This window comes from Metopolophium dirhodum, chromosome 4, assembly GCF_019925205.1.
Source record: "Metopolophium dirhodum isolate CAU chromosome 4, ASM1992520v1, whole genome shotgun sequence".
NCBI lineage: Eukaryota > Metazoa > Arthropoda > Insecta > Hemiptera > Aphididae > Metopolophium > Metopolophium dirhodum.
This window is the reverse complement of record NC_083563.1, coordinates 9,957,096-10,029,184: the sequence shown is the minus strand read 5'-3', so window position 1 is coordinate 10,029,184 and position 72,089 is coordinate 9,957,096. Positions and strand designations below refer to the sequence as shown.

Below are 72,089 nucleotides of genomic sequence, written 5' to 3'. Positions count from 1 at the left end.
CATTTTCAAATCTTAGATTTAAAAAGAAAAATTTTTATGAATTCTCATCAAAATAATTTGCTATTTTTCGTGATTTTTCCGTATTTTGTCAAAATTTTAACTTTAAATGCTAATAATTAAAAACTGTGACTAAGGATTTTTAATTTTTTTCATCTGCCTTTGAAACAATAACCTAGGAGCCTTCTATTAAATTTTCAAGCTTTTTTACTCAACAGATAAAATTTTATTGATATTTATAGAAAAAAAAATTAAAAAAATTGAAAACTGACAACGTCCGTAAACAGCTCAAAAGGAGTCAAAATATTTTGTAAATTTTATGGTGTATAGAAAATGGTAATATAAACATTCAGTCAAAATTTCATGTCCCTACGGTCATTTGTTTTAGAGTTACACCAAAAACCAAAATCGATTTTCTCGAAAACAGATTTTGCGTAAAAATTCCCGTTTTTCCTTAATTTTTCTTTTGTTTTTCACGTCGCTTGTGAAAACTACTGGGAAATTTTTACTTTTGACCCCCCAAAGTACCAACTAGATACACTTTCCTATCAGAAAAGTTACTATTGAAGAAAATCCAAGCACTTTTACTGTCCTAAAAGGTGATGACAGGCACAAAAATAAAAAAAAAAATAAAAAAAAAATAAAAAAAAAATAAAAAAAAAATAAAAAATAAAAAAAAAAATAAAAAAAAAAACACACATCATTGTAGAATCAATACATTCATCGCTTCGCTCAGAATCTAAAAAACACACATCATTGTAGAATCAATACATTCATCGCTTCGCTCAGAATCTAAAAAAAATTCTTGATACAACTAAATATTAATCAATATTAACACATTTTTCAATGATTATTGTAATACAATATATTATAAAGTGTCAATAACGCCGTAAATTTTTTCGTAAGTTGTTATTTTTGTCTTGGTTTAACAAAATGTTATGTATTTAAGATTCTGAGCGAAGCGACGAATGTATTGATTTTACAATGATGTGTGTTTTTTTAAAATTTTTGTGTCTGTCATTACCTTTTAGGACAGTAAAAGTGCTTGGATTTTCTTCAACAGTAACTTTTCTGATAGGAAAGTGAATCTAGTTGGTACTTTGGGGGGTCAAAAGAAAAAATTTATCAGTAGTTTTCAAACACGACGTGAAAAACAAAAGAAAAATTAAGGAAAAACGGGAATTTTTACGCAAGATCTGTTTTCGAGAAAATCAATTTTGGATTTTGGTGTAACTCTAAAATAAATGACCATAGGTACATGACATTTTGACTGAACGTTTATATTAGCATTTTCTATGCACCATAACATTTTCCAAATATTTTGACTTATTTTGAGCTGTTTACGGACAATTTCAGTTTCCATTTTTTTGTGTTTTTTTTTTTTTTTCTTTAAATATCAATAAAATTTTATCTGTTGGGTAAAAAAGTTTGAAAATTTAATAGAAGGCTCCTAGATTATTGTTTCAAAGGCAGATGAAAAAATTTTAAATCCTTAGTCACAGTTTTTATTTATAATCGTTTAAAGTTCAAATCTTTACAAAATACGGAAAAATCACGAAACATTTGATATTTCCTCGATTTCTCATGTATCGATTTTCTTATTTTGTTGTAATTAAAAAACTTATGACTGTAGATACTTGAAAATTTCACTGAATGTGTATATTAGCATTTTCTATACACGATAAAATTTTGAAAATAATTTGACTCTTTTTAAGTTGTTTACGGACATTGTAATTTTTCAATTTTTTTGTTTTTTTTTCTATAAATATTAATAAAATGTTATTAGTTGGGTAAAAAAACGTGAAAATTTAAAGCAAGGCTCCTGATATAATGTTACAATAGCAGTTGAAAAATATTAATTGCATTATTATATTAATATTATAAGCATTTAAAGTTCGAATTTTGACAAAATGTATCAAATTTATAATTTAATAATTATTTTGTAGTTAAAAATTTATAAAATAATCAACTTTTATAGCTAATGATTGAAAATTGAAAACAAGGCTCCACGTAAATAGTTTATTTATAAATTACTTTATTTACAATAATAACAACAAATATACTTGGTAATATCATAGGCTGACTGACCGTTTTCGCTCAGAATCGTTTTTCTTATACAATGATATAATATCATTGAATTCAAATTTATCACCATCCATTACAGTGACCCACTTGTAAACTACTGTACAGCAGAGCGACATCCACTTACACACCTTTTTAACATTATAACTAAAAAAATTTTGTTAATTTGCATGATATATTTGAAGTTTTTAAAAAATAAAAATGCGTGTAGGTATTAGAGTTATTTTTAAATTACTGTGAGTTAATTAAATTAATTACTGTAAATTACTTAAGACGAATTCTGAATGCATTTTCAACCTGTTTGACTGAGCATAAACATTTTTTATTATGGATTTTATAATGGATCCAACCGCGGAGACGAAAATCTGAATCAAACTCAATGTGGCAGTGCCGAGGTATTTTATTTATGTTTTTTTATGATTTACATATTGTTGAATGGACGATGAATAACCGAACCGGTCTGACTTTATTACTTTAAAGTTATCCACGATAAAAATATGTATACGACGAATCGACGCACATTTGCACTGTATAGATATTGCAGTACATATTTATATTCTTCGTAATATCCTGTTTTAACTAATAATTGATAGATATTTCGAGCAAAATGTACGATTTTCTCCATAAATTTATTTTCAACATATTCCTTAAATAAACCGTCCCTCTGAGTATCATCGGTTCATATGCAATATTGTAATTTGTAATCATCAAATAGTTTTATCGGAATATTTTATCTGGTTTCACAAGACAGCTGCAGGTCATTATATTTTGATGATGAAAAACTGTTAAATTTTTAGTTTTATTGTCGGTTATTTAGATTCAGAGCGACGAATGTATTGATTTTACAATGATATCTTTTTTTTTTTGAAACCAAAAAATCTAAAAATTATTTAAACACAGTATTTTTTATAGATATTTCAAGTTCAAATTTGAAAAAAATTAAATATTTAAATGAAAAATAACGATTTCAGTTAATTTTTGTAATTTTAAAATATTTTTTTTTCGTATACTATGATTTTATAAATTGATATCATTGAATTCAGATTTAATACATCCATTACAGACCACAGTGACCCGCACGACACAATGTGCAGCAAAGCAGTACCCACTTGCCCACTTTTATTTTTAAATTGTTGCTTCAAAATTACATATTGTATCCTTATGAATAGTATCCAATGTCGTCAACATTTACGCATGCACACTTAGTAAAACAAATTAGTGACTGTATACTTTCAATATATTTAATTGCTGTTATAATAATTTATGACCTAACGAGGAACCACTTAATGTATTAGATTTTTAAGGTTTTCGACTAAGAAAAAAATATTTTATAAATATAATTCGGAAAAAAAACTTATATTTCTAATGTCTTAAAATAATTCAGAAAGAGCCAAATTTTTTAAAATAGTTACATAAGTATTCACATTTTTCTGTAAATGTTTTTATTTTTCCCGATTATTTTGTTATAAGTACTGGGAATTTTCTACTTTTGACCTACTTATAGTAGTAATCAGTTCAAATTTCCCATCAATAATTCTCAATATTAAAGTTTTAAGCATTAAAATTCATCCTGAATTGTATGTTAAACACACACATAATTTTATAAAAACAATACATTATCATTGCTCCGTTCAGAATCTAAAAGTATATAATTTAATATATTACAAACGTATAATTTTTTTGTCCATTTGTCTGGAACTTTTTTGATTTTTCCCCACTATTTTAACCGTTTTCACTATAATTGAACGCATGAGTTTTTTCGTCTATATCGGTTAGGTTAGGTTAGGTTTATACTGGGCCGTAATATGTTCATATACAGCGTGTGATCCGGGTGAAGATTCCATAGTCTATATTATTATAGTCCATGAAGGCTATAACCACCAGATTATACGAAAGTTATAAATATAAAGTTAACACATTTTTAAAATTGATATGCAATCATATTCAACAGAATCGTCAATGCACACAGCCACACAATATCATAATATAAAAATAATTATAAATTAACTACCCGCTCGATGGGTTATCTCAGAGTAAAATAACATCCGACAATAAGTAATAATAAGTACACAATAACAAACAAAAGATCCGACATAATATACCTACCCAAGATCATTAAGTATGCAAACCATAAAATACGTCATCGTTCTACATCGTCCCACTTGTGAACATGAAACAAAACAAAACGAATTTTTTTTTATGTTCAAAAACTGACGGAAAATATAATATATACCTACATAAATATTTCCATTATAATTCATTTCTCTAATGGCTCTGCGTTATCTTTTATTCTACATAATATATTATGATGATCGTGGTGGTCCAGAACTGATGATGTCTACGTGTGTAAGAAATCGAGAATGATAATATTATTATTACCTAATGTGCTTTTTTTCAGTAGCCGTGTAAGTACCCACTATTGTTTTAATAACAAATAACGAATGGCTTGCGCGTATACTCAGTATAATATTATATTATTAAAGACTAAAGAGATCGTTCTTCTTCTTCTTCCACGAAAAAATACGCACGACGATATATTATTATTATATGACTGCAACCTAATACTCGAGAGCTTCGAAAAAAAAAAAAACATAAGACAAAAACGTGATGAGCGATCTATCTTGCAGCGAAAACGGTTGGAAATTCGCCTTCGTCTATATTAATTCGTCGGAATAACGACGAAAAAATACCATTAATAACTCTAGAATACGATTCACGTTATATATATTATATTCCGGTTCTGTTTTTTTTTTTTTTTTTAACATGACTTAGCCAAGTAACGTTAATAGAGTATTTGTCAAAACGGTTTTTTGAAAACTAAATTACCGCGTCGATTCGAATGTTTAACGATATTATATATATATAGGTACGTTATTATATTATATCTGTTGTACGACTGTACGAGTAGGTATAGTTGGATCTGTGTTTAACAGATTATGACATTATAAATTATATTATATTATGCACGGGTATATATGTATACGATTACACGAAATACGAATGAATATACAAATGGTGTAGCACATATTATAATAATATATATAATATATACTCTTTCAAATAATGATAGCTATGCAGACGTAGGTACATATTATGATATAATATTATAATTACTTATTACTCAAAACAGTTAATGTATAAAAAGTACTTCAAACACGTTTAGACATCATTGTAAAGGTTTTTTGGTCATTAAAGCATAATATATTATTAAAATAAATGAACACCTATTTATAATTATAATATAATCAATAAAAACATAAAAGAAAAACAATTAAAATTAATAATTTAATATATGAAATGGTTATGAAATAAGATTAGCTTTATATTAGGTATCTCCTTCTCGAGCAAGTTGCTTTCATTGGCGACCGAACTATTTATATATTATTATACGGCAGTAATTCTGATATAATATAATATATCATTATAGTTTGACTAGTTTGAGCTTTTTAGTTTTAAAGATTTAGTCTGAATAATAATCGATATTTACGTGCTAATACTATAATATTGATATAATATTTATATGTATATTTGCCGATAGATATAGTTATTACTTATTAGTTATTTTTATGAATCTATATTTGTCGTGATTTTTTCCTGTATAAGTACAATTTTTTTGGATAGGCCTGGAAATTAGTTTTGAAAAAGTTTCTCGTATTATATATTATGCTTTTTTTGTATAGATCCTGCAGATATTAATATAACTATGTGCGTAGAATTTTTCACGAATAGTTTATCCAAACATAATAAAAATGATAAACGCGAACTATAATCGAAAAATGTTGGAGAAATGTCAGCAAGCGCTGTCTCAACCGAACTTTGCTCGGATCCGCTCTTCAAACGCAATGATTTATTAATAATGCTATCACATTTAATATTAAAGCACACGAAGTAACACACCCCTATACACACCACACACTCACGCCAAATCGAGGATGACAATATAATAATTAATAAAACATCCTGCATCTGTACGATGTGATAATATTTATTATTTGGCTTATTTTTATTTTGCTTTCAATATATATAATAATATATGAAATATATATTATCTATAATATTATAAAAATGTGATGCACAGCTGTATTGAACGTGTTGGACCTTTCTCTCTCATCAGTGACATTTTCCGTAGAAGTTGAAGAGAGACAAAGCTATTTAGTAACTTCTTTGTCTTCTAAACAATATGCAATATAGGCAACACAGTATATTTTTCACAGCAATATTAAATTAAAAATACTGCAGCCAACTATGCTCGTATACGTCACTACGACAGCGCCGATTTATTTATAACACTTATGTACTTGTAATTCTAAAAGAAATACAAATTTACCTTAAGTAAATATCTTTAAGTATTAAGGTCATCAATTAAGATGGAAAAATAAGATAAAGAAAAACCTAAAAAAACAAAATTGTATTAAGCTGCAGAGTAGTTTTTAATTTAAATAGACCAAACAATTAAAAATTAATTGATTTGATCAAACATATTATAATACGATTTTATTTGTACGAATGTACATATATAACGTTTAACTGGCGCAATCGTGCAAAGCACACATTGCAGTTGCAAAGAATTAAGTTATGAAATATGAAATCTATAATAATAGTATTAGTCGAAAATTTATAAATGTTTAGACTCTGAGTCTGAGTGAAGTATATGTTTTTACATTGATTACTTATGTAGTTAACATGCTCCGAAATTTAAAATTTTTTTTAAAATTATTATTATAGAGATAATATTGCACAAAAATACTTAGGTATCTATTCTGCAGGGAATTATGTCCGTTTTTTGTTTAAAATAATGATTTGATTCAATTTAAATAGTGCATAATAATATTTTTCTGGGCAAAGTATACTTTTTCCAGGTTAGCTGTTCCTAACTATGACCAAGCATTTTAGGAAGTATTGAACTTTTAAAATTACCATTTTCGCATTGACAAAAGATCAGACGATGTGCACTATGCCCGGACTTCCTACTTTGCAAGAACATATAGGAATAACAAAATATATATAAGGGCTTATTGTTAAAAGTCGATCACGAAAATAAATAAAAAAATCCATAATATTTCTGTGGGACCTAGATGGGTGAATGGATTTTGGTGGACGTGAGGGATGGAAAGGCGCGCCTCCGCGGGGTAGGTAGTCTATAGGTGCCTACTGATATTAACCAAACTTCATACATTTTTAGATTCCGAACGGAGCGAGGAATGTATACGTAAATTGATTTTACAATGATGATGTCTGGTTTTTAGATTGCCAGCAGAGCGAGGAATGTTTTGCTTTTACTTTGAGAGTGGTTTTTGTTAATGCATTTGGTATTGTTAAGGTACTTTGGAAGGTGGAGGTAAAAAGTAAGAAAATTGTAGTACTTACAGAGTAAAAAATTAAAAATAAACAGGGAGACAACAGGAATATATTTTACTTAAAAGGGTAACAACAGTTTTTGACAAAATTGATTTAATTTTTTTTTTTGCTATTCATTATTATCAGAAAGGAATAACAATAGAGATTTGATATTTTCGCCTTATAAATTTATGTTAAAATTTTCTATAAAAAAAAATAGAGATGAACAATTTTCATAATATTTTCTCGTAATTTGTAGTTTGTACGATAAATATATTTTATATTAATTTAAGCTCGTTCGTACTTCAGTCTCCAACCGCGATCATGATGATCACTTCTCATATATTATTATTTACATTACTTTAAGTACCTATAGTATATTATACACTCATCATAAGATTTAGATAAATATACTCTATTTGACTATTTCTATACCTACTCTTATTCTTGCTCTCCGGTTTTATCTCAGTGTAGAGCTATGAAATGCTATATAAATAAGTATCCGCCGTCTGTATGAATATCTTAGGTACTTTCAGCTGCAGTACGCTACATTGCTACGTCATATATATATATTTAAATCTAGATAAATAATTTGTATTATTATATCGTATACTATATTATTTATTAAATATAAGTGCGCTGTAGAGTGTATATAATATTGTATGATATAGATATACATATAGGATACGAGCGGCTGCCGCTGCCGCTGCAGTTCTACGATTTTTCATGTGGGTACCAATATAGTATAATATTATGTATATCGTAATCTACGCATTTCCCGCGGAGGAAAATGGTTGTTTTTCCCATTATTTTTTTTCGTAATTATTAAGTGCGGCGGCAATGTTGCGCGGTTGCAGCGTTGCAGGCGGTGCGCTATATAATATATATATATATGTGCAACATACGCGCGCGATATCGTTTGAAGTGAAAATCCACTGCGAGAGCCTATAAAAGCGATTCCTGCTTCTCTAGTTAACCGTCAGCCCGTATCGCGCGCACATATATAATATATTATATATATAGGTACATATAACATTCGTATATATATATATATACATACATGCATACGTGTACATAACGTAGTACGTCAAGTGCCGTACATATTATAATATTATGTACATAGGTATATACGCACATGTGAATTATACGTAAAATACGCGTCTCGTATGAGCAGACACACTCACACAGAAACACGCGCACCGAGCGAGACTGAGCGGCGGTTCGGGTCACACGACTGTGACGACGCGGCGATCGCTGTGCGTGCGGGAGCGTGTTTATATTAATTAAAAGAAATCTCCGCCGCCGTGGCGCGCGCGACACGCCTTGCACTCGACCGGAGCCACGCCCACTCGCAATGCACTTTTTACGCGCGCGCTCTCTCTCTCTCTCTCTCTCTCTCTTTCTCTCTCTCTCTCCGTCTGTCGCCGTCTCCGTCAGTCACACGAACCCTTTCACCCGGAAGCCATCGACGCGAGCCGTTTCCTCCGGCACCCGCTCGCCCTCCCCCTGGCGGCCGCCCCGGCGATGCACTTCACACACACACGAATGTGCATCTATGCACGGTATATGATGGAAAAAAAAAGCGCCATGATGCACTTATCGCGGAAAAACCTCGGCGGGGCGGACATGTTCGCGTATATCGCGCATATTATATATCATAACGTACAACAAGCTGCGGCCGCTATCTGCGTTCATCATGCGAATTTTTTTTTTTGTTTTAGTTTGCCGGACGAAAGTGATATTCGCTTGTGTTATATCGTATATATATATACTATATTGCTACAGGGGTCCGAGGGAAAAAAGAAAAGAAAATGGAAATCGTATAGGTATATAATACCAATATATACATGAAATAGCTGGTGTATATCATATATATATCGTGTGCGTATACCCATAAAAATCCCTTCGGTGCTGCACCGCCCCGGTGCACAGCTATACAATATGTATAGCTAGGTACTGCACCACCACATAGGCGCATAAAAAATGCATACGACCTCGTCATGCTGCAGTTCCCGAATACATATTTTTATTATTACTACCCTACACCACCCGTATTCAACCATCAGTCTGCAACCGCCCGTTTTCCCGTTTGTTTGTCGTGCTTATATTTTTACGCCGAAGCGCTCATACATAATCATGTATGCCCCCCCCCCCCCCCCCAACGAATGATGTATATAATATGGTAACTCCAAATACATTACAATGTATAGTTGCGGTGTTCGTAAAAATAGACAGTCTGTACAGGAGAAACTATAAAATAACGATTTATCAATAAAATATTATATATAGGTATAGTGTTGATAAAGAGTGGAAATTAATTCGGCCAAAATATAAAGTGCCAATTTATATCCTTCGTCTAATACGTGTACCTACCTACATTATATTATATTCTTATTATTAACATCATATAGATACAATATTATTATAGTCCTATAAGTTATAACTTATAAGTGTGGTGACTGTAAAACCAGTCGGATTTTAAAACAAGATAAATATGCTCTAAAAATCTTAATTTAAAACGACCTTGGAGAAATATCAGCATGGGGTTTGACTTCCCACATGCATTTTAAACTAAAAAACAACTCAATTTTCAAATATACAATCAAAATGAAACCTATACACAGGCCATATTAGTGTGTACCTATATAATGGTATAAATTTTTTTTTTACTTATTCATCAAGAAGATAATGGGCCCCACTAAACATGTTCGTATATAGTCGGAGACTTGGAAATCAACCATAAGCAAAGTTCACCATATTCATAAATCATACACTAAATTATTTATACAGAATGTTCGTTCTTCATAATATACAATAAATAATTAATATATAATATAGGAGATACCTAAATTGTAACTATGATAATATTATAATATTATAGATATACTATATTATACTTTAATGTATTTATGTTCAGTTTCACTATGCATATATGTATATTAAAAATATAATTACGATAGAACAGGGGTCGGCCACTTTTTGAGATGGAAGAGCCAAAAGTTACAATTTAAAGAATTTCTCAGTTTTTAAAGAGCCACTAAAAATGTTCGTTCCGATATTATAGTATTGTACTATTGTCATTATATTATATTTGATTTTTGATTTAAAATAAACGACTTTAAATATGAAATAATATTTACTCCTTTAAAACAAACAAATATTTTTTATATAACAAAATGTTTGTTTTTGAGTATGGAACTGAAGAGCGACAACATTAGATCGAAAAATTTGCATGTGGCCCGAGATAGTATATATGAATTAAAAACGAATAATGGTGAATGTACTGACAATGACGTATATACCTAAGTTTTTATCTGCATTAATAATATATGTTCGGCAGATCGTATTTTACAATATTCATATATTGCAAGCTAGTAAAATCTATTGGTTTTGAGTTGTAATATTTTAATTTAAAATGTCTTTATTTATGGATGATCAAATTCACTGATGTAATATCAATTTTCAAAACAACTTGACATACATTTCTAAAAATTTTTGTTTTTTGATTCAACAATTCGAAATTAAAAACATGTCTTTGATAGAAATATTGTAGAAAAATCTGCAGATAAATTATAAAAAACGTAAGTGCACATTGGAGGAATAGTTAAAAATAGTTAAAAAGAAATTTTCAATATGCCTAATTGAAAAAAATCTGATTTCAAACTATTAAAATCATCAGAGATATTTTAATTGGTAACAATCAACAAGGATCTCTTTGGACATTGAATTCACTCCTTCTGATATACTAAATATGAATAACGCCCCCATCACATCTGTTGACGAGGAACGGTTTTTTAGTAAATACCGAGTATACCATTACAGTCGTAATTTTTTATTTGCAAACCTTCTCACTATCTTATTCCGGAATAATACTCATAGTTTTATATAACACCATTATTGTACAAAATTTATTAATAAAATATTTTTTTTTTTGTAATTTTCAATACTAATACATTTTTTTGATACTTACATATTTAAAATTTTTCTTTATTTATTTTGATTTTTTTATTACAATACAGTCCGTTTTCTGGTATTATTAGTCATTTCACCACAATTTCACTGTATGCGCACCTACATATAGTATTACTATTGGCGTATAATCGGAAACTATTACAAATACGCAGTGTAGACACATGTGTATATATACCACGGTATTACGATGTATTATACATTTATACCTATGCAGATGGGTGGTATTTGTATAACAGGTACCATATGCACGGTATACACACTATACATATCTATATAGTTATCCATGAAATCACCGTCGTTATAATTTATAACATAACGTGAAGTTGATGTGGACCAGCTAATACCTATATAGTATTATATACTATACCTACGTCCTATTATACCTATATAGTCGTGTATATACCTGACCTAACCTATTGGTATCCGACGACCACGATGACATCTCGAATAATATTGCAACCGACCGCACGAATATAACTGTAGATTTTTTTTTCGTATCTGCTGCAGTATACCTAGACAATAGTATATAATAATAATATATAATAGTGAAACGGTCCGCAGCGCATTTGTCATCCAGCACGCGGTCATTGTCCGCCGAGTCCGGACGTAAAGCGAACGACTTATTATTATATCGAAGGTATATTATATAGTACGCAGTCGTAGAATGCAATTTTGGTATCGTTTTTTTATTTTTAGCGACGACGTGTAATAATGATTTTGGCGTATATAACCTACCTATAACGTACATCAAATTTTATTCTCGAACGATCTTACAATGCATCAAAGTTCTATATGGGAATTTAAAATTTTACCCACATAATATACACTGTAAAAGCATTATATATATATATAATATTTCCCCGGCGCGCGTGGTTTTGACCCAAAGGTATTAATCAATATTCCCAAAATATTTATCACATAATAATAATATATAACTATATAAGATGCGTACACTGCAGATAATAGTTCGTGTTTTTTCCGCTATATATAATTGTGATAACGATTCACCTTATTACGGGCAACGCAATGAAATCCGTAAAAAGACCATTATAATTTATATTGTGTTTTGTGCATCTGAAAAATCGATGGTTTTTTATTGCAAAAGTGTAATACCTATGCTTCCTATACTTGGCCTAAAATCCTGCGACGGACAACGTATCATATATTATACCGAAGATAGACACATATTTTATTCTTTATAGGATTACGAGTCTTATAAGGTGTGTCTTCACACTAATCGTTATTACCTGTCTCAATAAATTGTTATTGCAGCAGGACTGCAGCGGTGCAGGTATGTGTCATTACAGGACTCGTTTTACCTATATGTATACAAATATACTTAACGTTTAGCGGAAGGGGACTTCGCGTTGTATCCAAAGTGGGTATAATTAATAAACGACTGGTTCTACGCTGCAGTATCGTCATAATATAGTTCTCATAACAGTACCTGCAGCCTGCAGGCATTACAATAATTACTTCATACACCTAAAACAATGCGTAAGACTCGATAGTGCTTTCATTTTATATAATATTATATATATTTGAACAATATTTCGGGATGACTTATTTGTACTCGAAATGTCATAATAAATGAAATAATAATAATAATAATAATAATAATAAAGATATATACACTATAATATATTATATTGTATAACATATATAATCAGGATTAAAATTGCCTATAGCTTGAATAACGTAAAAATATTATGGACAAAATAAAGTTAGCTAAAAATTATTACTGAAAGATTGGTGTCAATATAGTCCTATAGAAATATTTAAAGATCATTTTGTGTATTAAGAGGACGCTACCCATGACATTTTATTGTCTCGGTCTTGCATACGTATGTCATAGCAAATGTTCGTTCACTATATAGTTTCGATAGTGTGCTGCTGTTAGTTTTGATATTAGAGTGAATAGAAACATTATCAAACGTTTAGGACAAAACATTATCTGTGCTTAACCGTCAGTAATATTTTCAAATTTCAAACGCTCATAAAAAATTAATTTGACATTCTTGTAGACATTTTTTTTTTGATAAAAGTAGACAAACTTATGGATGATCTTGTATTACATTTTCAAACCTTAGATTTAAAAAGAAAAATTTTTATGAATTATAAACTCAAAATAATTTGCTAATTTTCGTGATTTTTCCGTATTTTGTCAAGATTTGAACTTTAAACGCTTATAAACAAAAACTGTGACTAAGGATTTTAAATTTTTTTCATCTGCCTTTGAAACAATAATCTAGGAGCCTTCTATTAAATTTTCAAACTTTTTTACCCAACAGATAAAATTTTATTGATATTTATAGAAAAAAAAAACAAAAAAAAACAAAAAAAAATGGAAACTGAAAATGTCCGTAAACAGCTCAAAATAAGTCAAAATATTTGGGAAATGTTATCGTGTATAGAAAATGATAATATAAACATTCAGTCAAAATGTCATGTACCAACGGTCATTTGTTTTAGAGTTGCACCAAAAACCAAAATCGATTTTCTCGTAAACAGATTTTGCGTAAAAATTCCCGTTTTTCCTTAATTTTTCCTTTGTTTTTCACGTCGCGTTTGAAAATTACTGAAAAGTTTAGGTTAGCCCAAAGTACCAACTAGATTCACTTTCCTATCAGAAAAGTTACTGTTGAAGAAAATCCAAGCACTTTTACTGTCCTAAAAGGTGATGACAGACACAAAAAAAAATTTAAAAAAAACACACATCATTGTAAAATCAATAAATTCATCGCTTCGCTCAGAATCTAAAAATGTACAAGGAAGATAATTCAACAAAAAACATTATTTATTACAAAATTCTACAAGATATGTAATTAATTGATAAATTCAATTTAAATTTAAATTCAACAGGAATTACTAAATTTTAATGTTTAGACTGATATATAACTATATATGAAACTAAGTTTGACAAATTTGGTAACTATTTCTTAGTGCCCGAATCGTTCGATACTTTGTTGACTCTGAAACAATTAACGAACATATAAAAAATTATTTTAATTACTTCTTACATTATTTACCCTGATTGAACTGAACATGTTGATAACTTTATTTTCATTAAGTTTATCTAAAAGTTTTCCGGCCTGATTCCTTACATTTTGAATTTCTTCTAGAGCTACAAGAATGCAAGAATTGACCAGTTATATCTAAAACTAAGTTGGACAAATTTGGATAGTCTTTCTTAGTGCTCAAATCGTTCAATACTTTGTTGACTCTAAAACAGTTAACGAGCATATAAAAAATTATTTTAATTACTTTCTTATACTATTTACCCGGATTGAATTGAACACGTTGATAATTTATTTTTCTATTGAGACTATCTAATAGTTTTCCAGCGTGATTTCTTACATCGTTATTTTCATTTAAAGCTACAAGAATTGTTGAGACAACGAACAATACTGGATCGTAGAAAGTCCAAGTATTACACATTTTTAATAACTGTATAACTTCCTGTAAGTATGGAAATTATATATACATAACATCAGAAAATATTATACAGTAGGTGATATTGGAAGTTGGAACATACATCAATTTTATTTTTGTTGATAAAATCAAAAAGAACATCATAACATTCATCATATACCCATTCTGCCATTATCATATCTGACTTTAATGTATACACACTTTTCATGTGTGTTGGTTAGGTTTGGTTAGCAAAAAATTCTGTATGATTGTTTCCTACAAACTTGACAAGCAAAAAAATTAAACGATAATATAAAAAAAACTTGTGTTGATAGTTTTTGTCGTGCTTTTTTTGCCTATATGAAGTATTTAAGTGCTTTTTGATGATTGTGTGTGCTCTAAATCCCGAACCCTAGTTATGACTGTTATGAGTGTACAAAATGTTATAATTTAAAATTGTACATATTCGACATGTTTTTATAATAGGTCAAGTCAATTCACCCTGGAAATGTTTGGGGGGGCTTTGGACATTTTTGGGGGAGGGTCTTATGCCTTAAAGCCCCCCTCCCTTATTTTCAATTAGTTCAACTCACATTTTCTATGTTGCGCGTGGGTCAGAGAGAGAAAAAAAATTGTGTACTGACATCCTCTTAATAACAACAATTAATATTATCTACAATTTCTTTTAGCAACAAACTTATCGTAGGACTAACAGAAAAATAAATTACTAATAACAATATAAATATATTAAAATATCCATACAAATTACTAAAAAAACATGTCCACCTCCTCTCAAAATTGTTTTTCATATGCAATGATTTATCATATAATTATTATATAAAAAAAATGCTAACATATCCATCACAGTGACTCAATGATGAGGTACACTCAACACTTATACGGCAGTAGTTTTTCAAAGTTATTTTAAAACTAAAAACAATTACCCTCATTCTTCCAACCCTTGGATGCATTCTTTTTACTTGATGTATTTAACATTTTAGTGTCGATGATATGCCATGGTCATTTATAGAGGATACAAGCTTATTAACTGGTTTGTTAAAATCATATGTCTAGAAAAAATTGTATTTATATTAAACAATATTTCTTCATGGCAATTTTCTATTGTTACTTTTGATAACATTGGTCCTACTAATTGCAGTATTGTACATAAACAATGCATTTTTAGTTCATTATTGTCATTATTTTCTTTACTTAAGTCTGTAATACATGACAAAATAACTTTTTCTGGAAAAGCACCATTTCTAAAGAGTTCACCAATGAATCTATCAAAAATAATATTTTATATAAAAAAAAAAATATTAAGTAATAGTTAAATAAATAGTATTAATTCAAAACACACCTGCAATTGCATATGGATTTTTTATTGAAATCGAATTGAAAATTATTTAAAGTGGATATACACCTCTTTGGTACCTGGGAAACAAATAATAGTATGTATATTGTTTAAGTATAATTAAACTCAACCTTTAAAAATTAGTAAACTTATTTTGAATAAGAATAATAATAAATAATAATCATAAGTCATAACAAAATATAATGACAACATAACTATTTACCATCTTATCATTTTTCATCTTTTCTTTTAATTTGTTTAATTCTTGTTGATACTTTGTTAAAGTATAAAATACATCTGAACATTTTTTTAATAGAACTTTTTGAAATGTAGTTTTACTATGTGTAGCAAGTTTATTAAACTTGGAGTCATTTATCATACATGCACACATCTGGGCGTATATATGTGTATAATTTTGTCTTTTTAAAGCCTAGATGGATATATAAACGATAATGCAATAAACAAAATAAAAAGTAATGATAATCTACAAGTTCAATTAGAAGTTAGAAACTATAATCATTATTAATATATACATACTCGATCAAATATTATATCTGTTATTTCTTCGAGTAGTTTAACATTGTTTATTGGCAGAGCAATAATTTTTTTGTGTCATCTTAGCCAAGTTGTCATCATTTAAATGATAAACAATCGATCTTACAGTATTTAACACTTCCTAAAATAATACAAATTTTAAAAATTAACGATTAAAATGTATACATATATAGAGACTAAATAACACTTATTATTGCATGGTTAATAAATAAAAACTATTCTATTTGAGTCTCTTTTCTTCAATATTAATTTCCGTAATCCATATAGCAGCACTCTCACTGCCTCCGAGTCGCCCCATAGATCTGTAAACCATGTATGGGGATACATATCCAACTTAATATATATAACTAAATCCAACTAAATACAATTTAAATAACCTATAAAAGCTATTATATTGGTTTCTTTCGTTGCAAAAAATTAATTTCACTGTCTTTCAAAGGTACTAAACAGATTTCCATAGTGGACTAATTGATATTATTTTCCAAAATTAATTTATATTTTATTTTATTTATTATGTATGCATGTGAATGTGTATAGGTACCTATATTATACAACTATAAGTATAATCATGGTGTGTGTCGTGTAATATAAGTAGGTATATAACAATAAATATTAATTATATCGAGGTTACAATTTTACCTGTTATTTTTTTTTGCCACTTTGAGCCTCGATTTTTAAATTGCTCCGTGTAAAACCAGCTTTAGTGTTTCAATTCAGATTTGCAGTACCTATGTTCTAATGTTTAATACACTAAATTATTCAAATTTTACGAGTGTATAATAAGTAATAAATCTTAAAGCTTGTTGTTAATTGTTATAATATCAAATATATAATATCAACACAGAACAGAATTATAGGCACTTGGTGGACCACGCCTACTTATATTCTACAGTAAAATACTAAAATGTATATTATAAATTATAATATATAATATTTATATATTATATATTTTTTACTTATATAGGTAGCATTAATGACACTATGACGTCACTATATATGTGATTGAAAATCTTTATTATTAAATCATTTTTTTCTTTTTAGCAGATGTTGGTATAGAATGTTTTTAGCTTTTACATCAGACGCCATTAGTATAGGCTTGTAAATCATATTAAGAAAATGTACCAACATATCTATATAGTGTAATACTTCAATACGAAAAAAATAATCAAAATAAATAAATATTAGCATACCCTATTACACAGGCTTCTTGTCCTATATAATATTATAATGTACACGCGCGTTCCCGTTATTGTACGTCCGTATATATATATATATAATTATCGGATGCACGACCGATGCATCACAACTCTTTACATCCGACGTGTCATCGTGTGTCCTAGTCATATCGATGGTGGTGTATTCATCGATCGAATGTGGTTTGGATGCACTCGTCGTGTGTCATCTGTATAGCAATGATCAGTAGAGGAACATGTCGAATTCCAACAAACAATGTATAACACGTTAATAATTATCGGGTCAGTAAAATATATACACAATATTATATAGTCCTATTGATATATAGGTATCCCTATATCATAATACTCGTCGTTGTTGTATTAACAAATTTAGGACCCGGGTAACGAGATCCCATCCATAATAATATGGTAACGACCATGATGGTTTTACATAACGACTCGAGGGATATGTTGTCGGTTTTAAAGACCCGGTTCTGGTATATTATAAATTATCTTATCAGAATGGTCACCGGGATCTCGCAGGACGCGGGATCAATTTGTCAGCATATAATATAGGTATACCCTCGTCGTCGTGTAGGCTAATAATTAGCTCACGTTATGTGTTAAACAACAGTAATACCTATAAACACGAATAATAATTATTATATTGCGTGAGCTCATCTTATCTTATATATTTTATATATTGGTATAAGGTATAGGCACTTTTGTTTCTTTAAATGACGTGTTTTTTCATCGATTACGACCGTTTCTCGACCGGGTGAAAATTGTATATTACCTATATACAATTATCCAGCAAACAACGCAAACAACAGCGTTTTACAATATGAACGTAACAACTAAAAAACCGTGTAGGTAAGCTGCAGCGATATATACGCCTACGGTCTTACATACGGAAAAATATCCCGAAGGGTTGTCCGTATAAATAATTATGGTTTTTTTCGTTTCTGTAGTCGTTGTTGTATACGCAATGCACGCGGGCCAGATACTATATAAGCATAATATGTATATAATATACACACTTGAGCGAAAAAACTGGTGAAAAGAGGTAAAAATCAAAATCGTATAAAGCCATTGTGCAGCACGCGGAGCTGCTAAGTACACAATTAATATACATCACCTGCCTTGACCGAAAAAAAAAATAACCCGACCCCCAGGGTATTTAATTATTATGAAAGATATACAAACGATTATGACGGACCACTCCCGCTCTTGATGGTTAATATACCTTTCGGGGATTTCGTGTGTTTACATTAAATTAATATCAGATAATATCTCAGAAGATTATTAATAATAATAATAATACTAAAAAAATAAAATACACAAAATAATGCCATGCGCGGAGTACCTATATACATGTATATTCCAACCGTCCCATTATTAGGCATAGGATACACAATATAATAAATATTAATAATAATATACATCGCATTATTACAATATATTATATGTTACATATTATTATATACGTATATTATCATATTAATCGGCCGCTAGACACGCGAGTGACGACGACCTTTTTCACCCGTCCTCATTGTTCGAATGTCGACGGACATTAAATTAAATTATATTCGTTAATGGACTGGCGCGAGTTTTATTTGTTTTTCGTCCTTTTATAAAATTACTATCTGCGTCATAATAATAATAATTATATTATTAAGTTCTGGCTATCTGCAATTCCGGTTTGTATCGATAAAAACGACAAACGCCCAATTTCCAGATAGGATGATATTATAATATGATCATATTATATTATATTATAATCCATATTATATGTTATATATATATATATATATATACACGAGGAGGCGTCAAAATCAAATAAATAATACATAATTGATGACCTACGCAACTGCGTATAGCTATAACCATTTATACCTATAATACAAATTGTACGCGATATTAATTCAGATGTAAATTTTTTAAGCCCGCGGGTTTCTGTAGTGTATTACGATGTCTCCGAAACAATCAACTCCACACAACAGGTGGTGTGTCGCAATAAGTGATAACTGATAAATATTTCATTAGAAAACTTTATATATACACACACGTTTGGTTAACAGCAGAAGTTAATCTAGTGACACATCAATTTCCCTACAGGTTAGGTCTCTATGGAGAAAATTGTTCCTAAAAGCTCGTTTCTATAAAAAACAAATAAATTTAACTATGTTTAGATATTATAATGGTGTTCGTCAAACAAAATAAATTGCAGTCGTGGCGTATTTATACTTTTCTATATGAGATGGATGCTGAAAATGTTTTATTGGAATCAGCTCCGTGCAAACGTTGCTCCTTGATAGTGTTTCGAACCTTTGTGACATTTTTTCAACGATAACGTCCGTTCTAAATAATGTATCAAACAGTGTTTTGCAAGCTGATTTTCTGTGAACGGGCTTTAAGAAAATATATTTCCCAGTGCTACGAGCGCCCCCAAATATGTTTGGCCCGATCAGCGGCCTAGGTACGAATACATTGTAGAGTGATGCAAGCGAGAAATAGCTCGGGGTCTGCTGGAACTTTTATGACATAGAGGAAAAAACCATACCAGACGTCCAGACCATGTCTTACAATAAATTGTCTTCAGATATACTGCAGGATATGCGTCAATATACACGCAAGTGTGATCTCTATATTTTACAAACGTAATGGCTACATTAAGAATCGCGGGTAGCAAAGTTTTAATTAAGTCGTATACGCACGAAAACGAATCGTGCGCATAATGAGGTGAACTAATTTTTTTGGGAAAGTATCTATATATACTATATTTTTATTATCTGTTTTAAATGTAATTATACACGCGTACCTATACCTGGTACCGGCATATATAATAATATATGACTGGACGTATTGTGATGTTATACGTCGGTAACATTTCCCAAACATATTAAATATTATTATTATGATGTGAAATTGTGAAATGTACATCACATATAATATTATGATCAAGACGTACACATTTCGCGGGAGATGAAAAAAAAAAATCAGACGTGTCTCCCGAGCTAGCCCGTAGTAGCCAGGTAGGTATCTACCGATATACTGCATATATTGCGGGACGTCAATCTCACATATCGCAGCGGCCGGCCGGCAGCACCTACCTCATCATCGTGCTGGGTCGTGGGTGTCGTGGGTGGCCGAGAGTGTATTTATAATATTATAATAATATACGCGCGGCCCGGGCATTTCCCTTTGGCACGAACCTGTAATTTTTATTATTATTATTATTATACAGTTTTTTCGCTCTATGCGACGCGAGTGGCCCACCCGGCGCATGGACCCTAATAACCGAAAAGTGGCGCGCGCGATCGCATATTATACGAGTGTGTGTGTTACTTTGTTGTTTTCGTGAGGTATGTATATTATCCGTATATGATATTATACTCGCATAGGTATATCGTCTCGGATACCGAGAGTGGGGAAAAAAAACACACACACAGTCTGCAGTGGATCCGCGTGGTCGGTGGAAGAGGACGCCGGCGAGAGAGGAGGCGTGTACAAACAAAAGTTATACCGGTGGCAAATCGCAACCGCCTCAAAGACGACTACACACACACACACACATATATATATACATGATATGTGTCGAGTATCCTGAGTGCTGCAGGAGAGACCACCACCACGATATGTTTCTTTCTCGGTCCGTCGTATTATTATTATGTGTATGTATAGGTATATCAACGTATTATTATTATTATTATACACGTCATCGTGCGAGATATATACACGCACACGCGCGTTAACGAGGGCACGTTTATGTCTGCCCGTTATGTACCCACCGCCGGCCGTGCAATAATGATAAAACGCTCGTACGACGCCGCAGCCCGGGGCGCTCGTATAATATAATATGTATAAAAGTAGGGCTGTGAATTTGAACCGGCGAACACATTTCGTTTTTTCGCTTTTCGTATAGGTAGTAGACTTCTCACACGCGTATACGTGTATTTTATACTTTGTATGTTATGCGCGTCGTGTATTGTATAAGCTCCTTTCTCCATAAATAATTATAATACACCAATGTATATATAACGCTTTAAAAAATGTTGTTTTTGCTAAAAGTGTAAAAATATTATTGTGCCAAATATTATACGGCCCTTCGATGGCCACGCTGCCGAAGGTTACATCTTCGAATTAAAATAAAAAAAAAAATAGAAAAGAAAAAATTGCTATCTCAGTGATCTGCTGAGTACGAGTTGCGAGTGTCAGAGTGCAGAGCGCAGATATCCGATCTAGGAACTTATATCGTTGTTATATGCAACAGCTGATCATAGGCGCGTGCACGGGTGCAGCAAAATGTTCCCGGACTGCACCTGCAACATTTTTTCGGGCCGATTGATTGGTTGGCCTGTGTCCGGCCACGGCGCCAGTTACAGTGAGTGAACACACCGCTGTCCGGTTACAGCCGCAGCGATAATATACCTTCCAAGTAGACCACAACACGGTGTGGTTTAAGACGGCCGCTGCGGTGATTTTAAGATGGTGTAGTCGAATTCAAAACGATGTATTTCGATCGAACCGGACAACCGGATGATTTCTACCACGCTGTGGTTGATACCGGGCGGTGTGTTCCCGCGAGGTGCGGTTTCCAAGCTCTGCCACTAGCCGTTGCGGCTATAACGTTGTATTCAGCGGTCGTCGTTTAGGTCTGTGTTTGCGTTTTATATTGTTTACGGATGGCTGTAATCTATTTTTATGCTCTACGCACAATGATAATTTGCTGCGTGAACGTTTAGTTAAGTGTAAAATGTTTTTTTTTTTTTTTTACCTCATATGCTATAACATTTTCATCAGTACTGTACCTAGGAGTTATTGCTTTTCGTGCATGCATTTTTTTGATTTCTATGATGTGATTATGAATAATTATGGTATTACACCAATCCGCAGTGATGTGATTTTGATATGGAAGATATGTAGGTAGTGTACGGTGTACACCTATAATGGCTATATATTATATAACAATAAAAATGGTGGACATAGGGTTTGAGATTAATCTCCCATCCAATTAACTGATTTTCCGTGGACACCCTTAACAATACACATGCCTATAAAAGGTGGATGATCCATATCAAGATCAACGTAAGTACAGATAGTAACCATATCGTTCACGAATTGGGTCTGTGATACATATTGTGTTTATTGGACGATTGTGTGTTCGACGAATTTGGCATTCGACCAAAGCAGTTTCGCTGTCGAAAATCACTATAATGACATCCAATTTATATTAAATTGGCGTATATGTTCTTGTAGGCGTGTATAGTGAATAATGACAGCTGCAGAAGTCGCACAAAATAACGAGTCGATCGACGAAAACACGACTACGATCGACTGCAAATAATAATTACATAACCATCGGACCGGTTGCGTTTCTATACGTCATGATGTTCTATACATTATTTTTTATTAACTATAACAGACTATACGCTTATTGTACTACTTATTATACTGCAGACATTGTGTACACCTCTTCGGGGATGACGTGGTGCTGTGTTTTTGGTGGTCGCGACTCGCGATGTGCCTATATACTTATACATAATACCTATATAGCTAAATACATACGCGAGTATTTTGGCGCGAGCGTGATTGCGCGGACAGAGTATAAAAAAATAAAATTGATTTAGCATAATCGGTTAATATTATACCTATAGGTATAATGCCTACCACACTATACCTATAATATACGACACCGGACGTGTCCGCCCCGTTTCGCGCCGGCCCGTCGGCGACGTTTCGCACGACCGTATCGCCTCTTTCGCGCGAGCGTTTTCACAGAATCGACACACGATCGCGGTCCGGATTTGCATATAATACGCGACGCGCAGTTTATTTTCACGCAGCAGCGGCACAAAGTGTGAACCGCACCGCATGCGGTACAATAATAATAAATAACAATTTTGCACATTATAATAGTCAGAGGTAGGTAGGTAATAAATGTTTGTGTGTGTGTGTGTGTGTGTTTGTGTGTGTGTGTGTGTGTGTGTGTGTGTGTGTGTGTGTGTGTGTGTGTAATACGTACGCGTATATGATGCGTGTATGGACAGATAGGTTTACACGGCGATTCTTCACTTCGACGTTCACACACAAGACCCCACGGCCTTCGGCTGCCAATTATCCTCACGTCCTCGTTATCCTCCCATAAATAAATAAATTACCCGTTCCCGTTTCGAATTTATTTTTTTCATCCTTATACACACACACACACCCCCGTCACCCGCCACCCGAGGTCCGCCGACGATCCCCCGACACCCATATCCCTCTACACCAGATTCTTCGACATTCCGAAATTACAGGCGTCGTCGCGTCAGTTGGTTTTCATCACGTCTAATCGGTAAGGTCCGAAAACACACAAACAAACACACACACACACACACACACTTGGATATATACCTATATATATATGATACGCGCGTCGTAAACAAGGAACCCGATGATTACACGCGAGCATAATAATTATTATAATATATTACACGATAGTAATATATACCTACGTAATACAATATTTATATATATATATATAAGGTATATTTATTATACGCGTATAATGTGTGCCCATATACTATATATATATATGCGTATACGAGAATATTATATTATATATACATATATACCTATGCACAGTGTACACGTCGAGCTGCTAACACTCCCCGCAGTCACCATTTATGACGATGCGCCACCCCAGCATCCCGGCGGACCTCCCAGAAGCTCGTTATTACTCTACCAGCACCACTAGCCCGTGTTTTTTTTTCTTTTACCGTAGGTATACCTACATATTTTCGTTTCTCATTTTCCTCCTCCTCCTCCTATTCTCCCCCGTCCCGTTGTCTATATTATATCGTTCTCTCTCTCTCTCTCTTTCTCTCTCTCACCGATGTTTGTTTTTTCGTCTCGTTTGGACGATGCGAAACCGTCAGCACGACGAGATAATAATGATGATATTATTATTATTTTTTTATTATTATTATTATTTTCATCGCCGTCGTCGCCCGCGACGAGACTGCTGCAGCAGTGTATAATAATAATATTATATATACCGACCAGCATCGCCTAATACATAATATAATTATTTATATAGACGTGTGTGTCCCACGTGCACAACACCCGGCAGGGTGGCTGGCTACAGACGTAATAACCGTCCGTTAAGTGTGTATAATATTATATATATTTTCATCTCCCCGGTTTATATACCTACGTCGTCGTTACCGCGTTTATATAATAAGACACGCCGAATTAAATATAAATTACACGGTATTGTAAATAAGAAAACATTTCCGTGTGTCTATCAGGCGTAGGTAACACACGATTTATTTCGGCGGTACCATAGCCGCCGACGACGACGGCGACGACTATATAATATATTATAAGATACTCTGTGGACAAAGTGTGTGTGTGTTATATATATATATGTTTAACTATATTATGTACGTCTCTATTATGGAATATCGGGCTCACAGATACGATCATAAAATTATCATAACACTTGTGATAAAGATGCAATGCATTGTAGTTGTACCTATATAATAAATAACAAAACAAATTGTAATTACCACTCGATAAATCCTAATTATATTATAATAAAAAAAAAAGGTATACACGCCGCAGTCACATATTACATATTTACATAATACACTGTGTATATCATAATAACGTTATAAATGGGTATAACGTACACACGAGGGCGATATTCTGCTCAAATGCCGTTATATGTGCAGTAGGTACAGTAGAAGAAAATATTAACTCAATGTCTGAATGCCCCAATAATTATATAATATAGATAACTAGCTGATCCCGCTGGCACTTCGTTGCCCGTTAAATGTACCAATTCCATATGACTCAAACTTTGTTCAATTCGTTATTTAAAATTCGGTGTATGGTGTATGGTGTTCAAAATTTATCTTAACTTTTCTGTTGCCCGGAATAAAAATTCTGATTCACAGCAGTATATTATCAGGTAGGCAATCTACCTGCGGTAGATCGCTGACCCCGTGCTGTTTGTACGTAAGTGTATGATTTAACTCTAAAGTATCAAAATTGTACCAAGTTTGTCATTTTTACTTAATTCCACCTACGGAGTATTAATATAATCAATTAATACAAAAGCCTAACGCAACCGCACTAAAATCAGATGAATAAAAAAAAACAAATTTGAAACTTTCTAAATCTTCTTCTTCTTATAAAATTATAGCGTTTATTTGTATGTTCGGGATAAACTCCGAAACTACTGAACCGATTTCGAAAATTCTTTCACCAATACAAAGCCACATTCTTTGTGAGTGTCATAGGCTAATATAAAAAGGGTAGTGATCAGCCACGGTAGGTGCTAAAACAGGAATTTTGAGGTTTATGATAGAAATTTTTGTTTTTTAATGGTTGCTATGGGTTATATATATTATAAATAAAAATAATTGTATAGACGTTGTTGTTGTTTTTGGCCAGGTGTGCACTTAAGAGGCCATAACTCCAGGAACCACTTATCGAACAGCGTACAAACTTCACAGAAACCACCTTCATATCAATTTTAATATGCCCTGAAATTTTCATCGAAATCGGTTTGGTGGATCTTGAGTTATAAAATTTATTCAAAATGTACACTTATTTTTATATATATATATATATAGATATAGATATAGATATTATTATGATAATGAACGTTGTAATAAAGTCGTCGCAACCGAGAAGTCTGCTAAGTTCAAACACGTTGGATATTACACCTACGAGACCTGCGTAGGGATTTTTTTCAACAACTCGCGATAACTGATAAGTTTTAAGTACTCGGACGTTCTACGATATTTTATAGTGTTTATTATTTAATCAGAACACATCCTTAGGGAATAGTTAAAAATAATATACGTTCGTGGCGTGCAGACGGAGTAATAACAATATGCGTATAATATACGGTACACACGCATATTTTGCTTATATTAGTATATTAAAATATACATAATATATATATATATATAATATATAAGTAGTATATAATAGAGAGTTCAGAAGGCTCGCCCCCTGATCCACTGATCCTTGCTGATCCACTCGCCCCCTGATCCACTCGCCCTCGCCCTCGCCCCCTGATCCACTCGCCCCCTGATCCACTCGCCCCCTGATCCACTCGCCCTCGCCCTCGCCCCCTGATCCACTCGCCCCCTGATCCACTCGCCCTCGCCCTCGCCATTCACCATCGTCATCACCGCCGCCCGATCGCGCACGTACGCGACGTATATTTACCCCACCCCACCTCATACACCTCCTCACCCCCTGATCTTTGCTGGCCCTCCCCACCCCACCTGCTGGCCAACCCCGCCTCATCACGTGGCCGAAATACCATATTATTGTACACACCATATTATTGTGTATATTATTGTAAACTTTTTTTCATTAAATAAATATTGAAAAAAAGATTGGTGGGATTCGAACCCACGACCCCTGAGTTAAAGCGCTGACGCCTTAACCCACTAAGCCACAAAGCCGTAATACCAATAGAATGATTCTTAATGTATATAGCTCTATGAATATTATTCTATACTTCTCTTGCGCACGAGGAAGGTACTCGCACGCACGCACATGTCGCAACAATGTTATCATATATCTGTTATCACTAACGTATCATAATATACCATATTATTGTACTCGTCTCAGGCCAAATCATAATAATACATTTGTGGGGAAACAGCATTCCTTAGCATGTTGCTACAGGTCTGTTATCCATTGTCATTAGATTTGTAAAGAAAAACCCATAATATATGAACCCTTTGTCCATATATCCACCTTAAAGTATGAGTCATGTGAACAGATGTCTTCATCCTTTGTTATTGGGGGGTTCACCCCCACCTAATATTTTTTCTCCCAACGAATATTGTCTCAATTCGATAGACATTTGACTCTCCAAGAGTCGATATTCAATCAGTCTGTCTTCAGTCTTTCACACTTACGATTCTACTCCGCGATACTTAGTTTATTCAAGTCTTTTAAATTTTCAAGTGATTATTATTTTAAAACGATTTTTAAAAACATGGCTGGTTCAATTGAAGACAACGCAGCATTATATAAGAAGAAGACCTACACTTATGTGCCACCATCGTCACCGGCTGAACTCATTGAAGCCACAAGCTTCACACTTGACTTTGCGAGTCGCAAATTTATACAAGTCGGTATTCTACCAGATGAAAAATACCAGGTCGTTGTAAATATATTAACTTCACCGAGATACGTTCATATTACTCCAGTCTTTTTAAAAAAAATATTTTCTTATATGGGGCATATCCTGTCTTTTATACTGGATACGCCGCAGAAATATAAACGCGTTATATTTTTCGAAGACGAGATAGTGAAACTATCAAGTATGGTCTATACCGGGGAAAATGTGCTTGTGATTGAGTCTAAAACCCGAGACGGTTGTAGAGTTCTACTGAACCGAGCAGATCTTATTCAACTACAATATCTGGAGCGGAGCATTACAGAAAGTATTATACGAAAAGAAGTTTACAGCACGCCATTAATTCAAAGCCAGAGCGAGGAGTTCGTAATATACCTACACGAGAAATGTTTACAGATGGAGTCACCACCGATAAATTTGAATGAGATGACAACATACATTAAAAACGTGGAAGACGATAGAGTCATCAAATCTCTTCCAAACCTGGCACACCAAATACAAATATGTGCAGCTAAACCACTAGCAGAATCTGTGCTAAATAAGGTAATTCATAAATATAATAATATTACATGTAGAAAAAATATTTAATACAATTCTATTTTAGTTACAGAATGTTGAGATGGGTCCCCCAACGTCGCCAAGCTATTCACCGGTCGGCGATATATTCAACGAGCAAGACGAATCACTTATACAGTTAAAGGTAATTTATATAATCATATTTTTAAAAATAAAAACAATATTAATTTTATATTTTTTTTTTCCCAGCCACTAGATTATATTGACGGCCCAACCGAGATTTCTAATCAACAATCGGTCGACGTAAACGATGGACCAGATTTCTACAATCTATTTTATTCACCGCCGGCTTACATCGAACATGCAGTGCCAACACAAAAACGATCTCCTTCAACATTCGCTGAACACCCAAAACCAGTACGCAATGTTAAACCGCGTCTATTTTAATATGTGTAAAATAATTTATGTGAAATAAAAACAAGCGTGATATATAAAAAAGTATTTTCATTTATTAATATTAAGGTTTACAATAAATATTAAGGTTTACAATAAAATATTAAGGTTTATAAAAAAGTATTTACACTAAATATTTACAAGGTTCTTACTTCTCCGTTAAATGGATTATAAGTAATAATTTGGTCATGTAATATTAAACAATATGCGGAAGTGGAAGCTGGAAACGCCTCATCAGCTTCTAGTTCAATTCTGAGGTCAACAGTTGACATTTTCACGTTGTCGTTCTGTCGGCTCATGTCAACAACTATGATTGGAGAGTGATTTTTGAATTCTGATCGGTTCATTAGAGGTGTTACATCGTCGTGACCGTAGTAAGATTTTTGGAACTCTGCATACGCGCGGTATAATGTCGCCATCTTATTCTTGTTAAAGTCACTTTGAAAATCTTCATATGGAAATACTTCGGAGTTTAAATAGACTTTCAAGTTTTTAATTTTACAATGATCGAAGTATGACATTGCTTTACTTGTGCTATTTTTCCTATCAGTTTGAAATCCGATTATAACATATCGAGGTTTTTCCAACTTGTTGGATGTCTTTACTTTCCACGAATGTGAAGTGTTTTGAGGTAAAAATGGGTATTCACACAGTTCCCACGACCTGAACGTACATGTCAGGGGTTTTTGACTGTTGACTACTTTCAACAGTCGAATTTTTTCTCTATCGCTAACTCTCACTATAGGCATCCGCCACAATATTTTTGTTATGTTTATTTTAGCGTCTTTTAGTTTAGGAGCGTCTACGACAGCTTCATTATTTTTATACTGTTTGATGGCATTCATATCAATCGAAGCTCTATTTAATATGAGTTGCTGGCTACAGTTTATTAAAATTCGCTTATAATCTTCACAAAAACCAAACAAATGTTTAAGATTAATACATCCGTTAAAATTACCACTATCAATAAAATCTTTATTAACATTTTTAAAATCACTATCCCAGGCAGCGTTTTGGTGTGAGGAAATATTTGTTTTATTGTACGAACAATATCCTTTTAATGTGGTCGATATACCCGGATTGACGAGTTTCTGAATTTGATTTCCGTTTATTTCATATTTCATTTCGGAGAAAAGAAATGCCAGTCCGTTGTTTATAAATCTAATCTCGTCAGTTATTTCTGAAGGTTTGGTTATTGTTCCCTCGATGTAAATATAACTCTCGCACGGTAGTGTATAAGACTCTGTGTTATGTAAAGCAATACGCACCTCATCATTATTAGAAAGAGCCGATGTTGAATACGGTAAAAAAGAATGATAGTCGATTTGAGTTATTTTACAATCATCGATGTATCCAGCCGTCACGTCTAAATATGTGTCGTCCATATTAAATGACGTTAATCGAGCGTAGAAAAACCAAATTGTCAGGTGTTAGACTATGTCTAGTCTGTTTTCGTCTCGAATATTTTTTCTTCTTCGGAGTTGTTACCTTGTTAGTGTTTTTAACACGACTAACGGGTTTTTCATATACAGGTCTATTTATATTATAAAATTGAAGCCCCATCACGAGTCTTGAATTAATAATCGTATTGATAGCGGTTCACCCCGTAGATCGATCAACTCGTCGTCCTGATTTTTTAAAATTATACTTGCGTGTGTTATAGATGTAGAATTAATGGAGTAAAAAACCAAATGTGTTGGTACCTCTATTATTTTATAGCCCGGAGGAACATTCGGATAGAACTCGTGGATTGTATGGCACTGCTTACCGTTGACGAATGAACCCGTAACTAGATTTGAATCGATATATATACAGTTTGTCTTGGTAATATTGACCAACGTATCTGATTCGTGTTTGACATTAGCAGCATATTTACGATTTTTGAACCCCAACAACTGTCCTATACTATCAGTCATACGAAAATCTACAGTTTCACTACAAAACATTGTACATTTTAGTGTATTATTATCTGCTCTCAACTCGAATAAAGTATCTGTATTATGCAATACACGTTTTATAGCTGCTTCAATTTCATTCAACTCATAAGAGCCGGTAGGTATTACATAGCTGTCGCTATTCATATTGTTATCATTACTGTATGTGAAGCATATTTTATTACATTTTTCGTTTACGTTAGGAATAGAATTATTCGTTTGAAAACCTAACAGACAGATTTTTGCATTTTTACTGACTTCTATCGGTGGAAAAAAGTCACATGACAATTCGCTAGAGTTGCCGGTTAACGTTATAGTATACATGATAAAAATTTTAAGCACAGATGACCACAGTTTGTTGTGTTATATTTCTGATGTCTCTCGTAGTTATATTCGATATTGCAACCGTTGAAATATTTCTGTAATTCTAGCGGTGGCGTTAAATTTCCATAACTATCATAATATTTAACTTGTTTTCCGATTTTCTTATACGCTACCCAATGAGTACCTGTACCGTTTTCGATGTCTAAATTAACTACAGCTGACTCTTGATGTTTTGCTCGTCGAGGTAACTTGTCTCTAGCAAATACACCGATGAAATGAGGAATTTTCGACATGTCAGCGTATTTTATAATCTCATAATCGTACAACGCTCTATCGGGTAACGTAGAAATTAGTTTTTTGACCTTGATTTTTTAACCGAGCCGCCCTTGTGTGGTGCTAGGTATAAACCTTTACCTTTTACGATTTTATAAGAACTACCCTTGTGAGGAGTAAGATATAATCCTTTGCCTAAATGAATAGGTGTGCTTTTTCCAGAATTTAATTCTTTCACGACTTTTACTATATTACCTACTCCACCGGTAAGCGCGCCTAATGCTGATAAACCAGCGAAAATAGGAATTAAAGGTAGAACACCACCTTTTTTCGGTATTGGTATAATTCTCGGTGTTTTAGTTTTCTTATTTTTATTCTTTTTAATTTTTTTCGCAGCTGACAGACATGTTCTTACTAATTTTGTTATATTATTTTCGTTCATTTTATTTTTGATGGAATTTTTAGCAGCCAAAACCATTTGTTTAAATCCGCAACCAGCTCCAAGCTTACGTTTGACTTTCATGGCTGTAGTGACTAGCCAAGACGCCGCTTTTTCTTTGATACCTGTGTTTTTAGATTTAAACACTTCCCAAGCCTGATTTTCTAATACTTCGTCTGCTCTATGTCGATCAGTTAGTAAATTACTTTCCTCGTATGCGATATCGTGCGCTCTGGCCAACTCGTCAAGTCTGTTTATACCACGTTCTCCTCGTGCTAATCTTTGTTTCAATTTGGTTCCGGGACCGGCAAATCTAAAAACAATTAATCACAAAATTTAAAACCGATTTATTATTCAAAATATATTGTAGCGACTTACCTATAACCAGGTAAATGTAATTCCACGGGTAAATGATTTATAACAGAGTTAATAAGACCGGAGCCTTTATTGTTGTTTCGCTTACGAACAGGAGACATCGTGTGACGCTATCGCTAACATAGCACCTATATTTATAGTGAACAATTTAAAAAAAAAATGCGCTTTATCGAACAAGAGAAAAAACTTCGAATTTATAATATTGATTCTCCCGAGACAATTCAACAGAGACATGGAGAGCTTTTTCCAAATACGATAAGGTCGTTGGTACTTGGCAGCTCGGGGTGTGGTAAGACCAATCTGATGTATTTTCTACTAGTCGATGAAAACGGTTTACGATTTGAAAACGTTTACATATACTCCAAGACGCTGGAACAACCTAAATATAAATTATTAAAACGTATTATTGATGGAATAGACGGTATGAACATTTTTACCTTTTTCGAGAATGATAAAGTAATTCCACCCGAGAAAGTTTTACCAAATTCAATTTTTATCTTGGACGATGTTATTGGTGAACACCAAAACGTTATAAGAGATTATTTTTCTCGAGGTCGCCACAATAAAATAGATATATTCTATCTGGCCCAGAGTTATTCAAAAGTACCAAAACAGCTGATACGTGACAACGCGAATTTAATAGTATTATTTAAACAGGACGAAACAAATTTAAAACATGTATACAACGAGCACTGTTCGGGCGATATGTCATATACACAATTTAAACATTTCTGTATAACATGTTGGAACCGTGACAGGTTTACATTTGTTGTTATTTGTAAAGATAGCGAACGTGATAACGGACGATATCGTTTTGGGTTTGATACTTTTGTAGTTATATAAGATGAAGCAACTAATAAATATTATCATTTAAAACGTAGTCATGACGGAAGCAACTACTGTGTTAGATGAGCTAGTTAAAGCTAAGGAAAGTATTAAACGTAAATATATCGCATTAAAAACCGGATCAGATAATGTTCAACAATTAATGACACAGACATTAAAACCAATAATCGATCCTTTAACTAAAATATCGAATAAACCTCGATTGAACAAAGAAAATATTGCCAATAAATCCTCGATTTTGGACTACAATCAACAAGAAATTGAAAATTGGTTTCAGTCTACAGACTTGGATAAGATCTATGGTCCGAAAAAACTTCCAAACGGACATATTATCTTGGGTAAAAAAGAAGTAAAATTTATAGAAAACACTATACTTATTGACGGTACTGTTTACCCATCTACGTCGGGTCTTAATCAGTTATTATTTTTAAAAAATCCACTTATTTTTACCGACAACGATTTAGATGAGTATAAATCAATATTAACTCAAACATCGGTACATTTATCCGCAGATGGAAATAAAATAAAAAAGGGTGGTACTAAATATTCAACAATTATTAGTAAATTATTCCCCTCGGGTGGCGAGCTGTCTATGAAATTACAGAAAAATAACTTAGTGTATTGGGATAATCCAAACGAGTTGGTTGATCGATTACGTCTGCTTCTCGCGTCAAAAGCAGCTGGCAATACAAGCGTTTCAAACGAAATAATATCGATTTTCAACGAATTACACGAGGCCGGACTAATAAAGCGAATTCCCGATGTCTAAACGGGAAATCGCTAACGAACTTCACAAACCAGCAAGGAAAAATTTCACTAGGCGTCGAGTTAACGTCTATGGAAAAAATGATTTATGGCAAGCTGACTTGGTTGAAATGATACCATATTCAAAAGTAAATGGTGGTTACAAATACTTCCTGGTTGTGATTGATTGTTTTACAAAATTTTCTTGGGCGAAACCGTTAAAGTCTAAGACAGGTAAAGAAGTTACTAGTGCAATGTCTACAATATTACTTGATCGTTCGCCGAAACTTTTACAACTCGATAACGGAAAAGAATTTTACAACACCACATTCGACGCTTTGATGACCAAGTATGGCATACACAAATATTCAACTTTCAGTATTCTAAAGGCCAGCATAGCAGAGAGGTTCAATCGTACTTTGAAGGGAAAAATGTATAAGGAGTTCACTGCCCGTGGCTCTCATGAATGGGTTTCAATTTTACCAAAGTTACTTGACGAATACAATAATTCATACCATAGGACTATAGGAATGACACCAATACAAGCAGATTCCAACCCCGCTTCGGTGGTAATAAAACATTGTGAAATTAATACTGTAAAAAATAAGTTTAAAGTTGGCGATAACGTTCGAATAAGTACACAAAAGGGCGTGTTCACAAAAGGTTATTTACCAAACTGGTCTACGGAAATATTCGAGATTATCAAAATAAATAAAACATTACCCGTTACTTATCAACTACAAGATTATATGGGTAAACCTATAGCCGGTTGTTTTTACTCTGAAGAAATATACAAGACCAATTTCCCAAACGAATATTTAATTGAAAAAATTATACGTAAAAAACATAATCAAATGTACGTCAAGTGGTTAGGATTCGATAATACACACAATAGTTGGATAAATACACGTGATGTTAAAAAATAGTGTCAGTCGTTTTATAACTATGAACGTGTTCGGTAGTTCTCAGGCGAGCGATGCTAAAAGAATTATATCAGATATTCAGTCAAGTAACAAAACGATACTAAATGACGTGAAACTCCAACAGAAAGAAATCGAAACTTTGAAGAATAATATTGTTAATCTAAGTGATAAGATACAATTGCTTGAAAATAATATACAATCAAGTAATAAGTCTTTATTAAATTGTGAAAATCGTATGTCGCAGCTAATTAATGACTGTGCTGACAACAGTACAGCGATCGCTATCCGGGGGCAAGACGTGGCCCAATTAAAAGATGAAATAAATCGTATAACCGGAATATTTGATGAAAATTCATTGCCGAATCACGGAACATATATTTCAGAATTAAATTCACGTTTGTTAATCCTTGAAGGCAAAAATATTATGAAAACTTGATTTTACACAAAATAAAATAGTTGGTTAGAGTCATACGGTATATATAATTTCAGTCGAGCTGTATACACCATCGTGTTTGGTAGTCTTTTGCCAGTGTTATATAAACCTGAAATTATGTCGTCGGCCATCGCAGACATGCAATGCGTTCTTGGAGCAGGCAATAAATATTTTATTAAAGAATTATCTATAGTCGACACTGAAACATGGGCGAACCAACACTGGATTTTTAAAAATTCTAAATCTAAGCAGGACAACAAGAGTCGAAAAACTAATAAGTGGTTGGAACATAACTATCATAAACTTACTATAGAATATGGTGATATTGAGTATGAAGAACTAAGTAGAATATTAAACTCTTTAAAGTTCTCATGCATTTACGTCAAAGGTGAACAGAAAAAACAGCTGCTTACAGAATTTATACCTCAAGTCGTACTAATCAACATCGAAGACCTTGGATGCCCACGTTTGGATCAATTATGTGACGATGAAACTCTACCTTGTTGTATTTTTCATATGGAATTTAATCCAAAACAATGTACATTCTATAAAGTATTTGCTATAAGGAAATGGTTTATAAATAATTCTTAAAAAATTGTGAATGTATACATTTTATTTAATAAACATAATTATATTTTAACATTGTTTTTTTAATTTATATACTAACATACATACATTTATATATATGTTAACATTTACATACATTTATATATATGTTAACATTTACAAGGTTTTTTTTAAATATATTGGCTTCCATCTACCTGAAACAGAAAAAAATGATTATAAACATTTATACAGGAAAAAAACTTAAATATCTAACAATTATACATTATAAAATTATACCTGGATATTTATAAAGCATACAATATAAAATAATACATAAAATATCTAGCTATTATACATTATAAAATTATACAAGGATATTTATAAAATAATACATGAAATATATTAAACTAACTTAAATATCTAGCAATTTGACACTATAAAATTATACACGGATATTTAAAATATAAAATAAAAAAAAATATTACAAGTTTATACACTACTATTTTACAAACTACACTTACATTTACAAACTACACTTACATTTACAATATAAAGGTCTAATATTGCAATGAAACATAATAATCCAACTTATATCATGGTTATACGTACATAGTATTTACAATAATTTCAAGTTTATGTGAAACAAACTAAATATTAAAAAGGTAGAAATATATATATATTAATCTATCTCAAGTAACATGATAATATTTACAATATAAAACAAACTATATAACATCTAATATTTACAATAAAACTATATAACATTTACAGTAAAACTATTTAACATTTACAATAAAACTATTTAACATTTACAATAAAACTAATTAACAGAAAATATATAAATTAAGTTATACATTGTAGTAGCTCTCTCATCAATTCTTTTTCCTCATCGTTCCAGTTCCCTCCATCTTCCTCAAGCTCTGGCCATATGTCATCTTCCCTATAAAAATAAGAAATATTAGTAAAATAATTTAAATATATATGTTTGTAATAACTTACTCTATACTATAGTGTCCATGTGCTAGTGTGTTGACTTTATCTTCTAACACCACCCTCTTATCGTCATAGCTATTGTAAGTTAATTTTTTTGTCTTTATGGTCATGAGTTGATGGTTGAATGACCGTATTGATATGTTTTCCCTATACAATTCTAATCCTTCTTCGTCAAACAGACACTTCCTATGATCCTCAAGAGTCATGTGGTTTTTAACCACATGACCTCTTATCCCCTTCGCCTTGATCTTTTCACCACCAAGTCTGTCCTCCGGTCCAGTATATACGTTGAAAGCGTAGGATTTTGCTCTCAACGCACAGAAGTCGCTAATAACATTTCCGTTTACCTCATCGGAGAAGTAACCGGGGGTCTTCTTCCTTCCTGCCACATAACACGGATGGTCAGTGGGCAGGTTAGCAGTGTCCATCCGGTCCAACAAGTTATGGTTGGTCGCCAAGTCTGCATAAAAATCATCCGTTTGTATGTGGTAAATCAATGAATCTAGTAAAAATAATGTTAAATTAATATATTATATACATGAGTATAGTTTTAATATATTTACCTGTATCAGTGTACATTAATTTAATTTTGTCTCCATAGTGCCTCTGCATGACATCATAATGGTACTCATACATTAGCGTTTTTGATACATCCAGTACAGCGAATCCTGTAAATAATAAAATGTGTTAATAAATGATAAAAGTGGTAAAAAAGTATATTTACCAATATATATAGGTTTATCAAATTTAATAATTTTATTCTCCAGTGCGACAGCGTTTAGGTTTTCGTTATAATTGGTACAGTGTTTAAATGTACTCTTGTTGATTAATTTTTGTAACCTCCTCTCACACGACACTAACTCCATCTTCATCTCCTTTCTTTTAGACTGCATAGTCTTCCCTAGAAAATTAAAAAAATATCAGTAAAAATGTTTAATACATAGTATTAGTGACTTACCAAATACAGCGTTGTTCATTAATTTAAAAAAGTCCTTTTCAAAATCATTCCTCGCCTTCTTCCTCATCTCGGTGTTCAACTCAATATATTTAGCCAGCCAGTTAGACTGGTTAAATTGTATCACTCTATGTACCTATAAAAATAAGAAAAATGTTAAAAATCTGTTTTAAAATCTTATAAAATATAAATATTTACTTTTTCTACTATTAGTCCATTCTTAATGGCCTGCTGCAGGCTCCTATAGTGAATTATGTAATTTTTTTTCTCCTCGAACGTCGCCATCAACTTTCGCACCTTCGATCCATGTGGCACACTATTTTGCGGTAGAAAGGGTAAGTCATTGTGGTTATCATGCAAATGTCGTGGGTACGACACATCCACCTCATACACTCGTCCTATGGGGGAGGTATCGTCCAAATCATTCAAACCGTTTAACGTAGGTTCAACCCAGTTGAACCCACCGTACGGCATGTACTGCGACATGGCCCATCCATACAAGTTGTTACCTATAAAAAATAACAAATAAGTATGAAAATAATAATACGGATATAAAAATATACTTACAGTCCTGATAAATAATCCACGATTTATCTTTTGTCTCGTCGTAATCCGGAGTCTTCTCGTTGTTCGCCTTTCCATACCTCTTACTCGCCTGCACCAATCCACCGCGTATACCTATAAAAAATAAATGAGATTATTATATGTACATTTTTAAAAATAATATATATATATATACTAACCATTTTCGAACATCAACAACATGTCATAATCGTGTAGCAATTGCAACTTTTGGCCTGTGAACTTTAGCATGGCGTCAAAACTTAAGCCTGGTGCTGTATAATAGTGAGCAGGGTCCAGGTTGTACGCCCTCATGCATACGTCACGAAAGTTTTCGAAAACGTCTGCCAGTAGTAAAACGTCAATTTTTAGGTAGAGATCACTATAATCCCCGAGCGTCTCACAATCAAAGTGGTCCCAGACCTCCTTCGCATGCTCAAAGTCACTCTCCTTTATACTGGTCTCCGTCAACGTACTAAAAAAATCCCTCTTCCTCGGTAATCTCCTGTCTTCCAGCCGCTCCCAACTATCCGTGTACTCGTAAGGGTACACACCCTTCCGAGTCACGAGTGACATATCTCCGGTGACAAAATGTTTAGCTGTCTCACGGAAGTTCTCATGTTCGGGTGTAACTAAATTTTCGGCCAGGGACGACAAACTCGACGCCATAAACCTGAACGAGTCGATAAACCGAACAGTGAAGGTACTATTTATATATTTCGAAAAAGATATATATTTCTCCTCACTGTTCGGTATAACGTTGATAGTCTGAGTATCATAACCAAGTTCAGATATTATGAAGTGCGAGTCGTAGTTTGAGAGATTATGAAAAAATACGGGGACAAATTTAGGCTGTTGCAACTCTAAGTTACACCTAGAGCACAAGGTCTGCCTAAATTTGCCCGTCAGATGATCATGATCCCTAACCTTATCGCCCCCGACTAATACACATTTGCATAAATTACACGTACTACACTCTTGATATGTTTTTTCTTCTCCCTCAGTCATAATAATCGCTATATTCGTCTTCATCAGATTTTCAATTTTATGGGCCACCTCAACTATTGACTCTACAAAATGCCTCGCCACGTCCGTCCTGTCTTCACTTCCTCTATAGATTACCGGCCCCGCCGGTATCTCGTGTTGTTCCAATAAATCCGCCGGCACGTCCTCGCTCGCCTTCACTAAAAACCCATAACTCATCGCCTCATGCCTCTGTATAACTGTCGTGCTACCTCCTTTTTTCTCCTCCGTCTTCACCAAGATCGCCTCGAAATCCGCGTAAATTACAAACGGGTGCCTAACCGTTTTTTTCCACGCCCTGAACTCAACACACTCCCCCTCCTTCGGCATCTCGGGTAGTATCGGCTTGTGCGCGCCGCAAATCAATTTGTGTTGGTCCAGGGCCTCCTGCCCGCTCAACTTGAATTTTAAATTTTGGTTGTCAAAGCTGGTGAAGCACCTTTTACAAAAAATGACACTCCCATTGTGTCTCGTTTTCTGCTTACGTATGAGCCGGGAAAAATTCGAAATGTAAACATAGTGCGAGTTGTCGCCATCTGTCACCAACAACAGGTCGAAATGGTCCGGTTTTTCTTCGCTGATTACTCGCAGCGGGTACACCTCGTATGTCGGGTATTTTCTAGGTGGTTGGAATTTCTTATCGAGCCCATAGACGTTAACACTTACATTGATATTATTTTTTTCAAAATTTGATATATCCGACAGAGGTGTAGGGAACGAAATACCGTCAAAATTATATTTCCCCTCATGCTGACTATATCTATTTCCCTCTACACGACATACCGTTGGTCCGGTCACATGCCTTGATAGGATTGCCCACATAAAACAATGCTGGTCCGTATTCTTTGGGTTGATGGTACCCCGCTTCCTATCAATATATTCAGGTAATTGTATGTACGATGATCCGCCCATCGGCGTATATTTATACACTGCCAGCAACAGCCCATCGATCGACTCTAATGTAAATCCACTTCCTCTTCCCATATATTCGTCCTTCTCCTTCATTAACTTGATATACGCCCTCTCTACAATCGTTCTAAAATCGCTGTCAGGGTAAATTTCAACTGCCGAGGTCTTGAACGCCCTGTTCTCTGACGAATTGGGGACGTTGGGACGGTTGTATGTCGCCTCGAGTTTCAAATTAAATTTTATTGCGTGTTTTTGTACGTGAGTTTTCAACAAATTTATTAGTTCAGGTATGAGGGGTCGAAGAAAGTCTGAATAAATCATTGTATTGCCGATATTTTTGGTATAGTACCACACGATTTTACGGCTCGCAGACGACAAAATTTCTACGAATCCGGGGGCCTTCACCATATCCATACGCGTCTTTTTTGCCCTAACAGCTGAGGTGGTGTTAGCAGTCGAAACACGTTTCCCGTTAACGGCAACGGTGTAAGAATCTTTAAAAATAAAAAATACCTAATATCAATATCTAATAAATAAATCTAATAAAAATCTAATCAACCTGCGACTGAGAAATAAAATCTTTGCAGCTTATAAAATAATATCTGTCTTTTTAAAAATCTGAAGATATAGATACATCTTAAAAAAAATATTACTATATTTATCGTCATCGTAAATAATTCATATTACTATATTTATCGTTATCGTGCAAATAATTCGCGATAGGTAATTTAAAAAATCTAATGGTCGAATAATAAAATAAATCTAAGTATTTGATAAACATTGAGTGTTGTACGGTAACTTGTGATAAATCTATTGATATAGAAGCGTATAATAATGTAACGTATTCGTTTAAAATAATTTAAGATGTTTAAAATCATTCAGTCTTTTAAAAATTCTAATAAAACTAACCTGTATCCTCAAATTCGTCCATGGCTTCCATACACATTTCGTCTTCGGTTAACATGTTCGATCCACCGGCCGGGACATCAGGAACAAATATTTGCGGTGCAATCTGGACTTGAGCTGGAGCAGGTTGATCGATGATCGGCGCAGCTGGCAATGGTCTTAAGTGGGCTGGAACATTTATGATACCTTAGGAAATATAATAAATTAATATTGTATAAAAAAAACTTTATATTATTAATACATACCATGACCATTTTTCATATGTTTGTTGAGTCCGGTTTTGTAAGCGAATGTTGATGGGCATACAGTGCACGGAAAACGTACACCCGTATGCTTCTTTTGGTGTGCTGTCAAATTACGTTTTGCATTGAAAACTGACGGACAATGATCGCAGTTAAACATATTTAAAACGAGGTGAAAAACACTTGTAAAAATTAAACACTTAGAAAAATTAAACAGAGTGCGTAAAGCGAATTGTTAGGACTGTGAAAACACGGAGAGAGCAAAGGCAGAGTAAACGTACAACAGGTATGGGTGTCTGGAACAGACTGATTATGTCTTGGCGGACAACGGAGCGAGTGTCCGGAAATCTGAGCATTTGTGGTAGGAGTAGCATTTCAAGCCGTGGGTTACCAAAATATTAATCGGGTATTTACTATGATAAATGTGTACATCACTAGTTATTTCCAATTATTTTAGGAACCATCGTTTATCAGTACAATTTCTAGGAATTATCCTGTGCATTGTCAACAACAACCCTTCGAAAGACGGGTCGGAATAGGTCGCTGGGTTAACAATAGGTGATGTATACCATCTAGCGGCGTCTAGAGTACGTGATGGAAACAAAGGACGATTAACCGAAATACACTTCACTCGATGAAGCCGTACAAAAATAGTTACTAACATACCAAGAAATGTGAACATATGGCACTAAGAAATTACTATATAGCGTTTTTACCATCTAACGATATATTATATAAATATTAATAGGGATTTATAATAATAAGAGTGTACGTGTAAAAATGTTAAAAGATTATATTTTAAATAATATTACAAACAATTTTTTAAAATTTTTTTTTTTTAACATGGGTACAACATTCATACGTATCCATATAACGGTTAAGCTCTTCATATGTATCCAGCCGTGACGGTTCAACTCTTCTCCATTTCCAACGGCTGCTCTCCAAAAAGTAGATTCTACCACTCCCAAATTTCATCTTTACTTGACCCGAATTTGATATTGCGATGATTTTCCTGAATAGCTAATTTGTTACAATCGTAATGTATATCTAAGGAATCTAAAAATACATTTTTGTAGACAATTTTATTTGTTTCTATAGGTAAATCATACTTATTTATTGTAATATTAATATTATTTTCTTCACATTTTAATTCTAATATCTTATAAATTAAATTATTCCAATAATTGTTGCTGACAGTCGGCTTGTTGTGTGTTATGCTTTTTCTAGTAATTTTCCTCTTCCAGAAATCATGTCCACTATCGCAAATAATCCTGTACACTTTCTCATACAACTCGCGTAATAACACTTCAAAATCAAACGCTGAATATGTTGCAATATCATCTACTAACCATACTATTTCACATTTACCAAATTTACGACTTATAATTTCAAACCACTTTGAACTATTAACTAAATGATAATTTTTACAGAAGTTACCCCATTTTATCCTACATTGCTTGCACATGTCCGATAGAGCGCAATTTACACCACATATTGCTTCTAATTTCTCTCCCAACGATTTTTTTAAAACGATATGTAATATTTCATTGACTGAATAAAAAAATGTATCATAATATAATATAATATAATATAATATAATATAATATAATATAAAATATTCTTACATGATTGAGGATCCATTATGTAGTTAAAGACTCTTTGAATTAATTAAAACAAAGAATAGAACTGTTTATGTTTATTTGCGAAGTATTAAAACAGAGATAAGATTAATTAAAATATAGATGCTGATGTCGTGACAGATGAATACGATGTGATTTAAATTAATAATGATTTTAGTGGTATGAATAAATTATTTTGGGGTGGTATAATGATCTCATATAAGTGAGAATGATCCAATTTATCAGGTGGGGTGTTGAAGGTATAATTCAGTTTGGAGGATATACCGTAATTCCGTTAATTTCATCCCACATCATGTAAAATATTCATAATTATAATACATATGATTTGACCTGAGACGAGTACAATAATATGGTGTACACAATAATATATACAATAATATGGTATATTATGATACGTTAGTGATAACAGATATATGATAACATTGTTGCGACATGTGCGTGCGTGCGAGTACCTTCCTCGTGCGCAAGAGAAGTATAGAATAATATTCATAGAGCTATATACATTAAGAATCATTCTATTGGTATTACGGCTTTGTGGCTTAGTGGGTTAAAGCGTCACTTCGGAGATCGAGAGTTCGAATCTCTCCAAAGCCTTTTTTCAATATTTATTGATAGAAAAAAAAATATATATGTTGGTAGTGATAACAGATATATGATAACATGTCTTGCTCATGTAGGCGGTCATTGTGTATTTCATTCATCTATATACGTTAAGAATCCAATGTAAAGTATATCAGGTCTGTGGCCTAGTGGGTTAAGGCGTCAGCGCTTTAATTCGGGGGTCGTGGGTTCGAATCCCACCAATCTTTTTTTCAATATTTATTTAATGAAAAAAAGTTTACAATAATATGTACAATAATATACACAATAATATGGTGTGTACAATAATATGGTATTTCGGCCACGTGATGTGGCGGGGTTGGCCAGCAGGTGGGGTGGGGAGGGCCAGCAAGGATCAGGGGGCGAGGAGGTGTATGAGGTGGGGTGGGGTAATTATACGTCGCGTACGTGCGCGATCGGGCGGCGGTGATGACGATGGTGAATGGCGAGGGCGAGGGCGAGTGGATCAGGGGGCGAGGGCGAGTGGATCAGGGGGCGAGTGGATCAGGGGGCGAGTGGATCAGCAAGGATCAGTGGATCAGGGGGCGAGCCTTCTGAACTCTCTATTATATACTACTTATATATATATATATATACCAAAATATATATACATAGACGTATATAATATAATATATTTATATATATATATACAATATAGGTATGTATATACGTGTGTTTATGCGCGTGTAATGTTTTTAATTCGCTCCTTTTACTTAACGCCCATAGGCATCGGGTATATTTATGCGTTCACGCAATCCTGACACCAACGGATGGGTTTTTTAAAAAAAAATATATATACACCATGTTAACGTTACTGAAAATATTTAAATTACACATTTGTGAACACGAGAGACGAGAAACTGTTATGCAAATATATATAATGAGATAGGATTATACGCACCATAGATTTTTAACACCTATACCTAATATGCTAAAGTATATATTATGTAGCACATTAAAAACGGTGGTACAGGTACAGCATACTATAGTCTATAATTAGCTATATATTAAATAGATGAATGATGAAACGCATTTAGGCATCTAATCAGTGGATCGGTCGTACGCAGCTTTCGTCGATAGTGCAATTAAATTGGTAGTTTAGTACGACCAATAATTATAAAACCAAACAATTAGGTACTCGAAGTACACTAGAGTAAAATAATAATATAGACAAGCGATCTGCTCGGTAATATTCAAATTATAAAAATAATGATATGTTGATATATGTGCCTCAAATCGTAATAAAATCAATAATTAAACCCGTCATTTAGATCCAATATCAAATCTTTTCTTGATATATAAAAATATACCTGAGTATGGCTGTGTATGAATTAAAAATAAAAGTATTTTGATGATCTTTTTCTTGTTCCCCACATTTTTATCATTTTTACCATACGAATGTTGTCAACACTAGTCTATATTTATCGTTTTATACCTGACGCATCTATAATATTATTTAAATTTCTTCATCATGCCATTTTAACTCGTTATTGTGCCAATATTTCAATAGTGAATAAATAAATAAATAAATATACATCAGAAATGCTACATACTATTGAAATACCTAGCTACTTTTAATAAAAATTTGATCCTACGGTTATGTTTATCGAATATCGACCTGCAGTGCGTTAATCATAAATTCGAATTCACAGCTATATACGCGCCGTGTCATGCCGATCAAATCGTATTGTGATAGGACATTACTTTTTGGTATCATTATGTAATATAATCGAATTGCAACCGAGTATAAGAGTATATCAAGAATTTACTGCAGCTCAACTTTTAAACCATATTGGTCACCAGTTGTAACCAGAGTTACCACACGCTCGCACGACACTACACACGACGTAGTTTTAAATCCGGCTTTAGAACCGTAACGTGTGCAAATAAAAAAAATACAATTCACGACCCGTTGATCAATATTTATAATAGTAACCTCGTCAACAAATTGTAAAGACGGACGGACAGTGACGACGATATAACGAGTACAACAAGGATTCTGCTATATGATATGATTATATTATTAAAAAACAGTATTTTACTCGACTGCAACGCATGCGATGTATTAATAAACATTCACATGCCGACTTGATTACCACAGAGATACAGTTTAACTGTGGTTGTAAAACCATATGCACCATAAGAGCTGTTTTTTTTTTTTTGTTCCATAATTAAATATTATTTAAATCAGATTTCGCGGTATCACTACAGCAGATCGGTAATTTGGCTACAACCATAATATTTTTGTATAATACATCGTAAAGTCGACGTTTAAATTTAATTGGTGTTGAACTGTCAGACGCTTAAATTTAGTCCTAGATTTAACACAGATTATCAATTATTATTAGACGTGTATTACATTTATAGCGCACAGTGGTGTCTGATTGTTATATTATTATTATATTATAAAAAGTCACATAATTATTACTCGCATAGCGTGTTTATGAATCAGGGACATCTTCTATTATTATAATTTATAGTACAACTAAAATATAATTTGGATAGAAGTGGATTTGATGTGTACAACATGTGATATTAGTATTAATATACGAGGCCATGTCGTTTCAAGTATATAATATTTTGGGGAAAAAATTCTTATTATGTAGTTATGTGTGAAGCATCTTCTATCGGCTTCTAAGTTGATTTCCGACGTCCACATTTTTTCTTATACTGTTATTATAAAATATCATCAAATATCAATAAATCATCAAATGACAAATACTTCAAAAATAAAACTTTTATACATTATTAACTCTTTATAACATTTTGCTGTAAAAATTCGATTTTCTGAATTTTTTTACCATATAATATATTTCTATATGATTTTTATATTATGTAGAGCTACATTGAGGAATATTGAAATTTTTGATTTGAATACAAAATGAACCTTTATTTTCGGTAACGTAAAAATAGTTATAATACAAAATTCGATTAAAAACAAAAAGTCGTATATATATATAATATATATATATGCAGTAAGTATATTAAATAAATATTTATTGATAATGACAAAAAGTTAAAAATCAAAGAATTCCTAACCCAAGTACCTACCTATACATTTACAAATAAGTAATTATGCAACAATTATTATCTGACCATTAAATAATCAGGTACCTACTAGTACACTAGTAGGTACCTACCTAACTGTTTTAATAGTTGTTTAATGTTTAGAATTTACATAATTACATTAATCTAGGTATTACCGATGTTTTAACAATCCAAAAAGACTGACAAGGTATACTTGTGATTTACTCAGAGTACCTATATATAGGTATTATGTAATATTATACACATGCAGTTGCCGGTTACTATAATATGATGTACAGCACAATGATGCGGTGGTTACTGTCGAGGGGTAAAATGAATCATAAATTGTTCACACTGCGACTCTCGACATCGGACACGGGTATTACTCACGGTATATAAAATTGTAATTTTAATTTGACTTTTTACGATCGTACGGTTTAACCGGTATCGCATGCCCGCCAAATAAGACGCTTGTATTGCGTACATTTATATTGTGTGTGTGTGTGTGTGTGTGTTTCTTGTTTGTATTATTTTTGCCCGGAAAATCGTTTAATTATTCAGAAAGCGTCGACTGTGTGCGGTGTCCGACACCGCTGCAGTGTTGTATGTGCCAGCAGATAGTTGTACGATTATTATTATTATTCGAAACAGCGTGAAGCAATAGATAAAACGATTTTTTCTCGTCGCCGCGGATTCGTTCCGACACGAAAATAGAGACGTACCTAATAAACATAATATTATATTATATTATTATTGTGCCGTCGCAGCGTTACCACATATTGCAGGTCGTCACCGAGCCACGTTGTAAATATTAAACACTGTATGTACACGTAAATTACAAGCAATGTTGTGCATCAAAGAATATCGTGCGTGTGCAATATAACAATAATATTATACACGCTCATATTATTATACCTACTGAAATTTATTGCGGAGACCTTGCACCGAATCGCAAGTACGGCCGGAAGCGTTTTTGTCGGTTTTGATTTTTTGATTTTTCACACACTCATTATTAATTGATAATAATATACATTATACAGTATAAGAGTATTGTATTTTGTTCAATCAATTCGGCGTTGCATATACATACTAGGACGCAGGTATTATAATATAGCGAGGCGATTATATTAGGCGAAGACGGCGCGATATTAACAAAAAAAAAAATTACAACGCCAGTACAATAACAACAATGCGCGTATTATTATTATTATTATTATAATATTGGTATCGTATTAATTATTGTGTAGGTGCAGTCGTCATCGAATGTAACGTCGTTCATCCGGCGTATATTATATGTAGACACCGTCAATTATAATATGAACAATTTGGCCATCCGAAAGATCGTGGAACGCGCGGCGGCTGCGGTCCACGCCCCTCGAGATCGCGGTAGGTATATAATACCTTTATAATATGTATATACCTTTATAATATGTATATACGACAGAATGGAAAAAAAAAATTAATAAGAAATTATCGGCAGATGGTGGCTGGATGCGCACGTATTGGCATCGCGTTCGACAGCAGTTTACTTTGTGTACTTTTCTGAAAGCCTATATAGTATATATGTGTGTGTGTGTTAAGTGTATATACTTAACTGTATATACCAGCTATACCTTCCTACTGGTATAAAAAACAAAAAAAAACACTAAATAATAACATATTATACCTCGTATACACCCGTAATATGAGGTATGCGGACAGACACCTGCTACAGGTCTATGTGTAAGTGTGTGTGTATAATACAAACACGATTATAGCCATGTTTAAAAAACAATAATTACAACTTTTGAGTCACCTGTGTGTGTGTGTGTATGTATGTTTATCTTACCCGCAGGGCCGAAACGGGTTCCGCCGCGGTGGCGGGCGGAGTGCACGAGAGGATGTCATAATTTTTGGACCGCCACCGGTTCGTGGTCTATATCATATTATACCTGGTATATAGAGGTATATAATGATCGAATGCAATATTTTAAACGAAATAATCGGTTACACGTGTATACCTATAACCTATACGATATCATGTATATAGGTCTATTCTAATGTGTACGCGACCGAAAATATAAGACAAAGACTATACTGCAGACGAGACGCTTCGCTCGCGCGGTTTCATTTGCAGCAGCATATAACACTATATAGGTACGTATAGCATTCTCATATTTTGAAAAATATCGTTGTTGAAGTGGGTGATGTTCGTGGACGGAAATCAATTTCGATTTCAGGGGAACTAACATTTTTAACATCAATGTGTGCCCCGGGGGGCTTCGATCCCATTCACAACTACAAAGTTGTCTGTTTTTGTGAGGATTGATTACCCTCAATATCCATAAATGATTATAATATCTGTCGCAGTGGCGTATTTGCGGGGGCTGGTGGGATATGGGGGATAGATCCCCCCTTGACCCTTTTTTTTGTAGAGTTCATTTTCTGTATTTCTCAATATAATATTACTTTTAAGTATCTCTGTTTTCTAAATGTTCTAGCAGCCGTGGTAATTTGACCGCTCTGATATACTATACGTCACTAGTCGTTCATGGCATATATGTGACTATTGGACAACAAAAACATATACCTCTATAGTAGTATAGTATACTGTATTTTTTAATTTTCTGCGAATTATTTTTCATGCATGAGTGTTTATAATAAACCCAATAAATAGTTGGCAAATAAAACAAGATTGCCACGAAGACTGTATAGATTTACCATAGGGCGTGGGTTTATTTTTAGACTTTTAGTGACTGAAGTGTGGTCAGTGACTGAAAAATTTGTATTCACCTCTGGGTTACATGCTTTAGATGTTTGTTGATAAAGAGTTGTATCCAAATATTCATGAACTCTTGAAAATATTTTGTACTTTGCCTATAATTATCAACTGCTACACATGAACGATGTTTTTCAAGTTTTTATTAAGTATTAAGTCTTACCTAATAAATAGTATGACAGAAGTAAATATTTTATCAATTTTCCCATCTAATATTAAATAATAAATATAAATTAAGTAGTAATTATTATATACTTTGTTTATTATAACCGACTTTGGGCCCGTTTTACAATCATAGTTTAAACCTCGGTTACGCTTAGCCCATATGGTTTTACCGGTCGAATTCCACGGTTTAACATTAGTTTAACTATTTTAATACAGCCCTTAATGTGTTGGCTTTATTGGCATGTCTCCGGTCAATACAATCATCATGCCAGATGAGGTTATCGATGAACTGAGTATCCAAAAAAAAAAAAAAAAAAAATAGAAAATGGGATTTTGTATTATAACTATTTTTTTTGTTTATCGTATTAAACACTGGATTGGCGTTAGTATGAATTTATAATAAATGCTATTAAGTAATATACAATTTGTGTTGATTCTTATTTCGCCTTGATCCACACTAACTTCAACAAGTTAGGGGATTTTTAAAATGTATATTATGTACGTATTTATGAGTGTACCTAGGGTTTTAAAATTTCATGAAATTTATTTTATTGAAATATTTCATTTTGATGAAAAATAAAAATAAAATGTTTATTATACCTAAAAGTTTATAGTCGTCAACTTCTAAGTGAATATTTTTAAAAGCTAGTTTATTTTATGAAACAAAGAAAATATGTAACATAATATTTACATATAATTTATAAGTTGTTTAACAAATCTATAATAGTTACAAGTTATAACAAACTATATGATCTAAGTATTAAATAATGAGCCCAGAGCACCTTCACATCACTCAGCCACATACACACACATATTATACGACTTTTGTACACTTTATAATTACTGAAAATACACTATTATTTTATTCATTGTTGGAATTGACTTCAACTTTATTTCAAACCATTATCTTTTGGACCGCTGATATACAACAATATTTTAAAACTCATGTAAAAAAATGTTTTTATTCTCAAAATAATGCCAGGAATATTGTTCAGCACTATATAATATAGAATATACAAATATGAAATAATAAATCAACAAAAATATTATGTTTTTCTTTAATTCTAAGTGTGTAATCAATTTATTGTTTCTAATCATCTATAACCGAACACGTTTAAAAGAAGAAAAAATATTTTTCATAATTTCATTGAAATATTTCAAGAATGGTGAAATTTTCAATTTTGAAATATTTTAATTGAAAAATTTCAAGTGAAATATTTCAAATTTAGAACCCTAGGTGTACCTATTATTATATATTTCATCTCCCCCCCCCCCTAGCAAAATTCATAAATACGCCACTGATCTGTCGTAAGGTACAAATTTATAGTTTCGTTCTGGAATATCCGAATATTCATTTTATAGGCATATCTTATATACGAGTAAACCGAGAAGTCAACGGAATGGTAGATGCATAGAATTTTATCCACACGTCATTTGTTAGAAGTACGCCTAGCATTTAAAAAAAGCACATTTATTTGCTAAAATTAATTTCGGTTTTATTTTTGCAGAATAAAATAGGTATAGCAATACGTGGAAAGACGAAAGTTGTGAATCGTCACAAGAGCATAAAATATGACAGAAAAAGTTTCAAATTTGGTTTACCTTCTACTTATTTTATAATATACGTGTATTAAAATACCACGATTTTTTAAAAATAATTCCATTCCGTCAAAGACGAAATTAAGAAATAAAAGTCAAAGTACTGTAGGTATACAATACTTACTATTATTACTTTGAGCACCTGCGGTTCGTCATTATAATATAGATAAATAAGGTTTTCGGCGCTAAAACTAAAAAGCCATATTTTGACGTGCCTATATAATATAATATGTATTTTATGTATACAGACTAATACACATTGCAAATTGGTACATGTGTGGCCCCGCTGAATTCGGATAGGGTGTGTAATGCGTATTCACCACGTACGAAACTATCGGGGATAATTGTGTTTGTTTTGTAACACGAATTACCTACAGCGTACAACATAATATAATATTATTATATAGTTATTTCGTTTTACCCGCTCCGTCCGGATCTGGGTGATTAAAAACAATTGGATTTCAGAAGGCCGTCTGACTTAATAGTCGAGGAGGATCCATAGTCAGGTTAGGTGTACGCGTATATATTATAGTCGTACGTAAAATGTAAACAAGGCGTATCTAATACCTATAATATGATATACCTATACGTGGATATATATACGTATAGCATAGGTAGGTACGTACGCATTATTGAGAACCAACTGTTCCGGCGCTCGTTATCGAAATGCATTAGGCGGTCCCATATAATATTATACGTTATTAAATTGTGTTGAAGTAAAAAAATAAAAAAATAAAACAAGAGAATACGTTCAGATACATCTGCAGACTGCTCTGCAGGTTTAGCGACGAAATTCGCAAGAGAAAAAAGAAATCGGCGGCGGCGGCGCACGCGATAATTGAAAAACGACGTGGAGGACCACGGAAAAACAAAATAACTTCGTCGTCGAGTGAGGAGCGTCTATTTCTACGCCCCCCCCCCCCCCTCCACCACCAAATAATAATATTATAATATAGAAATCCGCTGTTTTCCTCTTCGAATTAATAATATAACATTATCGTACGAAAAACAATAATAATAATAGTACGCGTATATAAAACGCGTGCGGGGCGCTGTGTAGACATACTGCAGCAGCAGGACCGAACGAAAAATGCGACGACCGAATGCACACGATTAAATCCCAAACATCATATATTGTGTGCCATATATAATATAATGGTGCCGTTGACGTGGGTGGTTGGAACGCGACAGCGATGTACGCGAGTTTGCGGCTACTGAATCCTACATATCGGGCGGGGGCGGTGCGGTATACAGTAATAAGTAGCATCATAATATATACACGTACGTATAATAGGTATACATATCATTATAACATGTACCGTATCGTTTTAGGGTCGGATTCGGGTAGGTACATAATATTACAACAACCGTCGGGATGTATTAATATATAGACGACGACGTTCTCGCGTGGCAGCACGCCGGGGCCCCTCGTCATCGCCGGGCATTGTTGTTATTTTGACTTTTGAATTTTGATGTAGTACCTACCTCCTTACTACCCATACCCATACGATATTATGCATAACACGCGTATACCTACGCACGTCATAATTTATAATACATATTATATTATACGCACCGCGTCCAGCATTAAACGGCGCGCGGAGCTGCCGGCGGAAGGGTTGCAGCAGTAGGTACTATTGTATTGTACACAACATTACGAAAAACGTATAATATTTTATCGATACAATGTATTAGGCGGTTGAAAATAATTAATACTCGGTATAATAATCATAGTAATTATTATGATAAAAATAACGGCGACGACGTGACGGCTGCAGAACGGGGCATAATGCGCGATGCATTTATAGTATTTGATTATTATTATTTTTTTACATCGCTGCAGTTTCCCGCAAAACGTATATATTTAAAAACACAACAGGTGTACGACCAATATATATATAATACAGTTTATCAAGATGACCGCGGAAGATCGTGTGAAACATTATAACAATATAATTATGTTCTTATGTTTATTGTATATAATTATATTGTGTGTATAAATATACAAAATATAACGCTGATATGTATTCTTAAGGGTGGAGGACAGTTATTTTAGCCAAAACCAAAATATTAATCTTTAAAAACACCAACTGATGAGATATTTATTTTGTTTTATTGATTATTATGCAAGGATTTTTCTACATTTATGTTTTATTGTCTTATACTATATTATTATGTTACTGCAATTTATCCAACAAAAAATTCATGTAGGTTTCATTCTGTTCCAACGTTATTGTCATCAGTTTCTTCCAACTTGGATTTGTTCAACTCATCCCCATAGTTTTCCAACTCTTTAATTGTTTTTGCTAGTTGCATATTCTCTTCTTCCATTTCCTGAATTTGACTGATCATACTATTATAGGTTTCCTTAAGCATTTTCAGTTCTTCTCTTTCCTTAACAATTTCTGTCATATGAGTGCGAATGTAATCCAACGGATCTGTCGGTCGGATTTCCGATCTATAAAGGTTTGCTAATACATTGGTCAAAGCTTCAATAACACCTAAATCATTCAAATATTTTTTGAAGTCTTCGCGTTTGTTATTGAATAAATTTCCTTGTTTGCTCATTTTTTAACAATTTAATATTAAATAGGTACTTGTCCAAGTGAAAATATATGTATGTTTATTATTTACTACTGTAACCAGTAACCAAGCATTTTTTTTATTTATTATGATTATTTATCTGTTTTATTGTAATTTTATAGAATTTATAACAAATCAATACAAAATACATGTTATATATAATATACCATATATATGGTCTATGATTAATGGTTATAGGGATGTTTGGTGTTATTTACTTTATTACTGAATTTTAGTTTGATAAAAAATGACATACATGAATAATTTTAAACATAATTTTTTTGATACTATTATCAACCGTACAACTTGTGGTCAGAAATAGTAGTTTTTAATTTGAAAATTGCCTATTTCGAACCCCTTAAAAACTGATCACCACCGATCCCCTTAAAATAAGAAGATTGACATAAAAATTTTTTGAAAAATGTAAAAATAACAAAAATAGGAGTACCTATACTTAGGTGTTTATCGTGATTTTTCTAAAATGGAAAGGTTGAATAATTATGTTGTTAAGTATACTTACTGTATAATAATTATATTATATACTTGTGTCTTGTACAATGTACTTTCGCTGTAATCCAGACGTTCAGTTTTCCTGTTTCAATTTAAGTTCTAAAATATCATCTATGTGAAAAGCCAAACACCCTTAAATTTTGATGGATTGAACTTTTTTTTATTTTTACCTTGAAATTAATTTTGATTAAAAATAAGGTTTTTCTATTTGTCTTACCCCAGCTTCTCGCCACCGAAGTTCTGTTTTTTTGTTCTGTCCAAACCCAAAAGGTATTACGACTGTAGATTAACCTTCAAAACCTATTTTACACCTTTGTGAATATTATTCTCAATTTCCTAAGGAATAACAAAAGTTGTCGGACCCAGGCATATTGTTTACATAATATAATTTTATAGATATACCTCCCGAGAATAAAGGGAATACAAAAAGTAAAAAGTGGTTGACCTTTTCTAATAGCGAAAGGTACCTACATCTATATGTATCATTAATATAAAATGTTTTAATTACCTATAGGTAGGTAGAGGTATATCTAAAAAAAACACACATTGTAAAATGATGAGCTATGTTCAGAATCTAAAAAATTAAATATAATAATATAATCGTCAATGAAATATTTGCATAATTATTGGATAAAAAGTTTTTGTTACACTGTTATCTGTCGTATAATCGTGGTATAATATTCCTCAATTATCTTTGGTCCACTCACTATTATGTTTTATGTGTTGATAAACTGATTGTATAAAAATACGCGAATAGGTGTATAATTATAGTAGTCCCTACCTATAATATATTTAACAGTTGTGTGCTATATTATGGTACAATATAACATATCGGACCACTTAGGTGCAATTTCTCTGCAATAACATTTGAACCAGTAGGTACTACGTTTATGTATTATTATAGGTACCTTATTACCAAAAATACATTATCAGATTATCTCTAATAATAATTTCATACTAACGCATGTACCTACAGGGAGATTTTTAAAATAATTTTCGGTACGTGGTTAGGGTCGTTACTCGTATCTATGCTGTTATATAATATGATATGATATATTTCAATAGAAATATAAATGTTGAAAACTTCAGAAAAATCCATACTAAAATTTATGGATATCATAATTAGGTACAATTTGATATACCTAATTGATTATTTATGTTAAAGTATTTTTGAAGATAGCGATTTCTCCTATGGTACCAGCTATTACATAATATTATTGTTCCTATATTCCTATATATTATGATAATTAATATTAAATATTATACTCTTGGCCATTCATAACTGGGTGGCCACTGATGGCCACTGCGTGGCATTTTAGTCACAGCCACACTTGCTAAAAAAATATCCTCCAAGCTTATCCATGACAACATACTACAAATAATGCGTACAATTTCTAAACGAAATGTTTTATGTACAGTAGTACATCATTACATAGGTACTACAATAGTACAATAAGTACAATATACGAGTATTTTCTTCTCTGTTTCACTATTGTACGACTATCGAAAATTTATCATGTAGAAGACTATATTTTATGAATATAATAATTAATATGTATTGTCATACGTATATATAACAATACAACAGTCTTTGTCGCGATTAGCAAACTCGGAAACAAACAACAAAATTAGTCACGCGCACCAAGTACCTAGCTATTTCTGATTGGTGTCCATGAAGATTTCTATGAACTTAAATAATGGTGCCGTTACACAACGAATCGGAGTACAAACCAACTGTTGTTATTAGCGAACTCGTCGACCTACTCGACCTTAAATTGTTGACGAACTTTTTCTACGGATCCGTCCTGGCAATTATTCTACCGGAATGAAGTTCATACCAGTAATATCCACTGCAGGTGAACCAGAGGTACAATCGTTGAAGCGGGCGCGAGGCTGTTGGCCTGCAAAATGTTCGAGACTCAAATGATAGAAGATCCGTTGATAACAAATTAATGAACGACGATATGATTAATATTTTTCCTGTATTAATATGGTTTTCTAATATTATGATTTTTTAATTTCGTAGATATTTCATCATATAAACGCCTAAAGTACAGATTATCGTGCCAATGTCTGTTTGTTGTATAACTCGAACGTCTTTGAGTTTGAAATATATGTACCTTATAATTAGGCATGTTGATAACGTTGATAAGCCGCGTGGTGCAAAATTATATCACTTCGTATTATTATAATTTATAAAGCTCAAAGAGTATAGGTATAGTAATGTTCTCAATTTTCACATTTAATTATTTTCCAAATAATATGTACGTATAAAGTTAATCTAACATTTATTTATCTAGTTGGTTATTTATTTGAGATGAAACAAGTATTTATCTCAGATATAGTTCATCAGATAACCGTTTTAGTTATTTAAATATTATCGACCATTATATATTATTTATTTAGACAGTGCTAAAATTTATTCGCAATGGAGATAAAAATGCATTTTCAAGAAAGTCAACTAAATAATTAGTATGGATTATCGTAAAATAAAAGTCGTATTCAAAGTTCGAAGTCGGAATGGTACATAATATTATACTACGTTACGAATTCAATCTATTTAAGAATTCAACGACGAGAGACTGTTAAAATCAAAATAAATTGTCTACGGTATAAGTAATCGCATATTGTTATCGTTTGAAAAAAGCTTTTTGACCGCGCGGTACAATAATATCTCCGGTAAATAATTGTATTGTATACCATTATTTCATTCACATTATTATATCGTTGTGTGCGCTTAACGAAATACCCACATGTGCATTGTACACTATATTATATTATAACATTAATAGGTATACAGCGTGTGCAGCGTTTGACTTTCCGACCGACCGAATCGTGTGGTACACACTACACACACACACACACACTAAATAATATAATAGTAATAATAATATGATATGTGATCGTTTAGAAAAATGAATAATATCGTAACGATATGACCGAGACGAACTGCAGTTTTTCCAGAAGGATAACATTAATATAATATTTTAAGCCTCCACCGCCGCCGCCGCCGCCGACTACTTTGGGCGGACAACGGCTCTTTGATGCGGGGCGGCGGCGCTCGCGCGTCGTGTAAAAACAGACTTCAAAGTCGCATTTTGCCGCGGCGGCGCCACACACACGGTTTTGCCGCCTCGGGTTCCGCCGCCGCCGACAGGATTGTTTATTGCGTGCGCGCCCGTCGCCGGTCAATACCGTATTATCGTGTGTGTGGCTGCGGCGGAAGCAGATAATATGTTCTCCACCACGGACAATCCTCTGCTGCGACGATGACCTAATGAGGGAACGCGTTTCACATAGGAAAAAAATATAAATAACAACGAAAAAAAAATAAGAGTAGACGTCGTCGTCGTCGTCGTCGTCGTCGTCGGCAGTAGTATAGTAGAGTTGTACACGTATTTAATATATATATGTATATATCAGTTGTAGGTCGTATTATGTATACACGACGCACACGATATAATACGGTTGACAAATAAGACGGTCGGCCCACGGTTCGTTAACGTCGCGTCGTCTTCCCTTATTATAATAATATAATAATGTCGCGCAGTATAATATTGTTGTATATTATGATATAATAAAATATAATATAACGCACATACGGCGGTTTTCACCGCCACCGCACACTACGTCATAATAATAATAATAATAATAATAATGTTATTATAAAAACTGTTGCGCGCGCACACGCACACTGCACTCCACGACGCAGCAATAGTAATAATAATTCGGGAAGGACCCGTGATGATACGCGTATAATACATAATATAGTAATACTGTCATCATAATTATTATTATAATATTATTATTATACCGGGCACCGGCGGCGGCGGAAAGAAGAAGAATGATATCCCTCAAAACACACGCGAGTTGTTATTATTCTCCCATGCCGGGCCGAGACGATCACAGTCGTCCGCCTAATATCCACAACATAAAGGAGCCCGTTGTGCCGCCGCCGCCGCCCGAGCCACCGTCGTCGGCTTATCTCAAGATGCGCGAGCGATCGGTCCTGCACGCACTTATGTTACAATAATATTATTATGCTCTCTCCCCATCATACACATGATAATATTACGTACGCACGTAGACCCAAAGCCATTATGCTCTCGTGCACACACATGTCCCGGAAAATATTGTACGTTTTTTCCTTCTCGCGGTTGTCGCGCCGCAGCACATTTTGTCACATGTAATAATAATATCGTAATAATATAAAAATAATAACAACAGTCGTATACTATACCTACTACAACTCGTACATATCATACATAAATCGTTATAGTCGTTATTGCGCGTACGACGATGTGGTGCGTGTGGGACCGTGTGACCGTTTGTCGTCGTCGTCGTGACATCAACATTTTGGCTCGGCAGCGATATTTTCAGTTCCCCATCCCCTTACACTATACGTCCCACTGTAGTCTCGCGCAGTCGCGTCGCGGGCGCAGGTTGGAGGGAAAATTTTTTTCTAGTCCCGTGCAGCAATGCAATAATTCATTATAATCGTAGTTATTTTGGTACCAGAAAAATGGCGTTACCTTTCCCGCCGAATTCGTGCACGCGTTTCTCTTTTTCGGGTAAAACAAATATATTTTATCTTTCATAAATATTACAACGTACAAATCACTTTTAACTTGACCGAACATTTTTAAACTTAAATTTATTGAGAGGTGGTATGTGGACATATCATAACTAATGACTATATTATAGCTTATATACTTTATTGTAGGTAGTCAGTCACTACTCACTATAGCTACGTAAAATATTTCAATCGCTATAACTGCAGAAAGGGGACAAGTCCATTTTTATCAATTTCGATTTTGCTATCGTTTTTCATTAAGCACGCGTAAATACATCGTTTACTTCAGAAAAGAGACAAATCCGACTACCCAAACGCTAAAATATATTATAGTGTTTGGAAATTTCAGTTTACTACAGAAAAGGGTCATATTATGATTTCGTTTTTTGTCTCTCCTGAAAAGTAATAAAAAGAGACCTATCCCCTTCCTGCAGTTAGCAATTCATTTTTAAAAAACGAGGAACAGAAAAAATGACTGACTCAAAGAAAAAATTGCGATAACTTAGATAACTTCAAATTCGTTTAGGAATATGCATTACTTTGTACTTCATAACACCTACATATTTTAGTCAACCTGAAAAGCTACAAAGGGAAATCGGGGGAGGGGGGCTAAACCCCTCCCAGATATCCCATTACCCCGCCCCTAAAAAACAGATAACTTTTTAATTGCATATGGAATCGAAGCCCCCCGCTTACTTTATTGTTAATAATGTGTTAGCCTCCCCCTGAAATTTTAATGGGTTTCCGCCAATGGGACAGCTATAAAGTTGTGCTGCAATGAGCTTTTTCCGTAAAATCAATTAACTGAACTAAAGTTGTGGAAAATGCTGATCTATATTTGTTCCTTAATTATACACGGAAAAAGCTAAAGTGCTAAAAGCTATAGCATTTTTGTCCCAGTATTAAAAGTTAAAAGTACATAATAGTATTATTATATAATATATGTTCATAGAAAATGTATGTTCAATGAATATGTATTTCGTCAGAATTTTCCTCGCTGAGTGCTTGGAGTGCTTCGTCAGAATTAGCACCACTGGTATTGAGGGTTTCATAGTAATATATTATTATATATAATATATATTATTATATATTACATAATAGATAAGAGATAGTCTTTTTTATACAGTGTAACATTATTAAGTATTCAAGTGGCAGATATGTACAAAAACTTTTATTTCTATGAACTTAAAAAAATAATTTAGATAATAATTAATATTATGTGTTTATAAACGTAAACAATTTTATACTGCAACATGACCAAAAGTTATTACATTTCTATAGTTAATTACATTAATTGTTAGCTGAAATTACACTTTGTATATTATAAGCTCCTCGCAAATATATGACTCTATAATCGTAACTATGTCTACGCGGCGAGAAAGTGTAATGATAATAGTGTAATTTGTTGACTTGTTGGTATATTTAATTTCTTTGAGATAGTTGATGTAATTTTTAAATGTCTTTGGTTTGGTTGGAATAAATTATTTTTTCGCAAGGCTTAGAATTTATATTTTATTAGATAATATTATAGTAGTATAAATTGAATTCTACTATACTTGTAAGTTGTAGTATGTATTATTTTCTTTTCATTTTTACTTATTTAATGATAAATTTGAATGTTTTAATTCCTAGCTCACTCAATCCCACTCTGCTTAACTATTCAACTTAAACTCTTAAAACATATAATTAAATTATAACTGTAGAAAAGATTTCTTAAATAACTTTTGAAAGTTTACATTTAAAATATAAATTAAGGGCTAAGTGAGAAAATAACTTTTAACTTGTTCAACATATTTTTGTTTCTAGTTATAAGAGGATTTTATATTTGTTTAAAATATAAACTAGAAAGCGATAATCTTCTGCGATAACCAACTGTTGTCTATCAAAAAATGGCTAACTTTAATATTTAAGTTTTATTATACATACACTTGACTATTCGACATTCTCAAATTCATTTGATTTATATTTAAATAAATGACTTATATCAGTACGGACCCAAGAAGATCATATAGTATTTATAATATTATATATAATATTTAGTATAAACATGCAAATGTATAACTAAACAATATTCATATATTTGCTTATCGTGATAAAAAAATGTCAAATACTTTTCCGATTTAATAATATTGGTTATCATTAAAATAAATATTTAAATGGTTCTGTTTTCAAAAACAAAAATAATACTTACCTATTAAAATGGTTTATTCAAAACTGTGATCTAATTAAATCCAAAATGTCTCCTTGTAATCAACATATTTGATTTTTCATATAATGTACATAATAAACTTGTAACTGTTGTACTCAAGTACCTATACTCCCATGGAATGCATTATTATGCATGTATAAATTATTACATATCATAATTCAGAATATATATGATTTTTTAAAAAAAAAACAATTCAGCGACTGAAATTTTGAATGTCTACAAAAATACTAAAAATATTTAATTTCACGAATCATACACGAAAGTTATATCTAACCCAACAAAAAATAAATCATAATATTGATAAAAAAATTTTTTACTAACGAATCTCAAAACACTTGCAAATAAAACAAAAATGTAAAATCAGTTAAGTAAAATGTTGCATCCATAATATAAATATATGCAAATGCTAAAAATTCAGTTCTCTGATAATAATAAATAAGAAATATCGGTATAGGTATAATTTGTCTATACAATTAATACCTATAATTCTATAAACTATGAGGTTTCTAAGCTTTAGATTTATATTCCATAAAAAAAACATAAATCCATGGAGTCTTATATTTTTGGATGATAATATTATAATATTATGGTGTTACTTGGTTAATTTAATGAATGATATTTAAATTCCTGCATACTGCATAAATTAAAACCATTGTTTTGTGTCGATGATAATAATGTTATAAAAATATTTCTCGACAGTATAAAATATAATCTAATATAATAACTCGGGCTATTGTTTCCATAAAGATCCGGTAAAGGAGGCGTTTTCTTATTTATCGTCTTAATTTATCTTCCGTTAGGAATAATAATTATTACGATCTACAGCTTATATGCTCATTACTCTGTGTGCAGTACTGTTGAATTATACACTGCAGAGTTTGAGCTCTCGGGATATTTCCAGCTTAAAAAAATAAAAATATGTTGATAGACAATTTGAATTATAATATAACATGACACATAGAAAGTCTAAACAACCTATACACTATACCAATAGGTAATTATTATTAAAACACACCCAACAATAACGGTTTATTATCATCGACATAGCACGATTCTCTTGGCGATTAACACATATTATGTTGCGTACGTTTGCGTATATTTAATCTATATATTAAAATTATTATCGAATTTGCACTGTTTACGCCCAATAGTGTTCTACACGTCATATATGTACGTAGTTAGGTGTACCTATACTGCGACGGGTGGTAAAATCGGAACGCTAACGACACGACTTTCAGTAAAATATATTAGGTATAGGTACACATTATATGAGACATACTTTCTTAGCAAATAACGTAGGTGGAACTTCCGACGTGCGTGGTTCAACGCCTCTCGATTTTTTCACGGGAAACAGTAATCCGGCGAGAGAGTGTGGTGTAGTTTCCACTGCACTGGTGCAGGATATCCATATCAGTTGCGCCAGTGTATCGTTTTTGTGCGAAGGGTCCGGGAAATATTTTTATGGCTTGCTGTATACCTTGAACTTGGTATAATATATGACACCATTTTATAATGTGTAAGGCACGGTATAGTATGCAGAAACAAACTAAACACTTAGTATATTGCAATCACTCGGATAAATATTAAATTATATTATTTCTAATATTATTCAACCCACACGCCGTATTACGACACGAGTAGTGCCTATACCTACAATTGTAGTCACTTAAATGATAAAGTATAATTTTAATAAATGGTATACGTGTCTGACTATACCTACTAGTATGACAGTTTCATAATTACGATAAGCGAATTTGAACAACTAAATGATTAAATAATTTACTCGGGGTGCACAAATTTTGCTTGTCAAAAAAATGTTTTTTCAGTTTTGTAAAGAAAATCTCATTATTTTATAATGATAATTCTTAATTTCTTTAACGACAGTACTATACCCACATACTTTTTTGCTTTATAGTCAGGAGCAGAATACTATTTTTATGTTTTGATTAAATATCAAATATTTTTAACAATTTGCCATTTCATTCAACCTTTGTAAGCTTGAAAGAAACCTTTTTGTTTATTATCTGATATTATTTATATTTATCATATCGTTTAAAGTATTCTACTTCCTATTATGAAATTAAATAAGTATAGGTAAGTTTTCATTGAAAAAAAATGTATTTAAACAAAAATATAGTAGGTATTGTTATTATACATTTTAATTAGATGGTGAAGGACATTAACCACTTAATTACATCATCTAGTGACGTGGGTACATAGATAGACAATACATTTTATACCTAGTATTTAAAAATGCATTTGTAAATTTTGTTTTTTCGTTTATTATTTCAAAATAATTTTTAATTCACATTGCATTACTCGCAAATCTCGAATTGTGGATACATAATAATTCAATATTATTATGTTTTCATGCTCAGTGTATACTTATTTTATCTAAATAATGTTTTATAATAATACTAATGTTATCAATAGGTAGGTATATAGATGCATATTATTCGTTGCGTCAACCGTCCAAAAAATATCGATTAGTTTCTTCGACAATATCAAATTCAGTCGCCCAATACACTCGGCGTGGTCATCGGTTTCGAGTAATCATATTTTTTTTTAATTTAAAATAAAATGTTTTCTATAGGTACTGAAACTGCAGGTAAATTCAAGTATTATTATAGGCTAATTGAAATTGTCTGTGATATATCTAAACGAGCGCACTTCACCAAAAATACTTCGGTCAATAGGTAAGTACCTACATAATGTCAGTTATTATTATGTAATAGGTATACGAAATTCGATTAGAGACGAAAACAGTTTTTTGTACATTATTTCGTGCACATATATATAAATAATGAAAATATAATATAATGCAAATAGTAATTGAAATCCGTGAAAGTAAACAATATCGGTCAAGATGCGGTGCAGGTATAATCCGGGGCACGGTATCGTGACGATTTCCATATAACCGTAGTTTAGGAAACGGGTGTATAATTTCACGACTAATCCAATAAGCGTAAATCCAATAGCTCCGGGTTAGAGGTTACCGCGGCTGTTGCGGTTGCGACCGTCATCGACCACAATATAATGATCGGGTTTTAGTGCAGTGAACTTTATCCGCAAGATGGGTGGCCGCCCATTACGAAATCCTATGTATACTATGTATTATGGTATTCAATCGTTCAATTCCCATTGCTATATTCATCGCGTCATTTTGAACTTAGTATTATGATTGACTGGAAAACAACGTCGTTTTGTCCCAATACCATATCGTATAGTTTGTACCTATATATTATACTACTCTGCAGCTGTGTAACCCGACTTCACCCGAGAAATTATGAACAATTAATAAAAATAATACTGCGATATGCCGATATGCCGATATATCGGATGTATCTCGATTATGTATTTTACCATAGTTCAGATATTACAATAGTTATTATGTGGTATCAAACTACTCTTTACACTTTTATGATATGTCTAAGGACAATCTATTAAATTATTGCCAAAATCGGTTGAGTAGTTTTTGAGTCTATAGGTAGTCTACAAACATATAGAAGAAGAATTTTAATGATAAACTCTCATATTTATTTTGAGATATAATAATATGTTGTTTATTCGAGACCGTAAACGTGACGATTTGATGATTTTACCTCATCTGCCCGAGTACCAATGGCAACAATTAATAAACAAAACAACATTTTCAATTTCCATCATAAATCCCAAAATTAATTTGCTTATTGTAATTATGGTATACAGATTGTAAATTGTCTTTCTAAATAAAAAAAAAAAAAATCTCAAAATTCTTGTATGAGCTAGCACTTCTTTAAAATGCGAACTCAGAAAATCCTTTCTTATTGCACCCTTACATAGTGGTACTGCGGTGCCATGAAAATTTCAAGTCTCTTTTCTTTACCTAAAGTCTCTACCTGCAATGTCCACTGCAGAAATGTTATTATTTATACGCTTTTTGAAACACGATTTGTGAATAATTTCGTGGTAGTGATGTCATTTTAGTATGTATCTTGTCGAGATTTGTAGTCTAGAACTATCATAGTTATATTAGCTTATTGAGATAAAATACAATAGTTATACTTTATTTTATCACGGTTAGAAAGTAGAAATTGTGAGCGCTCAAAACTATATAGACAGTATCATAGTGGTCTGCAGAGCAGGTACAGCGAAATTTGCGCTGTTTAATGCATATTTTTCCATATACCATATTATAACATTACTAGTATACCTATAACTTGTGCGGAATAATTCCGCAGTCGCGACTATACCGCGGTTACAACGTAAATTCGCTTTACACATCGCCCCCCCCCCCTCCCCCATAAAAGTGCGCTATATTATACTGTAATAGCGATGTCGCGGTCGCTGCTGTGAGAGTATATAGTCGGCACTTCCGACCACTGGCGATATATTACAATATTATTATGCAAATAGGTACACGAGTATCTTAATATTGACTAGCGCGTGCAGATAGATTTACGGGTCGCCGATCGCAGTTCAGCTATATGATTTACAGGTGTAGTTTGCATAATACACCATTCACTGGAGTTTTTTTCGTTCAAACGAAATAGTTAACAGTTTGCGATGCGACGTAAACGAAAATACGATTTTCATTCAAACGTGCAGTGAGACGTGGTATTAGGTATAATAATATTATATAGGTTACTAAAATGATATGCACACACATCGCGTGGCGTGTACGCATCGACCGTCGAAAATATAACCCTGAGAAAGTCACGTGACATAATATTATTATCCTTAATGTTAATATAATATAATATTAACATATTATTATTATTATATTATACGCGTCCGTCATAGGCCGTAAGACACGGTGCGCATCAGTATATTAACATCGTATTATACACAGGAAGAAATTAGTATTGTGGGCTCCTCCTCCTCCGACACACACACACACACACACGCCACACACACGCCTATTATATATATAATATGTTAACAAATATAACGACCGTTTACATTTAATTAGTGCTTTCGGCGTCGTGTTTTGAACGAGTTCTCACAATCATTGTGAATGCACTTGTGTAATATGTGCTGCAGCTATATATACATTATACATAATATAACACTATAGGTAATATTGTTATAAACTACATGGAACGCACATCGAGTGATAAGCAAACTTGCGCTTCTATTAATATTATTAAATATACAGACGGTTCTTATATGCATACAGCATAGGTAATATTATCATATGCAGATAGCGTACGTCGCGTTTCTTTAGACATCAATTTGTCAAATAATACCATCGTCCTCGTCGCCCGGTGCCGTCTACACTGCGCAACATCGCGTGTTCTAAAATATTTAGGTATGTAATTGTATATCGTATAAAGGTACCTAGGTATTATAATGTACGCCGTAATGTGAATACGAAGGTCGTATTATGTGTTGCGACATCCACAGCGAAATGCACTTCGGCAAAAGTCCCGTGCTTTATTTCCACTCTGCTCTGCAACACGTCTTTACACGGATGTTTTATGATGTATTATAGGTACCCACATCGTACATAATATACGTACATGCGGTATATAGATACATGCGACGAAAAATAAGTCCAGTTTTTCGGCTCTCTGTCCGTCACGGCGGAATCATCGGGACGATGTAAAATGTCCCGTTCTCACAAAAAGTAGGCTAAAAACAACGAAAATAATTTTTGGCTTTTTTTCAAAATTTTACATTCTTATAGTGCACCGGGTTTTATATAATATGTGTAACGAGAGAATAATAAAAGGTACAAATTAATATTGAGGTAGACAACGTAAAAATATTAGAATCGTCGCCGTAGCATTCAGCGCTTACACAGTCGACTGTTCTCTTGGAGATTTTTTTTCCCCTGTTTTGACCTACAACGCATACTAAGGTCACCTATCTATATATGAGTGATTAATAATGTGACTGCAGTGGTGTAAATAAGTTGGAACTTTTAAGTGTTGCCCAGCAGCGGAGAGAGTCAAAATGATTAGTCCAAAGTATCAAAAAGGGGGAGCATAAAAAAGTTATAATCTATTATATTATCGTAAATATTAAAAAAAAAATGTATTATATAGGTAGTGCATAAACCAATTACAGGGTTCAAAATCAGAAAAATAATGTTAACCATTCCTATAATATAGCCACATTAAACTTACAACAGGTATCCTAATAATAAGAAAATTTAATTGAAAAATTAAATATTTTGATTAATTTGAAATTTATGCTCCAGAGCACCCTCCCCCCCTCCCCCAACTCACACCCCCATAACTTGTACCGTAGTCCGCACTCTTCGGTTCGCCACTTAGTATTTAGTGTATACAGTACAATATTTTGTACAGTAATGTGCACAGTATTTATCTAAATTTCTGCGCGTACCTATATGAACTATATTTTAAATAGTTATAGGTTATAAAAATATAGTGTTTCGCTACTGGGGCTGTTTAATGCGTTTAGAGCTGATTTGTCAGGGTCCTCGTTACATTTTGTGTTGCAATATTCCTCGGTGCATAGCTAATCAATTATGTAATACGATATAGATAAGATATTATAACCCATAAATAATATATAATATATAATGTGCTACTTTGCAACTTTTGAGTCTATACGCGACAACCTTCGAAAATATATTAGTTGACATACATCGAAAAGCATTCAAAACATATTATTACTGTTTCGGGGTTGCAAACATTACGGGTGTGTCGTCATCCACGAGATCGAAAAGAATAATATGCAATTATAAATTACATTATATTATACGGTATCGGACACCGAGATCGCCCCCTTTCGGGTGCAACGTATTATAGTATTTCATACGTGAGAGCGTTGATATAATATAATATTATATACAGTTTCATATGCTCTTGGTATCGAAAAATATTTGTTATAATATAATATGATAATTCATATTATTATAAATACCATAGTATGGCTGTTATAAATTGGATACGGAACAATATTATTACTGGGGTGAGAATCGTTGCGTGTACCGTGTACTATTTTATAACAATATATTATTACCATATCTTCTATAAGACCGATTTTTGACCGCACGATGACGACATTTCATTTTATTGGCTGTCTGTGCCTATATTGTTTGCGAAAACAATAATAAATCTTAGTGCGGTGTAGTGTTCTCTGAATAACATTTAGAACACCAAAATGTCGTTAAGAATTTCGTAAAGTACATATTATTTCTGTATTCTACATTAACTACATGTTATGTCATTGGGTATGGGTAATAGTAAAAACTGTGTTAGACGTTATAAAGATTTAGCTATAAAACAGTTTTAGAATTCTACTAAATACATGCGAGAAATCTAAAATATTACAATTTACAACATATCTTTCTAATTTAATGTTCGTTGAACATGTAATGATCGAATATTATTATTACACATCTATTGACTTATCATTTATTTATCCACGGCAGGGTATTCGTAACCTAACACATTAACACACATATAACGTATAATATAATATATTCATATTCACACCTAAGTTATAAAAACTAATTTGGATGGGTTTTAACTAGAATTTACCATAGTAAAAAGTATTTTATGATTGACTATCAATTATCATGATAATATTGAATATTGAGTGGGAAAGTTTCCAGAGAAATCAAGTGCCTACCATGACCTAGATAAATTTATAAATTGGTGTAAAACCTTTGTATTAACCTTAACCACTCGCAAATGTAAAATTATGACTTTTCATCGTACTGGGGGGATGGTTAAATCTGATTAGTTAATATTAAATAGGCGAGCACTGGTACGTGTTGACCAAGTAAAGCATATTGGGTTTCTTTAAGTTCCATCGCTTGACTTTCGTCCTTATATATATATTTTTTTTTATTGGGTAACCCGCGGCAACATAGGCAATTGGGTGTGGGGGAGGGCACTGTAGGTTTTTAAATTGGGTAGGTTGGTACACGTGTGTGTTGTGTTTTGGCAGAATTTCTAATGGGGCACCCGTAGGTTTCTGCCATGCCTCGGGTGGGGGGATGGCGGCACTTGTTCTCCGGACACCGTGACTTGCCCGAAGAAAAATGCCACCCGCGGCCAAGGTATCGAACTCGGGTTGGCTGCGTCGCAGCCGACGCCTTAGTCCGCTTGGCCACTCCGTCCCCCCTTATATATATTTTGCAACCTACTAGAAAAGCGCTTCTCAGCTTTATTAAAATACATTCTACCTACACATTTTTACAATCCAAAATTTACGCTCTTTATAATGCCCTAATAAGGTCGTTTTAGAATACGGTGCTGTAGTTTGGTTCCCTGATACTATAAAGGTAATGTATGGGGTCTTGAATCAAGACTCTTGATAGAGTTCAAAATTGATTCCTCAGTTTTGCAGGCTACCGTTTCAACGTTCCACATAAAGCTTATAATTACACGCCTATTAAAGGAAATCTTGAACGTTCGTTATTCGAACGTCGCAAAAGCTCAAGTTGTTGCTTTATTTGAGAGGTTTATTGATGGGATCATCGACGAACCCAACTTGTTAGAACGGCTCCAGCATCTATGTCCCTAGTAATACTAGACCTCCCAGTTAACAGAACTAACTTTGCAAAAAATACACCATTAATTAAGACGAGAACAAACTATAATTTTAAGATACCATCGTTACTATTATTATTATCATTGTCTTATTATTTTCACTAACGTACTTAATTAGGTATATCTTTTTTTTTCTTGTTTAACCGATAGCAGAGGAGGTTTTTATTTGAACAATACTACTCCTCTGCTGCCATCGTATATTGGTGCATAAAATTTATAAATACACATAAATTATACTTTTTTAGCATACTTAATTATATCTATAACATTCTCATAATGTACACTACTGTTATTAACAGCCGATTGGCGTTAATTACACAAAATTAATAAAAAAATATGTCTACGTATATAGACGCAATATAGTTGTATGGCGTGTTAAATTGTTGTTTTTAGTAAAATATTTCAATTGATTTTTAAAAGTACTTTTATCTAAATAGAGTTCAATAAAACTATTAAAATTTGTACTAAATCGTATGAGCACGTTACGGTAAAAAGTATTTTATAACTTGAAATAGGAATTAGGAAGTGGCCAAACAGTTATAAACTAAACTTTTCAGTCTACATACACATCAACGCATTTGACATAACTATGTATATTCAATTTAATAACTCATCAAAATTATGATTTGTTTGAGTTATTACGTCGAAAGAGTATTTTACCCGAGTAGGTTACAACAACGCCATTATATCACACGATTGAAGTAAATGTGGAAATAAAACAATTATTAACGAATCGTTAAAATGCTTACTTTCGATCGGTCCTGTTGATATATTGCGAGATTAAAATATTGTAATTCCTACGCAAGTATTACCGGGCGCGCATCTCAAGCCACAAATAAAAAATAAAAATTTCATTTATTACATTTTGCACACCGCGTTTTCGCGTCTAAACATCAAAGCTCCGATAGGTCTATGACAATATATTGACACGCGTCGCTGTACAGTATATTAACGTAATTAATGCACACGAATTTTAATAGAATTATAACATTCCTCGATTAATCGCCTTGCACGAAGCCGCGCTATCGCGAGGACTCAGTACAATACCCATATATATCTAGTATCGGGACTTTGCGTCCTATATTTATTGCAGCGGTGCGGATGACGTGTATGCCTGCAGTAGGTATACCGACTGTGGTACTGCCTACATAATAATATAATACAGGTATACGCATAATATTATACAGGTATACGTAAATAACACAATACGGCGGGGCATCGGATAACTCCGGCACAACCCTTCCCGCATATTATGCCAGCGTATCCACATCCGCCGCCGCCGCCGCCGCCTCATCAGCCTCGCCGCATTCGAATGCATAATATAATAACGTATTATATTATTATTATTTCGTCGTTCGTTTGTCGTTTTCACGACGACCGTTTCTCAACGCACACGACGACGTCTGAAACAATCGGTCGGCGGCGGCGGCGGCCTCGTCGTCGGAGCATGTGGGAACACGCGCGCGCGCTAGTCAACCGGAGGCGCCAGTACGAGATCAAGACTCGCCGATACGGGCGTTCGGCCGCGTATGCTGGGCAATAAATAAACGTTATACAATAATATATATGATATGTGTGTGTATTATATTATATATTCGGCTCGGATAATGTAGTCTCCGGTCGACTTTCCCCCACCCGACCCCCTCCCCACCGCCACAACCGCGTTCTTTTTGTCGGTGTCGGAGCGCCACCACCACCGAGGACGTGTAAGTAGTCAGGAGAGCCCGACAAAGACGGAACGCGTATTCACAATGCTGCAGTATGTATACACATGCGTAACACATAATGATATATAGTATATGAGAGAAAGACGGAGAGAGGTTACAATATGTTGTATACGAACGTAATACGCGTATAGCGTTATGTCGGATGAGAAAAAGAACACAAGAAGCAGAGGAGGAGAAGGAGGAGGAGAAAAGCGGATCGGAGTGCGCGACAGATACACACAGTGGAATGAGAGAGACGAGATACGCAGGTTGCAGCGATCACGAAGCACACACCACACGGCTCGGTGTGGTCGCCGGGCCCCCGTACACGCGTATACCCAAGACGACCCCCCACAAGCATTTTAAATTGATTATCTATACTCGTGTTTTCAACGTGCCCCCTCACTCCCCCCCCCCCCATAAACTCGTCGTATGTATAGTACCCGTGACGTGGCCGCAGCAGCCATGCACGTCCGCGTGTAGCCCACACCATAATATAATATTGTATTATACAGGGCGATTGTACTGTCGCAAATCGGCCAATACCTACCCACACGGGAATTTATAAATTGTATATTTTTGCTGAACATTGAAAAACATAACATTATTAATGCTTTATATATTTTCCCGTGATTATCGGGCGTATTTATTCTTAAAACTCACCGACTGTATAACAATCACTCTGTATAAAATATGTACCTAAACTTACGAAGTGGAAGAGACGGCGCTATAATAGTGTTCAACGTATTACGTAATATTGCATTATAAACCATAG

General features: G+C 33.2%; 5 protein-coding genes and 1 pseudogene across 5 annotated transcripts; 2 read left to right on the top strand and 4 right to left on the bottom strand.

Moving 5' to 3' along the window:
* Positions 1–14,460: 14,460 nt before the first annotated feature.
* LOC132942802 (eukaryotic translation initiation factor 4 gamma 1-like) lies at positions 14,461–24,142 on the bottom strand (annotated as a pseudogene).
* A 3,686-nt stretch (positions 24,143–27,828) lies between these two features.
* LOC132943963 (uncharacterized) lies at positions 27,829–28,627 on the top strand. Its single transcript, XM_061013142.1, has one exon. It carries the CDS (start codon positions 27,896–27,898, stop codon positions 28,625–28,627), a length of 732 nt encoding a protein of 243 aa, XP_060869125.1. The 5' UTR covers positions 27,829–27,895.
* A 577-nt stretch (positions 28,628–29,204) lies between these two features.
* Positions 29,205–30,393, bottom strand: LOC132942801 (uncharacterized). The gene is made up of 2 exons (XM_061011448.1): positions 29,287–30,393; positions 29,205–29,228 (listed from the first exon to the last, which is right to left on the bottom strand). The coding sequence occupies exons 1-2, from the start codon at positions 30,391–30,393 to the stop codon at positions 29,205–29,207; spliced, it is 1,131 nt and encodes a 376-aa protein (XP_060867431.1).
* A 3,567-nt stretch (positions 30,394–33,960) lies between these two features.
* On the top strand, positions 33,961–36,277 carry LOC132942800 (uncharacterized). The gene is made up of 4 exons (XM_061011447.1): positions 33,961–34,512; positions 35,111–35,265; positions 35,356–35,804; positions 36,270–36,277. The coding sequence occupies exons 1-4, from the start codon at positions 33,961–33,963 to the stop codon at positions 36,275–36,277; spliced, it is 1,164 nt and encodes a 387-aa protein (XP_060867430.1).
* Positions 36,278–36,671: 394 nt separating this feature from the next.
* Positions 36,672–41,594, bottom strand: LOC132943311 (uncharacterized). The gene is made up of 10 exons (XM_061012248.1): positions 41,438–41,594; positions 41,196–41,378; positions 38,537–40,780; positions 38,361–38,471; positions 37,992–38,302; positions 37,797–37,929; positions 37,563–37,739; positions 37,402–37,506; positions 36,845–37,340; positions 36,672–36,785 (listed from the first exon to the last, which is right to left on the bottom strand). The coding sequence occupies exons 1-10, from the start codon at positions 41,592–41,594 to the stop codon at positions 36,689–36,691; spliced, it is 4,014 nt and encodes a 1,337-aa protein (XP_060868231.1). The 3' UTR covers positions 36,672–36,688.
* An 11,843-nt stretch (positions 41,595–53,437) lies between these two features.
* On the bottom strand, positions 53,438–53,791 carry LOC132942338 (c-Myc-binding protein homolog). Its single transcript, XM_061010649.1, has one exon. The coding sequence runs from the start codon at positions 53,789–53,791 to the stop codon at positions 53,438–53,440; it is 354 nt and encodes a 117-aa protein (XP_060866632.1).
* Between the last annotated feature and the right edge of the window lie 18,298 nt (positions 53,792–72,089).

What these genes read in the sequence shown, in the direction of transcription:
- LOC132943311 (XM_061012248.1), bottom strand. Translation starts at nt 41,594, where the DNA reads ATGTTTAACTGCGATCATTGTCCGTCAGTTTTCAATGCAAAACGTAAT. An exon ending in GTTGTTGATGTTCGAAAATG is followed by an intron (nt 38,472 to 38,536) that starts GTTAGTATATAT and finishes TATTTTTTATAG; the next exon opens with GTATACGCGGTGGATTGGTG. An exon ending in AATGAACAACGCTGTATTTG is followed by an intron (nt 37,740 to 37,796) that starts GTAAGTCACTAA and finishes TTAATTTTCTAG; the next exon opens with GGAAGACTATGCAGTCTAAA.
- LOC132942800 (XM_061011447.1), top strand. Translation starts at nt 33,961, where the DNA reads ATGTCTAAACGGGAAATCGCTAACGAACTTCACAAACCAGCAAGGAAA. An exon ending in ATTCCAACCCCGCTTCGGTG is followed by an intron (nt 34,513 to 35,110) that starts GTAATAAAACAT and finishes CGTATGTCGCAG; the next exon opens with CTAATTAATGACTGTGCTGA. An exon ending in TCAGAATTAAATTCACGTTT is followed by an intron (nt 35,266 to 35,355) that starts GTTAATCCTTGA and finishes ATATAATTTCAG; the next exon opens with TCGAGCTGTATACACCATCG.
- LOC132943963 (XM_061013142.1), top strand. Translation starts at nt 27,896, where the DNA reads ATGGCTGGTTCAATTGAAGACAACGCAGCATTATATAAGAAGAAGACC.
- LOC132942338 (XM_061010649.1), bottom strand. Translation starts at nt 53,791, where the DNA reads ATGAGCAAACAAGGAAATTTATTCAATAACAAACGCGAAGACTTCAAA.
- LOC132942801 (XM_061011448.1), bottom strand. Translation starts at nt 30,393, where the DNA reads ATGGACGACACATATTTAGACGTGACGGCTGGATACATCGATGATTGT. An exon ending in TGAGCCGACAGAACGACAAC is followed by an intron (nt 29,229 to 29,286) that starts GTGAAAATGTCA and finishes AGGCGTTTCCAG; the next exon opens with CTTCCACTTCCGCATATTGT.